The 72,089-nt window shown below is 45.1% G+C and overlaps 1 protein-coding gene across 2 annotated transcripts; it reads right to left on the bottom strand.

Annotated features, from left to right (window-relative positions):
* Window positions 1–27,394: 27,394 nt before the first annotated feature.
* Window positions 27,395–70,803, bottom strand: CCDC34 (coiled-coil domain containing 34). 2 transcript variants are annotated; one of them, XM_040409896.1, is made up of 7 exons: window positions 70,678–70,803; window positions 68,525–68,777; window positions 63,452–63,581; window positions 60,938–61,045; window positions 42,795–42,953; window positions 34,241–34,382; window positions 27,395–27,784 (listed from the first exon to the last, which is right to left on the bottom strand). In XM_040409896.1, the coding sequence occupies exons 2-7, from the start codon at window positions 68,773–68,775 to the stop codon at window positions 27,567–27,569; spliced, it is 1,008 nt and encodes a 335-aa protein (XP_040265830.1). In that variant the 5' UTR covers window positions 68,776–68,777; window positions 70,678–70,803; the 3' UTR covers window positions 27,395–27,566. The 2 variants fall into 2 exon arrangements, with proteins under 2 accessions (XP_040265830.1, XP_040265831.1); XM_040409897.1 differs by having other exon boundaries at window positions 68,525–68,749; window positions 70,678–70,788.
* Between the last annotated feature and the right edge of the window lie 1,286 nt (window positions 70,804–72,089).

Genomic DNA, 72,089 nt, shown 5'->3' with positions numbered 1-72,089 from the left:
TAACTATGTGAGATACAATGCACAGTTCTTAGCCAATAAAACATAATTTACTCTTTAGTGTTTTCATGTGTGTGGAAGGAGTCAGTGTGAGTATGGAGAGCAAGCAAGATGGTGCATGCATAAACGCATGCATGCAAGATGGTTGACCAAGAAAGGTTATGTGGAGGTTGAGGTATCAACCTGCCCCCACTGCTAGAGATGGATGCACTAACCGGCATCATGGTTCCCCTAGCTTTACTCTGTTTTAATATCTAGTACACATAGCTGGTTGAAGCTGTCCACCAAAAGAAGTTGTATTATCAAAAGATCTGGGGTACCCTATGGGCAGGCAATGGGATGAAAAAGTTGGGCTGATACCCACGTTCAGCGCTGTACCAGCAGCTGTAGGAGCTGCCTCCAACACGGTTAGTGGATTACCCTCTAGAAGTGCCATCCCTGGTACTTCCATGAGATTTGGGAGACCTGGGACAGCAAACCCAACATCATTGTTGTGTTTGGGCCAGAGGCTGTGTATGTGTTTCCTGGGATCTTCTCAGAGGAGGTCGGCTCATTCTGAGTTTCCCAGACCTATGCCCGTACAACTACCTGGAGGATGGTTCCACTGACAGCACACTAGCAGGTTGTTCTGATAATTACTCCTGGCCTGTATCCAGACCAATGTCTGACCAAGAGATCATTGCAGTTGATCCAGCCTGTGCAGCTGTAAAGTCTACAGATCCTGGGATAGTACCAACATCAGCAGCCACTGAGAAGCCAGAGGAGGAGGATACCCACTTCTAAATTGAATACAACCAAAGGTGAGAGGCTCAGTATTCATTTATGGTAGTTTCCCAGGCCACCTAAGAGCTTTCTCTCTAGGACTACTGTAGCAGAAATGTGTCAATTGCACCTTCCCTTCTTTCTCTGGTTAAACCCTATCTGTTCAAGAACTTGTGCCCAGGGGAAAACTTTGTATCCTTAAAGCCCTCTGTGATTTTGCCCATTTAATATCTCTGCCCAGAGACACTAAAGCCCTCTGTGATTTTTTAAAACCAATAAGCCAAATAAACAGAAAGAGACTTTATGTGCCAAAGCCTTTTGTGACCAATAATAACTGTAAAGCTGTGTACCCAGAGATGGACTTTCCTCTATATATGTTGCACTTTAATGGATTAAACTTAAAGGGGTTATTCGAGCCTGGAAATGCCCCCTTCCACCATATGCCCGGGCCCCACACACTGATTCTAGTTACCTAGGTCCCTGCTCCCTGCGCAGCACCTGGTCCCCACATGGCCACCCCTGCTTCTCCCCGTGCGTGGATGAAAACATCCAGTGTTGGGGGAGCATCCAATTGCAGGCGGCGATGGGGACAGGTCTCCCTAGCGTCAGCCACGATGGGGGGGGGGGCATTTCCAGGCTTGAATAACCCCTTTAATGAATCAGATAAGGAACTCTGTCATGGACTGAGCCTTGTGAGAGTCATCACCCCCATGTCATTTTCTACCTCAAGTTGCCATCACCCCAATCCATATAATGCTGTGATGGCTAACCTCCGGGACTTCAGCTGTGGTAAAACTACAACTCCCAAGATGCACACTTGCTTGGCTGGTCTCAGAACTCCATAGAAATTAATGGAGCATGCTGGGAGTTGTAGTTTCACCACAGCTGGAGTGCCGGAGGTTAGCCATCACTAATCTAATGCAATGCTAATTTTATTTCTCGGTGTTGCTATGCAAATTCTGTGTTTTCTTTACTGGTCAAAGAAGCAAAAGAAAGGGAATAGGAAACATGCCATAGTAATGTAAAGTGTATATTTGCATGCACACCTGCTTTTTCCTTGTAGCTTATCCACCACTAGTCAAGACTGAACTGAGGACAGCTTCCTTTAAAGAAGGGGGTATGCAGTGTCCCACTGCTATGGCAGTACTCAACTGCTAAAAAGCTTAAAAATGTGTGAAATGGTATAATGTGTAGTTTCCTGTCTATGCGCTGCAAATGGGTTAATTGACCTTAGACATTTAGTGGTTAAGTGGGGCTGCTACACACTCCCCTAAAGGGGTGGCTTAGATTGACTAATGCAAACTGCAGAAAAGCAACCGTGGGGAAATTATCCTGCTGGCTTGGGAGACAGAGCCTTATACCACCTGACACTGAGGAAGCAAATGAAAATTCATTTTATGGGTAGAAGAACAGAACTTAGACTGCCATAAAGGGAGGCCACCCCATGGTTGAACTGGAAAGAAAGCACTGTTTATTCAGAGTGTGACTCGGGGAGCATTTGGTCTACCTATCACCTTTGCAGCCTATAGAACTGTGGAAACTGCAGCCCATAGATGAGATCTGCGGGATTATGCATTATAATTACTGTGATTACTGTATTTGAACGTCAGTAAAGAGTTGTCATTTATTGCAACATCTACCTTATCATTGCATGCACCAACGTTCTATCATTGTATTGTCTGCCCCTCACCATCTAGGGACCCAGCCTTGCATGCCTGCAACAATTAAAACCAAGGTCACCCAAACCACCACCGGGCAAGTTCCTCTCCATGAACCAGGGTTTGCCACGATGGAAGAAAGGGTGAACCCTCCACTCACATGCGCATGACTCCAGCGAGTCCCAGAGGAGGCAGTGCTGAGGATGGGAGTTGTAATTGCGCTAATGAGGTGTGTCATAGTGTACTCCCTCAGGCTGCTGCTCCCTGGGGATCAGTGCAGTTGAAAGGTGGCTTTATAGAATCAGGTCAGAAGTAAGAGTAAAACAGTCTCTATTTAGTGGAAAATATAAATTCCATCAGAATAAAATACAAAGTGCAGTTTCTGGCACCAGATGAGGCTGTATGGTGGCTGATTGGACGGTAATTTAATGGTACTTGCAGGCACTTGTGGATATAGTCCACTGTAAAACAGGCTTGATGTTAGTCTTTCCTGGAGGTGGTTTAGGTGATGGGTGTCTAACCTGGTTTCCTTACTCGCAGCAGTGTCTGTGAAGCTGTAGCTTTGCTGATCGCTCTACTGTTTAGGCACACTGAAGCTTCAAGTGTTCTTGATTCTGGTGATCTCGCTGAAGTGATGGTCTCACAGGAGAATGAAGTAACAAACTCTAGAAGTAGGAGCTCTGGCATGTGCTTCCTACCTCCTTCATTATCTCTGAGGAACCAAAAGGGGAGGAACAGGGTGGTTAGCCAACCATTGTCAACCATACCACTTCTGCTGGAATGAATGACCTAAACATATGAAAATACACAACATACATAATAAAACATTACAGCAATTGAAAATACTCGCAGGTCTGGGCTACTGCAGATCCAAGGTAAGCCAAAGAGAAGATTGCCACCATGAACTGTGAGTACAACTACCACCCCTCCCATCCTTTCTGCCCCTCCTGCAGATCTCTGAATTTGCGCATAGAGACATGTGCTGCTACATAAATAGTGTTTCTTTGCATGTCAGCCATGGTAGTGTGCACCTGTACTTTATTTCATATTGTTTGGAGGTGCTGGTTTGTACTTAGTTTTTTGGATTCTTTGTGGCGTCAGCTACACTTGCCTCCATAACAGTGCGTCAGCCGCTGATGCCCCATAGTGTATTAGCTAGAGATACCCCTGTAAGACTCTGCTCACAGTGGCACAGGCCTCTTAATAAATTTGTCATATCTTTTGCCTGCCTTTGCTCCAGCTATGAGCTGGTGTAAATTGACTCTATAATTTGCGCAAATTTCGTTCACGAGAGAGTTAAAACCAATCATTAGCGCTACAAAAAGTCGCAGTCTATCCCAGTCTTAAAGCTACAGTACAGGGATAGGTAACCTCCGGCACTCCAGCTGTTGTGAAACTACAACTCCCAGCATGCACACTAACTGTGCTCTTCTCCGAGCTCCCATAGAAATTAACGGAGCATGCTGGGAAATGTAGTTTCACAGCAGCAGGAGTGCCGAAGGTTGCTGATTCCTGCTATAGTATGATGATACATTTTCCCACTTTAAATTTTTTTTTCTTTTTTTTTCTTTTTTTTCTTTTTTCTGAAAAAAAAATAAATATATAACAGGATGAAGCTGTCCCGCTGTGTTTACACATGAGGAATACCAGGGTATTAATGTGCAATGTCTCCCTAAACAGTTTATTTAACCTTCCACTGCTACAAAGACAAAGATTAGGGGGAAATTTACCAAACTTGCAATCTCTTGTGGTATTAAAGTTTACTGCTCAGATTAACTCCGTCTCCATGTAACAAATCCAGAACGTCTGATAAATACAGCCATGTAATGACTCTCACATCAACTTTACATATCCACAAATGTGAATGTAAAGGCTCAGATGTCACGTGAATGAAGAATGCAAAGCGTACGATGAAATCACATAAAACTAAATGTCAGCTGCCGTAAAACCAAAAAAAGGTGACGGATGTGTTTTCAAAGGCTCCTACAGCAACCGATTATTAGGACAACTAGATGTGACCCTTCACACTTCATCTTCACCTCCTCAAGCCATATCTTAAAGGGGTATCGATAGGATATGACATAAATGTCTGATAGGTGCAGGTCCCATCCAATTTCAAAAATAGTGCATTCACAACATCCTCTCCGTTCACTGCTATGGGACTTCCACAAATAGCCCATTCTCGGCTTTTATATCTAGATATAGATTTGTACAGGTGGTATTAAATGCAACTAGTATCCGCAAAAGACGGACACCGGCCGAGTGAACCCCGCATCGTGGTGCAGACCCATGGACTTCAATGGGTCCGCTATCCACATGTCCTATCTTTTGTGGCATGGACCGGGGAGCGCACAGAAGCCCTCGTTGCACAGCCAGTATAATCATGTACAGAAAATACAGTGAAAAATATTTACAATCAGAAAATAAGAACAGATGAGAATAAAAGAATATGTATCAGAGTTTAGTTTTAATTTATAAAAAGATGATACATTCCCTTAGGATCCATTCACACGTCCGTAGAATTTGTCCTCACCTGTTCCGCAAATTATCCGGAACGGGTGCGGACCCATTCATTCTCTATGGGGCAGGAATGGATGCGGACAGATTACAGAGTGCTGTCCGCATCCGCGTTTCCGGAGCGCTGCCCCAAACTTCCGGTCCGCGGCTCCGGAAAAAAATAGAACATGTCCTTTTTTTGTCCGCAATTGCGGACAAGAAAAGGCAGTTCTATGGGGGTGCCGGCCGGGTGTATTGCGGATCCGCAATACACTACGAACGTGTGAATGGACCCTTAAACAGATGATCTCACCACAGGCTTTATAGGTGTATCAGTCTGCCTCTATAGTGGATACTCCACTGCCAGCCCTGCATCTCAGGTCTCTTCTATATCTTACATTTAAAGGGGTATTCCCATCTGGGACATTTATAATAAATATTTGATCAGTGCAGACCCCAACTCTGGGACCCACTAGTATGTGCAGAACGGGGTTCCAAATTGAAGGGAGAGCAAGCCATGCTTCAGCTATTTTCAGAAGTCCCATAGTGGTGAAGGGAGCGGTGGCCGCGCTTGCACTGCATTTTCTCCATTCATTGCTATGGGGCTTCCAAAAATAGCCAAGCATGCTTACTTGTCTATTTTTGTTAATCCCATAGCAATGAATGGAGGGGATACTGTGCATGAGCAGTTCGGGTCCCTGCTCAAAGGTGGGACCCACACCTATCTCACATTTACAGCATATCCTAGCAATATGCCATAAATGTCCCAGATAGGAATTCCCCCTTTTAAGTCATCTACCCTGACTCATAGAAAACTCATCCATTGGCTACATGGGCTTGTTTATTTCACCAGTGATAAGCTGCTTCCTATCAACGCTTATCTCCAGAGAAACATAAGATCAGACATGTTAAGATCCAACATGAACAATTCTTGTTTCCTCCAACAGTAGTCCTAAGCAAGCTGTTGAGTGGCCTCCATCCACATTAGATTGTCGGTAGGAGCCTCCATTTATCTAATCTGTATGGAAACATTAGTAAATGGTCGCCACCATCTCCACCTACCCTAACCCTGGTCCTCCAAGTAACACTGCACTTGTCTGGCTGGAGTACTGCTCCATAGCCGACCATCCTCCTCCCCATCATGGGCTGCCCTGTAGACGGATGGACTGCACGGACTGTTTAGAAGAGATGCCAGGAGTTTTATTACTCCCATATCCGTCACATAGTGGTATGAATGTGCTTATCCATAATAGGACAAGAGCAGGCAGCAGTCCTATGTAAATATCTAATCATCATATTTATTAAGTTTATGGAGCTGATTCCTTGTTAAAACGAGTGCTCTCTAACATCCAGCGTAAGTTTAATGTAGCTACTAGACTGAAATGACAGTGTTTATAGAGACACTTATAAACCTAAGCCTAATATATATTGTTAACCCAGCAAGCCCATCACATGCAGATGAATGGTGGCACTGAACATCTACTGTCTGCCTGCAAGGCGGATTGTCTGTAGGAAATGACTTAAAAACAATGAATACCTATACTTATCCAGCCCTGAAGACCATTTTTATATAGGACTAAAATCAACTGGATAGATGATAAGAGTCTGATCTCAGGAAACCCCCACAAGTCACCAGAATAGGGGTTCCTTGTTCCCCATTTGCATGGTGGAAGCCCACTGCCACTCCATTCAAAGTGTTTGGAATACATGTGTGATAGTAGTGGCTCTTGGCTGCCACTGTCCTGCTTACCCTGCCCACCTCCCGCGGTCTTCTTCCCAACCAGTTCAGCTACTGGGTCTGCTCTGTCGGTCCATGCAGTCTGCGACCCGCTTGCTGGCAGAGCTTTTCTTCCTCTGCTCTTAGGGTTAACGTGCTCCCTCTGGCTCTTAGAGGGCCATCAAGTGCACCGTAATCTACACCAGCCAATGCCTGGGAATCCTGGGGTACTTTAGGCACCTTCCCCTGTGGGAGGATTCCGAAGCAATAGGTTTCCTAATGTGCTGGTATCTTGCAAAGGTGTGCTGTATTCTGTTGTCTACCCGTGTTCTGACCACTTACTGGAATTTGAACCTCTGCTGCCTGACCTGACCCACGCCTGACCTCAGTAGTGACCGTTCACTGCTTGCCCTGACCTTCCATCATTTACCACATATTCTGCCAGCCCTGACCTTGACCAGTCCCCTACCACGATTTAGCCGGAAACCTTGGTGCTCTGCAATTGTGTTTCTGACCCCCGTGGGTCGGCTGTCAATCACACAAAGACTATTTCAGGAGGTAGCGGCCTGGCGGTCCCAATGCAGCAAAGTCCAGATCCCTGTATAGAAGTTAAAGTGTAAAAACTAGAGGACTGCCAGGATAATGCCCTTAGGATTTGCCCAAAGCCAGATCTGTTGGTTGACACTGTGGTTCCACTGCCGTAACAAGATTATGATAGTCGAGCGCTGTACTCAGTTACCTCCTTCAGTCCTATAGACTCTGAACAGGGCAATAGAGTGCATGCGCAACTGCCTCTCCATTCAAAGATTCTAGCTGCCTACAGCCCCCACTAGAGGGAGCCTAGGAGTTTACTTCATACTGTTTTATATCATAAGGCTCCTTTCACACTTCGAGTGAGGCATGTGTGAATTGTGCCGTTGAGCCTATGTTGTATGCATGCAACCTGAATTATATACTTACATCCTAGAGAAGTGCAGTTGATTTGGAGCTCTGTTTCTGAAAAACTGAACTGAACTTTTCTGTTGTGTCACATACATTCAGTATATAAATCACATCATACATTACCCCTCTGCTTAGCAGAAGACCCCTGGATGCCTATCTATGGGTTTTGCAAACACTGCTAGCTTTATTCACCCTGTCCATAGGGCACAATATCGGGTGGTCATGTATTTCTCCTACGTGACCACCTTCTCTGCAAAACCATTTTGTGCAGGTAGTGAACACATTTATGCATCCTCTAACATCACACAGAAGACGATTCTTCTAGGGTGAGTACATCACTTAACCGCTTCCACCTTGGATGCAGAGTGCAAGGCTTGCGTTGTCTACATAGCCCATAGATGACCAGCTGGGAGCCTTCTTTTGAGCAACATATGATGTGATTTTCATAAATATGAGACACAACATACAGTTTTGGGCTTTTAGGAATTATGATTTTAAATGATCAACCCCTTTGAGTAACTGATGTTGGCAATGGAAATTAGTATTGGATTTTTGGTATATACCTGGAAGAGTCAGTGGTTCAGCTGGCAGAGATCCAAATACCAAACAGAGCTATGAAAAAGAATAGAGGATAGTTAGCACTACTTTAGCCTTTGTTCTACCAGCGCAGTGTACGATCCACTGACACAGGATACGCTCTACCAGCTCAGTATAATGTAAAGATACAGTAGGTTCATATGGGATGTAATTTGCAGCAGAAAATTCTGCAATAAAATCCATAAGTTAGCTGCAAATTTGTGGCGGATTTGCTGTAGATTTCACCCTGTGCAAAGCGAAATCCACCGTGTAATTCTGCAGCATGAATTGAAATGATTTATTTATGTTGTAGATTTTCTTTTTTGCAGTGTGTGGATGATGCTTTATCCACTTTGCTGGTCCTGTAAAATGCTGCTTCAAGCAAATCAGCTGTAGCAAATCATAGAAACATAGAAACATAGAATGTGTCAGCAGATAAGAACCATTTGGCCCATCCAGTCTGCCCAATATACTAAATACTATGGATAGCCCCTGGCCCTATCTTATATGAAGGAGGGCCTTATGCCTATCCCATGCTTGCTTAAACTCCTCCACTGTATTTGCAGCTACCACTTCTGCAGGAAGGCTATTCCATGCATCCACTACTCTCTAAGTAATACTTCCTGATATTACTTTTAAACCTTTGCCCCTCTAATTTAAAACTATGTCCTCTTGTAGCAGTTTTTCTTCTTTTAAATATTCTCTCCTCTTTTACCTTGTTGATTCCCTTTATGTATTTCCACAGTGTTTCAGTCCTATATGGATGTACCCGAACTGTACATAATAAACTTTATTCTGCCACACAACAAACCCAAAGGTAATATGGTATTGTGAGGAGTGCCAGTAACTGGTGCGGATAATGACCATTATTAGCGTACATATGGTCCCTAACTGGTATAGACAGTGTGCCTAATTGGCATAGATTGTGTCTCTAAATAGCATGGATAGTGCTCTTAATGAGTGAGGATACTCGCCCTAATTGGTGTAGATATTGTTCCTAATAGGTGTGGATAGTGTCCCTAATTAGTGAGGATAGTGTCCCTAATTGGCATGGACAGTGATCCTAATTAGAGTGAATAGTGTCTTTACTTGCATAATCAGTGTCCCTAAATGGCATAGACAGTCTAGCTAATTGGCATACTTACCCTAATGAGGGTGGATAGTGTCCCTAAGTGGTGTGGATAGTGTCCGTAATTGGCATGGATAGTGTCCCTAGTTAAGGTGGATAGTGTCCATAATCTGCCAAGATAGTGTCTCTAATTTGTGTGATGTTCCTATTTAGCATGAATAGTGTCCCTAATGAAAGTTTCCATAACTGGCGTGATTAGTGTTGAAAATGTCTCTAATTGGCGCAGATAGTGTCCCTAATTACTATAGAAAGAGTCCTTAACTGGTGTGGATAGTGTCTCTAATTGTCATGGATATTGTCCCTAACTGGCATGGACAGTGTCCATAATAAGAATAGATAGTATCCCTAAATGGCATGAACAGTGTCCCTAATTGTCAAATTGACACCAGTTAGGGGTTGTTGAGTGGAGAGATAAGGTTTATTACATACAGCTAAAGTATACTGAGCCAGCAGAGCACACACCATATCTACTGAACCTGAACTGAGCCAGCAGAGCACACACCATATCTACTGAACCTGAACTGAGCCAGCAGAGCACACATCATATCTACTGAACCTGAACTGAGCCAGCAGAGCACACACCGTATCTACTGAACCTGAACTGAGCCAGCAGAGCACACACCATATCTACTGAACCTGAACTGAGCAGGTAGAGCACACACCATATCTACTGAACCTGAACTGAACAGGTAGAGCACACACCATATCTACTGAACCTGAACTGAGCAGGTAGAGCACACACCATATCTACTGAACCTGAACTGAGCAGGTAGAGCACACACCGTATCTACTGAACTTGAACTGAGCCGGTAGAGCACACGCCATGTGTCTACAAAATGTGAACTGAGCCTGTAGAGCACACGCTGTGTCTAGTGAATATGAACTGAGCCTGTAGAGCACACGTCAAGTCTACTGAACATGAACTGAGCCTGTAGAGCAGGCACTATATCTACTGAATGTCAACTGAGCCAGTGGAGTACACGCTATGTCTACTAAACGTGAACTGAGCAGATCGCGCACACGCTTTGTCTACTGAACATGAACTGAGCCAGTAGAGCACACGCTATGTCTACTGAAAGTGAACTGAGCCAGTAGAGCACACGCTATGTCTACTGAAAGTGAACTGAGCCAGTAGAGCACACGCTATGTCTACTGAAAGTAAACTGAGCCGGTAGAGCACACGCTATGTCTACTAAATGTGAACTGAGCCAGTAGAGCACACGCTATGTCTACTGAAAGTAAACAGAGCTTGTAGAGCACACATTATGTCTCTACTGAACATGAACAGAGCTGGTAGAGCACATGCTAAAGTGGCACCGGGTAGTCTCAGTGTTTGACAGGACTAGATAGGGTAATATTGTTACAATTGCTTTAACATAGTCTATCTTTGTCACCAGACCATTCGCAAATTGAAGAAATATTTTTCTCTGACTAATATCACAGATACCGATGCTCATCAGTGTATCTTAACAAGGCAGAGCTTCATATGATCACATATGCCAAGTAATTTATACCAGAAGAACCAGGAGAAATTCATGAAAGGTCTCTTAATCTGTTTAAATATTTTAATCCTAAACCACACTGGCTTTGAAGAGGCCTTAACGGAGGTATATCAGGCTTATATAAAATGGAAAAAGATGAAAACACACCCAGGCACCTGAAATAACAACATCGAACGAGTCTTAAGATAGATTTATTTGCTTTGGATGGTCATGAAAGCACTCAAGACCTAAATTCTACAGAAAACAGGAATGACTTCGAAACATTTTGTTTTGACCACTATAGAAAATGTCATTTTAAGCGTCACCTTAGTTATTTTAGGGTTTTCTAAGTGGATACATGTATATATACCTACCAATGTCCTGTCACTGGCTTCACAGATGTCCTCAGGTGATGTGGATACTAGTGATTTAGCTAAAATAATATAGACCTTTCATGGGATATAGTTGTTGAAGGGGGTTTGCATCTACAAAGAGTGGGTCAACTCTCGACATTGTCAATCACAGGAATTTCATGGTGGATGGTAATCTCTGAATACTTAGTTTGATGCAAGTAGGTCTAGTACAGCAGCTATACTAAGGCTGTATAACAGGCATTTAACTATAAAGGGTGGAGTGGCTCCAGTCACCTCTGGGACTAGGGTCTGAGGGAGCCCAATGACCCAGCTGTCACATAAAGAGTCCCTCAACACTATAGGCACCATTTTGTAGCTGCGGCAGCAATGCATCAAATTTTATATGAAGGTCCAATAGTATTAAATGACAAATCATGTGATGACATCATGCAATATTGAATACATTACAGTTTTTTTATTTTTATTAGTTGCATAATAGAAATGTATATAATGTGCTAATATAACTTGTGTATCAGTATTCAACGTTTTCACAGTTAGTGGAGACAGTGGATAAGTAAAGCTTGGAAATCTGTTTTCATTGTGAAGATTTATGGTGCCCTACAGTCACCCATGGTGTGTATACATATACTTCTCTGTAGCATCACTTCTTGTATTACACGTTGACCTTTTTTGTGCTTATGCTGTGGCTAGGTTTGTCTCCAACACTATGCTGGTTCCCCCGCACACTGTCGAGGTGTCACCATGTGTGGCTGCTCTCCGGAAGGGATGGTAAGGTGTGGTGCACCCCAATGGGAAATAAGTCCAGAGAGTCAGGGTCTACAGTAAGCCAGTGTGCTTCTTTACTGGAGGAACTCAAGTGCAAAACAATACAGGCAAGGCATAGGGCTGGCTTCTCCAGTCTCCTCCTGGGCAGAAGATGGGTTTGATGCTGAGTACCAGAAGGCTAGTACCCGGGCCAAAGGCTGGAGGCCCAGGGTCTGTTGCAGAGTATCCCTGTCTCAGCGTCTTCTTCTGATCACTCAAGTAGCCTGGCAGAGCCTCCTCTTCTAAGCACTGTTCCCTAACTGCAGAACACTAGGGGCTGTGACTGCTCTTCTTATGCACAGTTTCTGGCTGAACTAGAACCTTCTATTGGGAGGCGTGGAGTGGACAAACTCAACACAAATACAATGTTTCAATTCTGGTCTCTTATAGACTTGCATGAGACCTTCAATAATACTCAACGGCAATGACATAGCAGTTTTCCAGACTGTCTGGTTTTGGTGGTAAACAAGTCTGGCTTTTTCCCTCCAAAACATGCTCTTCTTTAAAACTTTATGGTGGCTATGGAAAATTAACAGCTTCTCATTATTAGCTAGAAAGTCCCAAAAGTATCTCAGTGTTTGTTAATCCTTTCCACATTGCTGTGTAAATACTGTGCAAATGAACAGAATATAACAAACATATAAAATGCAGTTACACAGTATTAAACAGTATGTCAATGCATGTTAAACCTTTAAAGTGAAATAAAGTAAGGAGTTGATGACTTTGCATAGGGAAAATAGGGGCAAATGTCCACAAATGTTAAGACTTCAAAGTACCCCTGCTCCAAGGCACTACACTTATTATTCCTGTACTGTGAGATCACTGTATTTATTATCGCTCTTCAGTGACATTAGTATGTTTATAATTAGAGATGAGCGAATTTCAGGTTATGAAATTCGTTCACGCTTCGTTTACAGGTAAAAGGTGAATTGCGTTATGGATTCCGTTACCACGGACCATAACGCAATTCTATGACAGAATGCATAAAGGAATGCCTTTAGAGGCATTGTATAGACATGCATTAGTCATAATTATTATCATTCATTATGGCTTTTACAATTTGTACGTAAAAAAAGTTGGCTGTCAGTGATTATTGGATAACATGTCCAGAAAAAATTCTGGTTGGCAACCCTGATCCTTGGGCATCAAGGAGATCAAAATAATCAAAAACATTTAATGTTCTGAACTCAATTCTGCAGGTGGTCATGCTACAGTGGAGCGCATTTCCAAGTTGGGCTCCATGTTTTTTTTTTATACCCCTGGTTACAGTACATTTACTATAGCTTCCTCTTGTAATGAATTGTGCACCTTTGACGAGGACAGATCCTCATCTTCAAGATGTAAAAACTCCATGAGAGAAAACCACAAGGAATTGCTGAACAAAGTATTTTAGAACATTGTATAACCTTCAAAAGTAGACTTTCCTTTTAAACTATCATTCTGACTGCCTACAACAACCACTAGGGGGAGCATCACCCATAAAGATATACAGTGCTATGACAGGGGTTAGGGTACTTTCACACTTGAGTCAAAGTTTTCCGGTATTGAGTTCCGTCCTAGGGGCTCAATACTGGAAAAAAACTGATCAGTTTTATCCTAATGCATTCTGAATGGAAAGCAATCCGTTCAGGATTCATCAGGATGTCTTCAGTTCAGTGCTTTTACGGTGTTTGGATGGAGAGAAAAAACGCAGCAGGCATTTTTTTCCATTGGGATGTATTAGTGCCGGATCCAGCATTAGAATTACCGGATTGACGGATCCGGTCTTCTGGCCTGCGCATGCGCATACCTTTAAAAATGTAAAAAATAAAATACTGGATCCGTTTTTTCCAGATGACACCGGAGAGAGGGATCCGGTATTGCAATGCATTTGTGAGACGGATCCGGATCCGTCTACAAATGGTTTCCGTTTGCATACAGATTGCTGGATCCGGCAGGCAGTTCCGGCGACGGAACTGCCTGCCTGGAATCCAGCAACGCAAGTGTGAAAGTAGCCTTACATGGATATATTATGAAATCAGCCGAATGCCGATGGTGCAATTTTATTTACGATATTGACAATTACAAAAAAAATGGAAGAGGAATGACACAACATATTATTTACCCTGAGATATTCACATTAAACTAAGTCTCATGGCTCCAGGCTGTTCTTGTAAAACTGACAAGCTACGATTCACAGGTATAAAGTTTTATAGTGTAGCGCCTCTTTTTTTTATTTGGATTGCTTAACACAATACCTGTCATTATAATTATCATTTTTAACCTGATGTGATCTGTTTTTTTGTCCCAGATTCACCAGTTTCCATATTGGTTGTTAAGAGAACTTATCATCATGTTTGTCAGTTGCATTTCTGTCTAGTAGAAGCAGATGACTGATTAATAGGAGCCCCCTGTGGGATGTATCAATCATTGGCGAGAGGCAAAACACAAAAAAATAATATATATATATATATATATATATATATATATATATATATATAAATAAAACTGCAGTTTCTAGCATCAGAACTGAGTGGGCATCAGCAAATGCTTAGGGCTCATGCACACGAGTGTGTGTGTGCCCAGTGCCCCGTATTGCGGACCACAAATAGCTAGTCCGCGATCCGCAAGAGACAGTCTGCACCGCAAAAAAATGTTTTGTTTTTTTTTGCGGCGAGGAGGCACAGACCGAAATCCCACGGAAGCCCTTTGTAGGGCTTCCGTAGACTTCCGATCCATGCCTCCGCTCCGCTCCACTCCGTATCTTGAGGACTACGGACCCATACAAATCAATATGTAGTGCACACAGCAATTTTTTTTTTAGCACAGTATTCACTGTACGGAATAAATAAGGTTATATTTTAATACAGTAGTTCGGAAGTTTTGGGACACAGCAGTGCGAATTATCTACTGTTTAAGCAGGAAAGGGGGGATTCAATTATTATTTTTTTTTACGTTTTAAAAACATTTTATTTTACTTTTTTTTCCCCATATGCTACTGTGCTTAAATACTTTAATGAATAGGAAATTCGATATATACCACTGCCACCTGCAGGTCTCCAAAGGAATATACAGTTGCAAGAAAAAGTATGTGAACCCTTTGGAATGATATGGATTTCTGCACAAATTGGTCATAAAATGTGATCTGATCTTCATCTAAGTCACAACAATAGACAATCACAGTCTGCTTAAACTAATAACACACAAAGAATTAAATGTTACCATGTTTTTATTGAACACACCATGTAAACATTCACAGTGCAGGTGGAAAAAGTATGTGAACCCTTGGATTTAATAACTGGTTGAACCTCCTTTGGCAGCAATAACTTCAACCAAACGTTTCCTGTAGTTGCAGATCAGACGTGCACAACGGTCAGGAGTAATTCTTGACCATCCCTCTTTACAGAACTGTTTCAGTTCAGCAATATTCTTGGGATGTCTGGTGTGAATCGCTTTCTTGTGGTCATGCCACAGCATCTCAATCAGGTTGAGGTCAGGACTCTGACTGGGCCACTCCAGAAGGCGTATTTTCTTCTGTTTAAGCCATTCTGTTGTTGATTTACTTCTATGCTTTGGGTTGTTGTCCTGTTGCAACATCCATCTTCTGTTGAGCTTCAGCTGGTGGACAGATGGCCTTAAGTTCTCCTGCAAAATGTCTTGATAAACTTGGGAATTTTTCCTTCGATGATAGCAATCCATCCAGGCCCTGATGCAGCAAAGCAGCCCCAAACCATGATGCTCCCACCACCATACTTCACAGTTGGGATGAGGTTTTGATGTTGGTGTGTTGTGTGTTTCTTCCAAACAACTCAACTTTGGTTTCATCTGTCCACAGAATATTTTGCCAGTACTGCTGTGGAACATCCAGGTGCTCTTGTGCAAACTGTAAACGTGCAGCAATGTTTTTTTTTGGACATCAGTGGCTTCCTCTGTGGTATCCTCCCATGAAATCCATTCTTGTTTAGTGTTTTACGTATCGTAGATTCGCTAACAGGGATGTTAGCATAGGCCAGAGACTTTTGTAAGTCTTTAGCTGACACTCTAGGATTCTTCTTCACCTCATTGAGCAGTCTGCGCTGTGCTCTTGCAGTCATATTGATGAACTGATGAACAGCAAGGCTTTTGGAGATACTTTTTTAACCCTTTCCAGCTTTATGCAAGTCAACAATTCTTAATCGTAGGTCTTCTGAGAGCTCTTTTGTGCAAGGCATCATTCCCATCAGGCAATGCTTTTTGTGAAAAGCAAACCCAGAACTGGTGTGTGTTTTTTATAGGGCAGGGCAGCTGTAACCAACACCTCCAATCTCATCTCATTGATTGGACTCCAGTTGGCTGACACCTCATTCCAATTAGCTCTTGGAGATGTCATTAGTCTAGGGGTTCACATACTTTTTCTACCTGCACTGTGAATGTTTACATGGTGTGTTCAATAAAAACATGGTAACATTTAATTATTTGTGTGTTATTAGTTTAAGCAGACTGTGATTGTCTATTGTTGTGATTTAGATGAAGATCAGATCACATTTTATGACCAATTTGTGCAGAAATCCATATAATTCCAAAGGGTTCACATACTTTTTCTTGCAACTGTACCTGTGATGGGCCTGGTTGTCTCGAACTGGCTCCAGCCTATGACAATCAACAGCTTCTAGGATCTCAGCAAAGGAAAGCCGTTCAGCCATGCAGTGCTCCTGGGGAAAAGCCATGGCAAACATAGAAACATAGAATGTGTCGGCAGATAAGAACCATTTGGCCCAACGCCTGGGGATTGACCATGGCATCTGAGGGTTTAGATGTCTAGGATTGGCATTATTGTCTCCATGCTCCTCCTAAGGCCGCTTTCACACAGTCAGTCTTTGATTAGTAATTTTCATGTGGAAAGCACTCCGTGTGCTGTTCGCATCTGCATGTCCGTTCCATTCCATCCGCAAAATTATAGAGCATGTCCTATTCTTGTCCACATTCCGTTCTATTAAGGGCCGGCCGTTCTGCAAAATGGTATCCATGTTTTGTGGACCGCAAAACAGCCAATGGTTGTGTGCATTACCCTTTAGTCTACTGCACTTAATGTCTATTTAGCGATGCCAATCTTTCGCTTGTTTATTATTTTTTCCTCCTTTGTTTCCCTTTCCTGTGTAACCATTACACTGATTTAGGAAGGGACCGTCAACCAGTTGTGGGCTGTTACGGATTGTGCAAGTAGGTAGGGACAGTGTGACGGGTAAATTCAGGTTCATTGCTCCCTACTGTGACATACTGTGAGCCAAAACCAGGTGCGGGTGAAATACACAGAACAGGTGCAAATCTTTCCCTTACACCTTATCTCTGGTTTTGGCTTACAATCACTGATGGAAATTACTGATCATACACTGACCAAACACTGACTGTGTAAAAGCGGTCTAACTTTGCAAATTTTCTACTTAGGAGGCAGAGAATACGAAGTGACAAATGGTCGTCAAACATTTGGTATGTGTCGAGAGGGACCAGGAAGTAGAGACCCGCGGACCTGGGAAGCATCGGAACAGGATCGGCGAGTATTTGTTTTAAATGCTTTTCTACTTTAAAAAAATGTAAAAATACTGACTGGACAACCCTTTAAAGGGGTAATTTTTGGAATGTGACCTTGAGAAGACCTCGAGAGAATCGTTACAGAAGTTGGCACAGTTTTAATCAACTCTCAGCAGCACCAATTATCATTACGGGTATTAAGTAGCTTTTCCATTAGTCAGGGTGAGATGCAGCCCCCGTGCCAGCGATCCGATACCTTGAGTAAAGCATGCACCGCAGCCTCCAGGCACTTACATGCAGCAGCTTGATCTATGCTTAACAGCCACTGGATGGAAACATGGCATAAAGTGTTCACTCCATTGTTAAGAAGAAAACCTCATCAGAGCTCCTACAAGACTAATCAGACGCCTCAAGGAATTCACCCAGATGATTTAGAAGTGACATTGTCTTGCCTACTTGTTATTTGCATTTAATGCAAAAAAGTTAAAAAAAATACTCAAGTTTTTCTTACATCTTTAAACTTTCATATATCTATTTAGGGCCGGTTTCACGCATAGCCTTTTTAGTGGCATTTTTCTTTGTTTGTTTGAAAAAAAACAATGCAACTCGATGTCACCTTTGGCTACTTTCCCACCAGTGTTTGAGAGCTTCGGCAGGCTGTACCGGCAGGAAGCAACTTGCCAGAGCCCTCTGGATCCGGCATTGCTGGAAGCTGCCTGAATGCCCGCCGTCCCCATTAACTATAATAGGGAGAACTGGCTGGACTAAAACCGGATTATCCGGGTATATATTTTCCTTCCCTGTGCTTCCCCTGCTAGGCCATGCAACTGTGGCAAGGAAGCGGCTGTATTAGGGCTCATGCTCAAGACCGTATGGCTGTGATGCTCTTATTGTGGGCCGTAAACAGCTGGTCCGCAATTCACGGGCACCGGTTGTGTGCGGATGCGGGCCTATTGACTTGAATGGCTCCGCGATACGCAAGATATCACCGAAGATGGGACTTCATCTACAGTTAGGTCCATATATATTTGGACAGAGACAACATTTTTCTCATTTTTGTTCTGTACATTACCGCAATGGATTTTGAACAGCACAATTCAGACGCAGTTGAAGTTCAGACTTTCAGCTTTAATTCCGTGGGTTGAAAAAAATGATTGCATAAAAATGTGAGGAACTAAAGCATTTTTTAAACTCAATCCATTCATTTCAGGGGCTCTAAAGTAAGTGGACAAATTAAATAATCGTAAATATAATGTTAATTTCTAATACTTGGTTGAAAACCCTTTGTTGGCAATGACTGTCTGAAGTCTTGAACTCATGGACGTCACCAGACGCTGTGTTTCCTCCTTTTTAAATGCTCAGCCCGACCTTTACTGCCGCGGTTTTCAGTTGCTGTTTGTTTGTGGCCTTTCTTTCGGAAGTTTAGTCTTTAACAAGTGAATGCTCTATTGGGTTCAGATCCGGTGACCGACTCGGCCATTCAAGAATATTCCACTTCTTTGCTTTAATGAACTCCTGGGTTGCTTTTGCTTTATGTTTTGGGTCATTGTCCATCTGTATTATGAAACGCCGACCAATCAGTTTGGCTGCATTTGGCTGGATTCGAGCACACATTATGTCTCTGAAAACCCCAGAATTCATCCGGCTGCTTCTGTCCTGTGTCACATCATCAATAAACACTAGGGCCCCGGGGCCACTGGCAGCCATGCATGTCCAAGCCATCACACTTCCTCCGCTGTGTTTTACAGATGGTGGTATGCTTTGGATCATGAGTTGTACCGTGCTTTCGCCATAAATCTTTCTTTCTATCATTCTGGTAGAGGTTGATTTTGGTTTTTGGTTTCATCTGTCCAAAGAATGTTCTTCCAGAAGTGTGCTGGTTTTTTAAGATGTCTATTTTCTTTAGCAAAGTCCAATCTAGCCTTCTTATTCTTGAGGCCGATGAGTGGCTCGCACCGTGCAGTGAACCCTCTGTATTTCTTTTCATGCCGTCTTCTCTCTATGGTAGATTTGGATATTGATATGCCTATATCCTGGAGAGTGTTGTTCACTTGAATGGCTGTTGTGAAGGGGCTTCTCTTCACCATGGTAATTGTTCTGCGATCATCCACCACTGTTGTCTTCCATGGGCGTCCAGGTCTTTTTGCATTGTTGAGGTCACCAGAGCTTTCTTTCTTTCTCAGGATGTACCAAACTGTAGATTTTGCTACTCCTAATAGTGTAGCAATTTCTCGGATAGTTTTTTTCTGTGTTCGCAGATGAAGGACGGCTTGTTTCACCTGCATGGAGACCTCCTTTGACCGCATGTTTACTTCTCAGCAAAATCTTCAAAATGCAAGCACCACACCTCAAATCAACTCCAGGCCTTTTATGTGCTTAATTGAGAATGAAAGAATTGCCCACACCTGCCCATGAAACAGAATTTGAGTCAATTGTCCGATTACTTTTGGCCCCTTTAAAAATAGGCCGCCACATGGAAAGGAGCTGAAACTCCTAAACCCTTCATCCAATTTTAATGTGGATACCCTCAAATGAAAGCTAAAAGTCTGGACTTTATGTCCATTATATAACTATAACTTGAATATGTTTTAGTAAACAGGTAATAGAAACTAAATTTGTGTCAGTGTCCAAATATATATGGACCTAATTGTATCTTTTGCGGAGCGGAGGCACAGATCTGAAGCCCACGGAAGCAGTGTAAAGCACTTCTTTGCCTCTGTACCCCAAAAAAATAAAACATCTATCTTTGGCTGTATGTTGTGGATCGCTGACCCATTCAAGTCAATGAGCCTACACCGCAATACGGAGTGCACACGGTTGTTGACCGTGCATTGCAGACCGCTATTTGTGGTCCACAGCACGGGCACTGAGCCAGCACAGTCCTGTGCATGAAACCTCACTAAAATTTGAACTAGAGAGCTGAACAAAGCAGTGGGTCAGGGGGTGGCAATGGTTAGATACTCATCCATGGGCATGGGATACATCCATAGTGTTCTATGTATCTATACATTCATGGGACGGATAAAAGGGAGTTTGATTGTATCAGACTACGCAGTTTATTTGTAGTCTGTTACTATGGAGATGCATAGGTCTGCATATGAGCTGTAGGCAAAATTGTAGTACATTGTTAATGCAGCCTATTTGAAATGCCGAGCCATATAATCTTATGTAACCAGCAATCTATTGATCTGCAACATGCGGTCAAACTACAACTCCCAGCATGCCCTGACTGCCATGGGAGTTGTAGCTTCACCGCAGCTGGGGAGCCACAAGTAGCAGACTGAAAATAGATTTCACAATCAAGCAATTTTTTCTGAGCACTTCTTGCCCTGGTTATTCGATCCCATATGTCTTAAAGAGACACTTCCGTAAATTATAGCATATTCATTAAAAGGGATTACTGTACACAATGAGAGTGACGGTAACAGTCGCTTTCCTGGAGCCTTTCACACATTAATGAGCAGACGGCATTTGAAAAGCCTTTCAGACGTCTACATTTGTCTACTTTATTATCAAGATTAATATTAACGCATTATAGGAGCTTTATTTATTCTCTGGGAGCAGGAAGCGGCTGCTAGTTAAATTCACATTACCAGGGCATTTAAATATTTGACTTGTCCCTGTTGCATATACAAATCTCAGTCTGATGCCTTTAGGCGTGCAAATCATTTCCTCCGTCCTCTGCACCAGCAGATACACAAATCGTAGAAATCTGTGCTCTACAAAAAATCATTAAGCCTGCGCAGGCGGCGCAACAACATAAAACTGGAAAATTACCTTGTAAATAAGTATATAAAGTGTGTATAAATATCTGTAAAGCTGGTCGAGGAATTTCTTTTCTATATATTTTTTCAGGTAGTTAAATGAATAATTTTATTTTTCCTCCTAGAAGGGCATCTGTCAGCAGATTTGTCCCTATGACACTGGCTGACCTGTTACATGTGCACTTGGCAGCTGAAGGCATCTGTGTTGGTCGCATGTTCATATGTGCGCATTGCTGAGAAAAATTATGTTTTATTATATGCAAATGTCACGGCCTTTGGTGTGCGCTGTGACACTTTTGTCAAGCTTGCTGTTGCCTGTGGCAACGTGTTGCTGTTTCAGCATGTGGGGGCAGTGTCACGGCCTTTGTGGTGTGTGCCGTGACATGGTTGCCTTGCATGTTGTTGCCTGCGGCAACGTGTAGCTTTTTATGCTGGTGTGTGCACTTCCCCTTTAAGTTGTTTCCTCCTCTGTCTGGTGCTGGAGGGGTTAACCACCTTGTTGGGTGTGGTCACTAGGTGCTTCAACTTACCTGTGGCTGGAGGCCAGGAGTCAGTGGTACTCCAGCCATGGTGTGTGCTGGAGTTATGCTCCTGGTCTTCATGTTTCATCTCCCAGAGTGAGGGCCTCCTAGTGGGACATCGAAGTTTCCAGCGATGTCTTCCCTCCCTTACATGTGTTGTATGTTTGGTGTGGGGTTTTAATTTGGTGTGTTAATGTCTAGCTTGGTGTTCCATGTCTGGTATGTTGGGTGATATCTTCCAGCATGGTTTCTTGACATTTCCCCTGTTTGTTGTGTCCTCCGGAAGGGGGTTGGTTTCCTGGAGGGGTGAACCACAAGCCTGTATGCAGCGCTGCCTATGGCTGCTATGCACCTTGCGGCATGGGGGTCCTGGCGGACTCTGGTGTGCTGGATACCTGTGTGTGTTGCTGGTACTGCATGCTGTTTGGTCTCCTGTCCATATGCACGGGGTTCCAGTCGTGGTGGCAGCGGCAGGTGTGTTTTCCAGTATTCTTACCTGCGGATCCAGTTTCTGCATATGGTCTTTTCCTTTCCCTGCTTCTAGGCCTTTTAAGACTCCTGTTCTTCCGTGTCCTGGAAGAACAGGGTGCCTCTTACTTAGCTCTTGTGAGGGATTCTCAGGTATCCAGGGTATGAGCCTTCCTACCATCCAGGTCCACTCATACGGTGCATGAGGCCTTAGAAATACATGCACTCTTTCGTTCAGAAACCGCGTCCCAACTGTCTAAACGTTGTGCGCACTGTGTTGTAGGTCAGTTCACTTCAATGTAACTAAGCTGCAATACCACACTCAACCCATGGAGGGTCGTGACACTGTTTCTGCAGGAAAGAAGCCAAGTTTTTCTAATCCTGGACAATCCCTTTAAACCAAATCATTACATTTTTCTATAATAAATTTATAAAGGGATAGAAAGAATGGCTTAAAGGATAACTGTCACATTTACACCCTAATTTAAATTTTCATATATGTAGTTACTAATAACATGATATTCCAGAATCAGTTACTATTAGACTGACTTACCCCATATTTAATAAGATTCAGCCCTTAGCAACCAGTCTGCATAAAACTGCAATTTCACTATTCAGTTAAGATGGCCGCCACTGCCCTCACCCTGAGGCTAATCCCGCCTGCCCTCACTAGCCAGTAACAATAGCCCCCCAAAAGTGTCAGTAACCAGAGCCCTCCCCCCTAAAGGGTTAATCTCCTGCAGCACAAAGGGGTCCTCTTACCACATGTTGCTTTCATTTATACACTGAGCAGATGGCAGATCTCCCATCCCTGCTCCGCTCCAACTCTGCATTCTCCAGCTCTGCTGAGTGAGGGAGCGTCTGCCAAGCGCAGGGACAGGGAGAAGTGCACACAGCCCAGGCACTGTTATCAGCTGCTGGGGAGGACCTGGCTTTAATCATTTACTTAGTCTCTGGCTGTCAGTAATCTGACCTTGCATGCTGCGTCCTCCGTCCTTCAACAGATAGACGGACCATGCCTAGCAACCTTGTTTTAAGCACAGGTAAAAGTAGGCAGTGCAGGGAACAAAAATGTGGAATTAAGGGGTAATTGAATACACAGTGAAAAGTTGAAATAGGGCCACCAAGGTGACATTAATCACCACAATCCAATACTCAAAAAAATAAAATAAATATGACAGTTATCCTTTAAAAAAAATAGAAAAGTACTACTACTCACCTCCTCCAACACTTCCTGGGGGTTCCCCCATCAGTCTACTTTCTGGCTTTTCTCAGCACGGGAATGTGACTGCTCAGCCGATCACTGAGTAAGGTGGGTCACCACTGCAGTAAGTGATTGACTGAAGGATCACATTTTGTATGTATTTAAAGTGTTAAATAATACTTTGAAAAAAAATAAACTTTTTGTAATTCTTTTTTTATTACAAATGTAAAGAACAAATTCAAACCAATATCAGATAAAGCTCAAAGTACAAAAATATTTCTCTTGAAAATTCTAATAAAATGTAAGTGAAATGTTTTTATACAAGGAAGAAAGCGAAAACGAAATGTTGATCAGCACAGTTTGTATAAAATGGAGGACACAGTCAGTGCTTTATAGGTTGTAATATGGTCGCTGCGTAAAGGCAGTGTTCACATCTGCGGCAAGCTGGTCCCAGCTGCTTGATCCGGCACAAATGCCGGCTGTCGGCCCGGCCAAAACGGTTGCATGCAGCGGTTTTTGTCTAGCCGAAAACCGGCATTTATGTTGGAAAGCGGGCAGATCACCACCAGACCTCATTACAGTCAATGGGGATCCAGCGGTGAACTACAGAATCCAGCAATGCCAGATCCAGGGAAATCCGGCAGGCTGCTCTCTGCCGGATCTGCTGCCCTAGATGTGAACGCGGCCTAAGAACACTGGCTCATATCGTACCCTTACCCGAGTGCAGCGGGTAGTGTACTGGCAGATAAACTGTCCGTGCATCCCCCCCATCCACAGTTTTGGTAGCAGAGGGGGGTCACTTTTTGCCTCTGGAGTTCATAAGTGGAATCTGGGACTGCAGCCAATGTACATTAATGTGAGCACAACGGTTTTATAGAAAAAATATATAATAAAAATACTAATCTACAGAAGGGACGTCCATGTAATATGTGGTGCTTAAAGGGAACCTCTCATCAGATTTGCCGTGTGCGCCTAATAATCTGGTGCTGTAGGCGACACCACAGCAAAATCATCGCTGCGTCTTTTAAAGCTCTCGGCCTCGGCATTTTGATATAAATCCACTTTGAAAACCTACTTTTCCATAGATAAATGTGGGTCATGGAGTCATCGGGGTGTCGCCTTACACCGCCCGAGTCATGGAGTCACCGCTGTAACCTTGCCCATCTCTTTCTGTGATTGACATCCCGCTGCGCCTGAAATCTCGGGTATTTACGGCGCACTCACAAGATTTCAGACGCACCCGGAAGTCAGGGGGATTTCACTCACATTGAGATGAAGCAGTGACGGGAGACACCCCGATGACTCCATGACCCGCATTTACATATAAAAAGGTGCCAATCCCATATTGAGGAACAGTCATCAACAGGTGATCCCCCGGACAATCCCTTTAAAAGGGTTATCCAGGAATAGATATTGATGACCTATCCTTGGGATAGGTCATCAGTATCAGATCTGCGGGGGTGCAACAGGCGGGATGCCTGCCAATGAGTGGTTAGAAGAGGCCTTGACCGCCGCAGCCTCTTCCTGGGCCAATTACATTGCTGTACATCGATCGCATGGCCTAGTTGCAGCTCAGCCCCAGTCAAGTCAATGGGGCTGAGCTGCAATACAAAGCACTGCCACTATATAACGTATGGCGCTGTGCCTGGAAAGCTGCCGTGAACCTGCATCGTTCACCCTACCAATGGTGAGCGCAGCGGCTCCCTGAAACATCTGATCGGCGGGAGCGCCAGGACATAGGCACCCGCTGGTGAGATAATGAGAACTTCTCCTGCGGATATCTTTTCCAGGATAACCCCTTTCATTATTTAAAAGGGGTAGTTCACAGCTGGCACTACCACCAACACCTCAAGTGAAACTATTACACCTGGGAGAAGGTAGGGCACACTTCTGTGGGCGAATATCCCCTACACATTGGTTTAACAAAACGTAAATGTCTTATTCAATGGCAGCTGCTTGGAACACCTGCAGCCACTCCATTATCGAAAAACGCTGCCCGTCACCAACTATCAATGTACTGATTTCAAATGCACTCGATCCGACACCCCTTAGGTGTCCCCCCCATATCACCGTGCCATGCGGAGACGAACGCCTCTAGAATAATCTCTGAATGTTCCTACAACTTTGAGAAGCATCAAATTATATTAACGACTTTCTAAAACAGTACCTTCTCTGACAGACAATAAATGTCACCTGAAATCCTAAAACCGGCTTAACCCCCCCCCCCCCCCCCCCCCCTTGTAAAATGTTATTGCTAAGGAATCTCAGCGGTACACAGTCGTAGCTAAGGGGTGCCAGTTGTGTAAACATGCAGCAGATTCCCGTCTCCGGGCACGGTTTATCTAACTGCTCATCCTGATCTCCCAGGTGCATTAACAGAATCACAGAGAAGACTGACTGACGGGAGGGGGCACTGTAACAGCATAAGGCCTCATTTGGACAGGTAATCCCAGACTTGACACCAGGACCCCGCATGGGTCTCCTGGACTAATCTTACAGCCCCATAGTGCTGTAAGTTCAGTTCATTAGGATGGGAGTGTATGGGGGTCACATACAGATAGGAAAAGGTTAATGGTATAAACGTATCCCCTATTCACAAGAAATGGGATAAGTGTCTGATCGGTTGGGGTCCGACCACAGGGTTCCCACACCGATCCCAACAACAGGGGTCCTGTGTCCTTCCATATGAATGGAGCAGCGGTCAAGGATGTGGATGGGGGATACGTTTATATACTGGCACAACCCCTTTAAGGGGCGGATATAATTTTCACAAACGTCTGACAGGTCCTAGGTTGTCACCAATCATCTGTTATCACCGCATCTAAGAGAACGCGCTGGCGGATACTGCCGTACACTGCCAGACCACATTAACTATAAAAGGATCCAGCTGGGATTCGGACGCTTTCCGACGGACAAAAAACGTACTCCTCCTGGAAAGTGGCCAGATCCCTGCTGGATCCAATTGCAGTCCATGGGGTCTGGCATTGAATGGCAGTATCCGGCTAGGCCAGAACCAGTGAACTCTGGCAGAGATATGTTTAGGCTACTTTCACACTGCCATTTCTGGGTCCGCTTGTCAGATCCGTTTCGGGGCTCTCACAAGCGGCCCAAAACGGATCAGTTTAGCCCCAATGCATTCTGAATGGATAAGGATCCGTACAGAATGCATCAGTTTGCCTCCGTTCAGCCTCCGCTCTGGAGGCGGACACCAAAACGCTGCTTTCAGCGTTTTGATGTCCGCCTGACGATGCGGAGCCAAACGGATCCGTCCTGACTTACAATGCAAGTCAATGGGGACGGATCCGTTTTCACTGACACAAATATGGTGCAATTGAAAACGGATCCTTCCCCCATTGACTTTCAATGTAAGTCAAAACTCATCTGTTTGCATTATCATGAACAAAAATAAAATAAAAAATAAATAAATTATATATATATTTTTTAAGTTTTTTGTTCAGGGTAATGCCAACGGATCCGTTTTGAACAGATACAAGCGTTTGCATCATAGGTGCGGATCCGTCTGTGCAGATACCAGACGGATCCGCACCTAACGCAAGTGTGAAAGTAGCCTTAATGCGAGTGTGAATGGACTCTTACCTCTGCAGGAAACCAAGAGAAGTCAGAAAAGTCACGTAACAGGAAGACTCATGGGTGTTTTTTCCTATGCGGGTGATTGTTAGTTGTACCAAGTAAATGTCAACTGGTCAAAAAATAAAAAAAAATAAAAGACTGTCCCAGATTTACGGAGCAGTTTAAGTTTCCAAACTGCTGCAAAAAAATAAAAAGAAGTCACAAGTCATGATGTAAAACAAAATTTATGCAAAAATATTTGCATCGCCTCTGATTTATAGAGTAGAAGCAGCAAGAATTACCAGTTCCGGGAGAGAGAAGAAACTCACCTGCTTCCTTGACTGAAAAAGACTCCAGCAGCTCGGCTGGCACCTTTGCACGTTGTTTGGCGGTACATTTGTGTCCACTTATTTGCGCAGCGACGGTGTCTGCACCGTGTATTCGTTTAGAGGGGAATAGAACATTTTACCATTGCGATAAATTAAACTGACAAAATTGTTTAGCACTCTTTTGTAAAAAAAAATAATTATTGTTATGTAAAAAATGGATTAATAAACCAAACTAGTTCTTTCATCGCCCAGCTCCTCTATATTCCCGTTCCCTCCTATACGGCATGTTATCTTCTAAACATCCCGCCGCCAACTTGTAGATTGTCCTTCGGTTTATAGATCATGGCCGTGCTGGATCTGTATAGCTGGTGCGAGACGAGTCGTCTTTTATTCTTTCCAGACGTGTTTTTTTTTACAGGCTCCTTCGGTGGTGGCATGGGGATAGGTTTCCATGGAATGGGGTTATAAAACCCGGGAGCAGGATAGGAACTTCCATCATAATAACCTAAAACAAACATAAAAAGAAAAAAAATGATAACCGTGCTAAGATAGCGGCGACGTTCTGCCAAATGCTGACATTTCAGGTGCCAGGGAAACACGCCAATCCATTTGACCCTTATTTACCCCAAAAGGGGGTTCGTCAGGCTACCTATCCACTCCCTAGACTGCTGAAGGATCCAGTCAAAATTGGCATCCGCCCACAAGTATGTAACGTGTACGGCCTCTGAGGCCGGCGATCGGCAGCAACGCTCATGTTCTGTCGATGTGACATCAGTGCTCCAACCCTGTAAACAAAGACCGACGAGGAGGTCTGGAACAGCAGCCCTGCAGCGGCGCGCGGCTCAGCAGCTACCGTAAGTATTGATCACTTTGTTATCCTGTTATGCCCTGCCTTTGCCTCGATTTTTGATAATCTCAGACAACACCTTTTGATAGAGGGAAGTCTCCCTGTACAGGACCCTTCTCTGGAGAACTCGACAAGAAGAACTGTGTAATACCCCTTTTCCCCTGTGGTGGTGCTGTAGGGAAATGAAGCACTTTCTATGCCAACAGATCACTGCTGGAAAACCCTGTGACCAACTTATCTTGTGACATTTTTAAAATAAAAGGGATCGTCTAAAGTGTGTGAAACCTTCAAAGGCTATGGACACCTTCAGGGGCATTTTTTATTATTGCATTTTACTCATTTTGGGCTAAAACAATTTTTTTTCATTGGTCTTTGTTAAAAATGTTCAGACGTTTCTGAGCTACAAGGGTTACAAATCAGTCTCTTTGCCAGCTGTTACTTTCTGTTGTCTTTGACGGCCATCACCTGACAGCTCAGGTGTAGCTCTTGCCACTGATCTTCTGCCCTCAGACACTTATTTAAGCCATATTGTTATCGGCTTCATAAGAATGGAGCTATTATGAGGTCAGCTGATCATAGATAAGAGCTGCACATGAGCTGTCAGACAATGGCATTCAAAGAAAACAGAAAGAAACAGCTGGGAAAAGAGACTGATTTTTAAATCTTATATCTCAGAAAGGGCTGAACATTTTTAAGACCAATTGAAAAAAATGATTTTTAGCCCAAAATTAGTACAATCAAATCATAAAAAAATGGCCCAGAAGGTGTCCATAGCCTTTAATCGAAGAAAACATTAACCTGGATTCTTGTTTCACACAATGGGCAGCTCTCGTTGATATTATTTGATATCAGCACGGTGGCTCAGTGGTTAGCACTGGTGCCTTGAAGCGCTGGGGTCCTGGGTTGGAATCCTACCAAGGACAACATCTGCATGGAGTTTGTATGTTCTCCATGTGTTTGTGTGGGTTTCCTCCGGGTTCTCCAGGTTCCTTCCACACTCCAAAGACATACTACTGTTAGGGAACTTAGATTGTGAGCCCCAGTGGGGACAGATTACAGTAGCGCTATATAAATACATGAAATAAATAAAATAATAACGGGCTAGATTTATCTAGGATTCATCTATGGGATATAATGGTGTTTGGTAAACTGGTACCTTCTAAAAATGACACAGAGAGGAATCCAATATCCATATTAGCGATTAGTAATGTGGGAAGTTTTCTGCTCTAGAAGTAGGTGGAAGACGGGTGAAGGTTATCCATCTGCCAACCATGAATACGAGTGTGACAACTATACAGCCAAACTCAGACTGTGAGACACCATGGAAGAGCGAGTAAATGACCTCTGATTGACTATCAGCAATCTCGAGTACAGATGCCTAGACAGTGGTTGACAGCAGGAATGTGTCAAGCTCACAATGTCAGTACATTTGACCCATAAGGACACGGCCCCAAACACTTCACAGCAGACCTGAATGTAAGGCTCTGGCATATGTTATGCACAGCGGTTGGGAGTGGGGGGGGGTTAAGACGCCAATGGAAACTGTCAGCACTTTATGAGCTTCCAACAAAGGTATGAAAAGCATGCCTCGTCTGTCTCCACTCCAGAAAGGCAGTAAATGTATTTACCATGCATAAAACACTATAGCTTGTAAAACTTTAAGTGAAAAAATCATTGTCCATTTGTTTTTAAGCTTGTAAAAAAAAAAAAAAAAAAAAAAGAAGAGGAAAAAGCAAAAAATGGAAACAACTTTTCACCAACTGTCTGCAATACCAAAAATAATGCATTATCAGATGTACGTTGTCTTCACTCTTGGCACAGGTGTAGTAGCAAAGACAAAACCAAACACATGATGATTAACACCTTCAGGACCCTGCCATTTTTCACCTTAAAGACCAGGGGCCAGATTTATCATGACTCTGACAGCTCACTCCACTTTAACATATGGCTAAAGTCAGTTTTAGCCAAGTCAGATTTATGATCGGCCCTTTAAGACTGTAATAAATGTGGTTTGATGGTAGCAGTTTATCCGTCAGTAAGCAGCTTTACAAAAGTCGCACGTTTTTATGAAAAAGTCGCATGTTCTATTAAAAAGTCTCATAAGATAAGCATGGTCCTCACTGGAGTGAAATTGGGACTTTTTTGCGACTTTTTTGCGACTTTTTTAAATAGTCCCAATAGTAAAACTGTCTAGAGATTCAATTTTACATAAGAAAACACGCCCACTTTCAGAAAACTGGCGAGCATAGTGCAAGAGCAGAAAAAAGTCGCAAATTTGTGCGCAGTTTTAGCGTTTGGGACTTTTTTTGGGACTTTTTCACTCCATTATTCTGACCTAAGCTAATGATAAATCTGCCCCAGGGCTTTTTTGCAAATCTGACGTGTCACTTTATGTCACTTTAAAACACTTTTACTTATCCAGGCTATTCTGAGACTGTTTTCTTGTCCACATATTGTACTTCAGGATAGTGGTAAAATTGAGTCAAAAAATTTCATTTTTATTTATTAAAAAAAATACCAAAATTTACCAAAAATTTTGAAAAAGTTGCAAATTTTAAAATTTCTCTACTTTCATAATAGATAGTAATAACTCCAAAAATAGTCATTACTTACATTCCCCATATGTCTACTTCATGTTTGGACCATTATGTGAATGCCATTTTATTTTTTGGGGACGTTAGAGGCTTAGAAGCAAATCTTGAAATTTTTCTGAAAATTTCCAAAACCCACTTTTTAAAAGGACCAGTTCAGGTCTAAAGCCACTTTGTGAGGCTTACATAATAGAAACCACCCAAAACCCCAATTTTAGAAACTATACCCCTCAAGGTATTCAAAACTGATTTTACAAACTGTGTTAACACTTTAGATGATCCACAAGAATTAATGGAAAATGGAGATAAAATTTCAGAGTTTCACTTTTTTGACAGATTTTCGATTTTAATCCATTTTTTCCAGTAACAAAGCAAGGGTTAACAGCCAAACTGCTGTTAACTGCCCACTGACCCTGATGAAGCCAGATTAGCCGGCGAAACATGTTGGGGGGCAGAATTTAGGTTTTAATTGCTGTACTTCACCAGTGCCAGACTGAACTTTGTGCGCTTAGTGTCAAACATTCAGTGTGAACAGGCTTTGCTCCACAACTCAATTGTGGGGGGTTATTAGTAATTAGGCACAGTGCAATACCTTAGCTAATATAGCAGGGATCTTTGAAAAGCAGTGCGGGTTAGTGCACCCCCCCCCCCCCCCCCCCCCCGCCTGAGCTCCTACGTTGTATACCAGTCTTTAAGAGCACTTTTGTGGGGTACAGCTAGTTTTAATCTTTCAGTTAGCTCACATGTGTTTACCTTTTTCACTTGTTTTAATAAAGAAGTAAAAGTTAAGTTTTAGTGTCTAGGACAAGAGTCGTTAGTAGCCGTATAGGCAGAAGTTTTGTTATAGTTTTACATAATAAAGCTTTTTTTTTTTTGTGTCTCTATATTATGAAAGCCATAGTTTTTTTTTTTAATTTTGGGTGACTTATGTACAGGCTCATTTTTTTTTTTTTTTTACAGTCACCTGAGGGGTTAGGTCATGTGGTATTTTTATAAAGCAGGTTCTTATGGACGCGGCAATGCCTAATATGTATACTTTTTTTTATTTATTTAAGTTTTACGCAATAACAGCATTTTTTAAACAAAAAAAATCATGTTTTAGTTTCTCCATATTCTGAAAGCAATAGTTTTTTTTATTTTTTGGGCGACTGTCTTAGGTAGGGTATCATTTTTTTGCGGGATGAGATGACGGTTTGATTGGCACTATTTTAGGGTGTATATGACTTTTTGATCGCTTGCAATTACACTTTTTGGGATGTAAGGTGACAAAATTTTTATTTTTGTTTATTTTTTCTTTACAGTTTTCACCTGAGGGGTTAGGTCATGTGGTATTTTTATAGAGCAGGTTGTTACGGATGCGGCGATATCTAATATGTCTACTTTTTTCCTTTTTTTTTTACATTTAACACAATAAAAGCATTTTTGAAACAAAAAAAAAATCATGTTTTAGTGTCTCCACAGAGAGCTATCATTTTTTTAGGCGATTGTCTTAGGTAGGGTATCATTTTTTGCGGGATGAGGTGACGGTTAGCTTGGTACTATTTTTGGGGGCATACGCCTTTTTGATCGCTTGGTGTTGCACTTTTAGTGATGTAAGGTGACAAAAAAAAATGGCTTTTTTTAGCGCAGTTTTTATTTTATTTTTTGGATGGTGTTCATATGAGGGGGTTAGGTAATGTGATATTTTTATTGAGTTGGTCGATACGGATGCGGCGAAACCTAAAATGTCTACTTTTCTTTTTTTCCCTATTTTTTTTTAACTTTATTTTGGGAAAAGGACGCTTTTCTTTTTTTTTACTTAAAACTTTTAATTTTTTTTGTAAAACTTTTTTTTTTTTTTTTTACTTTATTATTTGTCCCACTCTGGGACTTCAACATTACAGAGTCTGATCCCTGTTTCAATGCAGCACAATATGCCGGGCCCCAAGCCATGGTATGGCTTGGGGCTGCCATGGCAACCATCGAGTCCCCGCCACAGCAGCGCGGGGACCCGATGGATGATGTGAGGGAGCGCAAACCTCCCATATGCCGCGGTCAGCGCTGACCACGGAATATGAGGGGTTAATCCACCAGCATCGGCGTTATCACCGATGCTGGTGGATGTAGCAGGGATTACCAAATTAATTCACCAAAGTCTCGCGCAACTTCAGTTGAAACGAATTTTGCTTCCACGGAGGCAATACATTTTAATCCTCTTTGGAAACAGCATTAAAATCGAAGTGGTTGACCGAATCAACTTAGGATCTATGATCCGAAGCTCGATTCGCTCAACACTATTGATGACTTGTCTTATCCTCCCACTCTTCCCCGCTCCCAAATCAGCTGTTTGAGAAAGCACCGGCACTCGCAGTAATGCCGCGGCTTTCTTGCTGCTTTCCCTAGCCCATGTGACATCATGTTCATCAGTCACATGACCTAGGCACAGCTCAGCCCCATTGATAGACGCTATCAAATGGACTGCGCTGTGCTTGGTGAGAACAGAGAAGGCCATGGCACTACTGCTAGCACCAATGCCTTCTCAAACAGCTGACCTGCGGGGGTGTCAGCCCCGTACCGATCTGTATAAAAAGTTCCTATTTACACGGTGCCATGTGCTGCTGACGCACAAAGAGTTTTATGTGCTGCATAAACAACGTGATCGCCCGCTCATAGGACCTCTCATCCCCAATAATTATTCTAATCCTCGGCCTGTGTAAAAAAAAAAATTATTAAATCGGATTTCCTTGATAAAGTAGGCTTTTTGAACATTTGGCAAGGGCCTTTACTCATGAACAACACGGTCACACCTCCTGTGATCAAACACATAGCCCCCATCTTGCAGATTAGGGATAAGTGGTCTTCGTGGGACAACCCCTTTAATGACCCAGACTGCATTGTAGGGATCCTCCACTTTTGCTTTGCATCAGTTTTGATACATCTGCCCAATGTTATATATGAGGATCTCACAGGTGACTTAAAGGGAACCCATCATCAACTTTATGCTGACCATATTAACGGCAGAATAAAGTAGAGACAGGCGAGTTGATTTCAGCCGTCTGTCATTTAAAAGTTAATAGTAAGTGGTTGCCGAGAACAAACATCACAATCATTGCAGACTGGGCCTGGAAAAGAGTCCCGGCCTCCTGAGAAGAGTCCTGGTTATTCATGAATTCCTGCTCTCCTGCCCACCTGCTGATGACTGAGGCTTCTACCTTGTTTTCTCCTTTTCTCTCTAGGAGAACTTCCAACCATCAGCAGATGGGTGAGAGAGCAGGAGATTATGAATAACTGACTCTTCTCAGGTAGATTTGACTCTATTCAAGGCCTGGGCTGCAATGATTATGATGTTGGTTCTCAGCAACCACTTAGTCTTAGCTCATGAGTGACACGCCGCTGACATCAGCATTTCTGTCATTGCCCTCAGTGAGGTCAGCATAACGTTGATGACAGGTTCCCTTTAAGTCTTTACCACATATGTTCTCTCTTCGGGGAAACCTTAGAACACGAACGATCAGGGGTATTTGAAGCCCACTCTAGTACACACCTGTCAATTTCCCATTGACATAGCCATAGCTGTTGAGCGTCGGTCGTGGTTTGTTTTTGGCCTGTTCGACCCACTCCTTGAAGATCTGCTCTGCCTTCTCCTTCTTCTCTTTCTGCTCGGCTAAACGTTTCTCCTCTTCTTCCTGCACAAGAACACATCAGATACCAATTGACCTCATGAGATCTGCCCCCGTCCCCCTCCTCCTAATGACCTCTATCATGAACAAGGGATGGTGTCAAATACAGCAGCGGACATGTTGTAGACCTCTCCTCTGGGATGCAGGTTCCAGCTAGTTGCACCATGTCATGAGTGCAATGGACGCTTCCCCCATAGCAGCTGGTGGGATGTCTATTCTCTGAAAATCTGCAAGGTCAGGTCTGTTTCTGATCAGCGCACAGCTCATTAAGAAATATGTCGGCTGCTCTGCGGACCTCCCTCAAGGCCTTAGACTTCAGTGCGGTTTGCCATTTTACAAACGCTCCATAAATGTATTCATGGAACGTATTAATATCCTCTCCGTTTCCAGGAGGGACTGTAATTCATGGTCACTGGAATGCGCTGCGCCCACAAAATAGTCAAAAAATGACTGTGTCTCGGAAGGGCTAGTCCAGTCACCACTAAGAAAATTACATTTTAATTACAGCTCGAGGGCTTTCCCTTACCTGCTCAGCAAGAAACTATTTTATACTCACCCAGAAAGGGAAAAGTACGGAAAGAAAAATTCTACACAGGTCATTTCTACTTGACACATGACATTCCTTAAAAGGGGTTTCCTGAAAAACAGCATTGATGGCCTATCCTTAAAGAGGACCTGTCCAATTTAGTAAATACTTGCATACTTTGTAAAATAATAAAACTCTAGATTGTATTTTCTTAGGACTCTTGTGCCGTTCATCTGTTACTCCTCCTAGCAATTTATGAATAAACTGACAACTGGGTGTGACAAGTCGGGGGCTGTGTCCCTACGTATTCTGACACTGACCAATCAGGGCTGACAGGATCAGAAAGTGTAGGGACACAGCCTTTTGACAAGGGGAATGGCGATGCCCAGTTGTCAACATCTTCAGGAAGAGGAATGGCACAGGGCAGGGTTACGTGATGGGGAATGCAAGTATTTATTAGTTTACTAAAATACAAGTATCAGCAAAGGAGACAGATCCTCTTTAAAACAAATATATGCCCCCCCCCCCCCCCCCCCCCCCCCCCCCCCCATTACAATGTACCAAACATGACTATTTTGCTCAACCTACACCATCCCTTTAAAAGGGCATCTGTCAGCAGATTTGTACCTATGACACTGGCTGACCTGTTACATGTGCACTTGGCAGCTGAAGGCATCTGTGTTGGTCCCGTGTCCACATTACTGAGAAAAATTTGGTTTTTGAATATGCAAATGAGCCTCTAGGAGCAACGAGGGCGTTACCATTACACCTAGAGGCTCTGCTCTCTCTGCAACTGTCACACCCTCTCCAAGGTGATTGACAGGGCCAGGCATGATGACGTTTACACTGCCTGGTCCTGTCAATCAAAGTGCAGAGGGTGCGGCAGTTGCAGAAAGAGCAGAGTCTCTGGGTGTAACGGCAACGCCCCCTGTTGCTCCCAGAGGCTCATTTGCATATATGAAAACGTCATTTTTCTCAGTAATGCGGGCACATATGTACATGGGAACAACACAGATGTCTTCAGCTGCCAAGTGCACATTTAACAGGTCAGCCACTGTCATAGGGACAAATCTGCTGACAGATGCCATTTAAGGCCAGCTGCTACTAGCTCATATATGGGATCTGTAAGCAGATACAAATCTGCACATTTTTTCTATAGGTGTAAGGGGCAGATAGGAGCTGTGCTAGGGAGACAAAAACCAGAGACAGCTAATAATTAGTGTAGATTTCATTTATCATTTTCTTTTCATAGGTGCATGATGTGCATGTGAAAATTGGATTTTTGTACTTACCGTAAAATCCCTTTCTCGTTCAATTCATTGGGGGACACAGCACCATGGGTATATACCCAGCTACCACTAGGAGGCGACACTAGATCTGAAAAGGGTTGGCTCCGCCCAGGTGGGCTATAGCCTCTCCACAGACACTAGGTTAATCAGTTTGTACCAATAGCAGTAGGAGAGAGAAACAAGAGCAAAGAACCAACATGCCCTGGACCGGGAAAGTAAAGAAGAACAGCAGCCCGGTGACAGAAAGAGAAATGAAAACAAAGGGTGGGATCTGTCCCCCCCAATGAATTGAACGAGAAAGGGATTTTACAGTAAGTACAAAAATCTAATTTTCTCGTTAATGTCATTGGGGGACACAGCACCATGGGATGTCCCAAAGCAATCCCCGAGGGTGGGAAGGAAATTTCATGCAAAAAGTTGGGAGCACAGGTGCAGGAGAACCCTGTGACCCAACAGGACCAGGAGGGGCCATAGCATGAAATGGTAGATAGAAAAGTAAGGAAGTAAGACGAGAGGCTCCAGGACCGGGAAGAGTCCAAAGAAAAAAAAATTATGGGAGACCGCCAGGATCCCAAGAACAAGTGCCTGGGGAAAAAGGCCATATGCAAGAAAGGAAACACCCAGCTCCACCCAAGGTGGGAAAAATAAAGAAGCTAGAGAATAGGGAGCAGGGCTAGATGTCCTGCGCAAGAACAGAGAGTTGAACAAGTGTTCACTGGAGAGCCAGAGGAAGGATCTGGAAGAACCAGGGCTCCCCCTGAAGAAACAGGAAAGCAGCACAACCGGAAGGTGTCTGTTGGTAATGACCTAGCGCTCTGCATATAGGAGGATCTATAAGAGGACAGACCCAACAAGAAAAAAATTAGACCATGAGGGAACCTGGCAGGAGAGATAATGCCTGGGAAAAGGACAGGGGCAGTCCTGAACCAAGAAAAAAACTTCCTGGAAACAAGCTAAAGGAAGACCCTGTGGACCACCCCTCGGCAAAAGGACGGCGATTCCATAAGGCCTGGAAGCAAAAGGAACCCAACCAGTAAGAGGACCCGGCAAGGAAAAAAACTCTAAATTGTCTCAGACTAAAAACATGGCCTGTCCGTGGCAAACACCATGTGAAGGCCAGGGTAGAGAGGACACAAGGAAGCACTGGAGGCTGAACGATTGAGAGAAAGAATAGCAAAGACTCACCATGGGAAGGGAGCAAGCCTCCTTCCACTGCAAGGCAGGTGGGAAAAGAGAAACACCCTAGGAGAAAGTGGAAACCCCATCCTGCCAGAGAAAGCAGCCGACCTCTGGAGGAGAAGGGGGTCCTCAGTAATGGCCAGGAGAAGGGAACGTAAAGACATGCTTCCCATACAAAGGAGGCGAGAATCGAGCCTCAGAAAAACTAATAAAATATCACTGTGAAATATAAGACAAGAGAAATCCCTGGCCACATGAAGTCTCAGGGGAAAAAGGAACCAGTCGCGGGCCCTGGTAATACATGTGGAGACACACTCGTCTGAGAAATATCGGACTAGAAGAGAGAGGACTCCAAACAGCCTAAGGAGGAACAGTTCTCAAATCGAACGAAAGCTCCTTCCCAGAAGTGGCCAATATGAATGCAATATGCAAACCGGAGCAACAAACCCCCAGGTACCAGGACCTGAACCTGGGGAGACGGGAAGAGAGGTTAGAATCTCAAGAGGGAAACAAGCCTATGGGGACCCAGGAGGGAAAAGAACCAAACCGGGCCCGAAGAAGCAGCTGTCATACAGAGCATGTGCGGTCAGAGATGCCATAAGTAGCTTCCCCAGAGGGAACCAGCCAGCTAGATGGTCTAAGACTCATTGGAGCAGGGACTCCAAGCAGGATTACCCAGTCAGAGGCTCAGGTAGGGTCCACAGAACTGGACCACATGAGGACAATAATAACCAGATTATCAAAGGAAAATTTAAATGCATCCACCATAGGGGGAAAAAAAAACATCAGCCATGGTTAACCAACCATCCTAAGTGTAGTGACTAGCATACTGTAGAACACTGCCCTGGAAGGGGCAAGTACAGCAGCTGGATTTTGTAAAAGTATTGCCAGACATCATGTGTCAGAAAAGGATACGGAATTCGCCAGGGGAAGCCGGGAGAGACTACACCGACATGTAGAAACCAGCTACCAGCAGAGCACAATGAAACCCCCAAGGAAGGGGGAAGAAACTGACAGGTGCAGACAACGGCAAGGCCCAAGCGAACGGCACTTCTGTCATGTAGCACAACTAATCAGAGAACATAAGGGAGTACCAAGAACGCCAGGACCATTGAAGAACTACGGGACAGAAGTTCCAGCCAACAAGTAGGTGTGTGGCGCTCACTAGTCCTGTCACAGCCATATCAGAGAGGACGTCCAGCAATGACCCTAAAACTGCAGTAGCGGCTGGTGCTCACAATGCTGCGTATCCCTGCAGGATAGAGCATCCAGTGGTGATCCAGGTACTCTGCCAGGACTGGGCTATGTAACTCTGTGAAAACAAAGCAGAGAGGCGGTAACAACAACGCGAGTACTCCATCCATGAAACGGGGTTGTTAAATAGTGCGTCAAGCAATAAAGTAAAAATCATGCCTAGTACAGGGGCAATGAGAAGACTTGGTGCACTCAGAGGGCCTGGTTCAGGAGGTACTGCACCGGGTGTCAGATCTGAACAGGCCAGCCCATATGCTCGATCTAACAATCGCAAACTCTACTCCGCCAAGAAGGGGGGGGACATATGGTTACCAGACACATACTACAACAAGGATGGTTTGTCGGATACAGCGCCTTGAGATAGTACAAGTACACCGCCGAGGACGACGGTAATGGGGTGCCGGATGCATACTAGAACCAGAAAAGAGTGATGAACACAGCGTCTGGGGATGGTACCATCACTCCGCATGAAGAGGGGCCACATGATTCCCTAGCACACATTAGAGCCAGGAAAGGGTAATGCAGGAGCCGTATGGGCCACAGATTGTACCAATAGGGCACAGTACTTGGAGATACTACAAATACTCCGCCTGAGAATGGGAGTAATCTGGCTGCATGGTGTACACTATAATGAGAGTGGAGACATGGCTACAGCATCTGGAGATAGTACAGGTACTTCACCTAATAAAGGAATAATGTGGCTACACGGTGCACACTAGTACGGATAGGTCAAAGGGTTATAGCATCTGAAGATGGTACAGGTACTGTGGTTGATAAGGGAGTAATATGGTTGCGTGGGGCACACTAGCACCGGGATGGTGTATTGGCTACAGCATCTGGAGAAGTAATACGGTGGCCTGAAACTCTCCCGACTAGGAGGGTGTGTGAAATAGTGAAATTACTCCAGCTGAAAAGGAGATACATTGGAACCAGGAAAGTCTGCCGGATACAGCAGAGGCATATCTATCCTGAGGACTCCACACCGGCATGTTTGCCTGGCTGCCGTCGGAAATCCGGCCCCGCCCCCATTATAGTCAATGGGGACGGAGCGTAGTCCAGGGGCACACGTGCACTAGCGCCAGCACGGATCCGACAGGCTGTTCACCCGCCGGAACAGCCTGCCGGAGTTCCTTGCCATTAGTGTGAAAGCACCCTAAAGGGGATACCAACCCTGGAGAGGAGAGGTTCCTCAATGGACATTTGTCTTTGACCACCCAGAGAGATTCTGTATGGTGGAAGACCGCCTAAGTCAGAATCGGTGCACAGGAGTCTCCCGATGAGGCAGAAGAAACCTGAGGCGTTTCCCTCAGTGCCAATCCTGTCCTGGGAGGAAACCAGGATGCAGGGGATGAGTGGGACCTATGAGGGGAGACCCTAGGCCGCTATTGGACTCTGCCCCCTGATATGGAACGAGGCAGAAGGGACTCCCGGGGGCCCCGTTGCTGCCGCATGAGGGCAGGAAGAGGCGCCATAATATCATCATAGCTGAGAATGGGCGCAGGGACCCACATGGGGAGAAGGTGACCCCTGATCAGAGTTTAGGGTAACCCGACTAAGAAGGAATGCCCTGAGGGGGAGGGAAGGGGGGGGGGGTGATAGCGAAAATGAGCCACACAGAGATCCTGGATGCCAGGAAAAAGGCGGGAACTAGTTCAGGCACAAGCCGGGCACTAGAGTAATTAGGAGGCCGAGGGAGGGAAGGATATCCGGGGGGAGGGGACCACGATTAAGTATGGATGGATGGGAGGGAAGGAGTCCCTAACTAGGGTAGGGAGCATACTCACCATCTGGCGTCTTCGGGTACCGCAGGGTCACCCCTTCGGTAAACTCGCACTAGAGTGGGATTACCGGTACTCCACTGCGGAGTAATGGGGGACTGGGTGACTGACAAGGTACCGAGGTACGCGCCCGCAGGGGGTGCTACTAAAGTGGACCTCCACGATGAAGACCCCCTGCTGCAGGATAAAGCCTGCACCTTTAAAGTGAAAATAAAAAATAACAAAATAAAGAAAAAAAGCAAAAAAAGTAGCAGCAAGACCTGCAGGAGAAGAGCAGGTCGTGTCTGCGTCCTACGGACACTAGACTAAAACTGATTAGCCTAGTGTCTGTGGAGAGGCTTAATATCTAGTGTCGCCTCCTAGTGGTAGCTGGGCATATACCCATGGTGCTATGTCCCCCAATGACAACAACGAGAAATGTGCTCATGTCATAGAGGATGGCCCATGGGGAACCGGTTAGATTTTATGGGGTTATTCATTTTAATTATTTTATTATTTCTATTCATTTTTTAGTTCATCCCCCACACACACAAACACACACTTTGACATGGAAATGTGTGACATCATTACCTCTTTTAGGCTACTTTCACACTTGCGTTTGGGGTTCCGCTTGTGAGATCCGTTTTGAAGGCTCTCACAAGCGGCCCCGAACGGAACCGTTCATCCCCAATACATTCTGAATGGATAAGGATCCGCTTTTTGGTGTCCGCCTGGCCGTGCGGAGCCAAACGGATCCATCCTGAATTACAATGCAAGTCAATGGGGACGGATCCGTTTGACGTTGACACAATATGGTGCAATTGCAAACGGATCCGTCCCCCGTTGACTTTCAATGTAAAGTCAGGACGGATCCGTCTGACAAACAATTAGACTTGACTTTTTTTTTTTAACATAGAATGTAGACGGATCCGTTCTGAACTGATACCATCGTTTGCATTATAGGTGCGGATACGTCTGTGCAGATACCAGACGGATCTGCACCTAACGCAAGTGTGAAAGTAGCCTTAGGCTACTTTCACACTTGCGTTGTTAATTTCGGTATTGGGATCCAGCAAAGGATCTCAATACCAGGATTAAACTGATCAGTTCGGATTGCAGTTGTGCAAAATCAAAACGGAAAATAACGGATCCGTCACCAAATACATTGAAAGTCAATGGGTGATGGATCGGGTTTTTTAGGCTCCTGCAACCGCAGCGGTTTTGTGTCCGGTCACAAAACGGAATGCTGACGGAACGAAAGACATCCTGAACGGATCTCTTTCCATTCAGAATGCATGAGGACTAAACGGAAATGTGTTTCTTTTCCAGTATTGAGATCCTTAATACCGGAAAACAACAACAACGCAAAATGTGAAAGTAGCCTAAAAAGATCTTTTGTCCTTCCAGCATCCGCTCGTATGCAGATCACATGTAACGGACACATTCTTGATCACCATCACCAGTGATCTGCATCCACAATAATGCTTGGAGGACACTGACCATGTCCTCCCTGTGACTTCCTCTCTCCTATGTAACACTTTTCTTTCCGTATTCCGGTCCCACTATTAAAGAAGTAATTTACTCGGAGTGATGCATATAGCTCTTGAAAGGGGTTGCTGCAAAACAATGGCGTATCACCTATCACAGTAAAATGGGTTCTGCGTACCCGGTTTGAATGGAGCAGAGATTCAGCATGTGCACGTCAGGTCCATTCAAACTCTATGGGACTGCCGGAGATAGTCTAGTGCTGTACTCCGCTACCATCAGCAGTCCCATAGACTTTGAATGGAGCGCCAGTGCACGTGAGCAACAACTGCTTCATTCATACAGAGGACATGGGACCTCCGTTCTCATGATCGATGAGGTTCTAGTGGTTGGACCCCTGCGATCAGATACTTATCACCTGATAAGTTGTCATTCTGGGTCCACCCTTTTGTGGCAGAGTGCTATACAATACAATTTGCCATTAAAAGGGTTGTCCCATCAAAATGATCCCCTGCCCCTGCCAACCACTAGAAGGTGCATTCCCTGGTTGAATGGAGCGGCAGACACACAAGCATGTCCACAGCTCCATTCAACTCTATAGAGCTTCTGGAGATAGTGGAGTACAAGCGCATGGCTATCTCCAGCATCCCCAAGGAGTGGAGAACATGCACACATGTCCGTTGATCCACTCAAATGTAGAACAAAGGTCCCCTTCTAGTGGTGGTTGGACCTCCGCTGATCAGACACATCCCCTATCATGTGGGTAGGGGATACGTTATTATGGAACTGTAGGAGGGAACTACAAACTGAAAATACAGGTGGGTAGGATTTTTCCAGGTGGAAAGCTCTTCAATGCAATGTTTTTGGAGAACTTGTACCCCAATACTTGAAGTGTTCAAATTAGTTTTGGGCATCACATGAGACGTACCTTTTGCCTCCTCTTCCTCTCCTGCTCCTCTTCTTTCTTCTTCTTCAGCCATCCTTGGTAGCGCTCCTTACTCTTCTCTTCTATTAGACGTTTCTGCTGGTCTTCAGACTCCTTTTCCTGCTTCTCTTTGAGAAGTTTTTGTTCCTTCTCTTTTCTTTCCTGCGTGAGAAAGAATAACACGGTCACTTCCTCCAGAGCTGACAGCTTTCAGCACCAAATAGAATAGTCATCTCCGATTTTTAGAAAGGTTCACCCTTTATATATCCTACAGCTAAGAACATGCGGAAATGATAAGTTACACGAGGCGACACACAGAACCAACAATGTCAACATCAAACTCGACCTTCTCAGAACATGCAACCCCGGGTCCTTGGTGAAGATGAAATCTCCCATACTACATAACATCATGACAATGCACGATTGAGCATGTGGCCACCGTTACGATCACCTGGTCCCCACCCGGCAATCTTGGCAAAAAGGGAAACGGCAACCAGCAAGACATTTCCACTACAGGACGAATGAATATTCATGTGATAGACATGAGTCCACTAGAGCAGGAGCTACACTCATAGTGCAGCTTTCAGTTCTGGTTCACGGAGAGGCTCCCAAGCAAGCAACCCCCCTTCCTTTTTGATGTTCATGTGCCATAATAGGCTCATGAGACCACCCATTTAATGGCAATGTATTAGCTAAATTTTTTTTACTAATTAAAACCAGGTTTTGAGAAATATTCTGTTTTCTAATCTTAAAATATATTCTAGCTACTGAGTTATACAATGAAATGTATCAGCACAGCGCCACCTGCTGTTTGCTCTTTTTCTAATTTTTTTTTTGTCCTGCCCACTGAGATGGAAGCACATGCTCAGTTCCAACCTTCAAATGTCACCGGCTGCAGCAGAAAGGACATGCCCCATGAGAAAGGACATGCCCTCTAAGCTGCCAGCTTAAAAATAAATATAGCAGAACAATTGGAGCAATGAATGGGGAGATCTCTGGATCCCTGTGAGGTACAGGGCTGGTTCTGGCTTTGTTAGAAAGAGGTCGTCATGTATGATTTTCATTTATTACATTATTCATGGGATAACCCCTTTAACGGCATTCAGAGATCTGCTTTACAGCAGCCACATGGACCACGGGAGCCTATTCCAGAGATAACTCTGACTTCTGTAGTGCGAGTGTTGTGGGCATGCTCTGTGACCTGGGCGGAGGTTGACCATCATCTGTGTAACCCTTCCTGTGATGGCAATAAAAATGACTGCTAAGAAGATTATCTTAACCCCCAGAGCCCCTCATTTTTTTTTTGGGGGGGGGGGGGGGGGGTGCAGCCAACATTAAAGGAGTTGTCCTCTTTTTACTATTGATGACCGGTCCTCAGGATAGGTCATCAATATCAGATCGGCGGCACCCAAGCAGATTATCTGTTTGAAGAGAAGGCAGCTCTCGTACGAGCACTGCCTTCACTGCTGTGTTTACCTGCTCGCCACAGCCAAAGCAGTGGTAAGCTGGTGTAATTACAAGTATGGCATCCTCATTCACTTCTATGGGACGGCTCTGTCTCTTCAAGTGTCTATTACAGAGCCGTCCCATAGAAGTGAATAGGTCCAGCCTAACGGGTAATAGCCACGTAACTTCATAAAATCATAGTTTGGCCTCTCTTCTTGAAAGTTTTTAATACATTTTTCTAGAACTGTCCGACAATCTGGCACCCATCAGATCCCATCACTGCACACATAACTATATATTCCTTGCTTCAAACTTTTACCCCTAGGAATGGACTATGTACTCAACACAGTAAAAAAAAAAAAAAAAAAATATGAAATCAGACAGAATATTTTCTCAAACACAGCAAAAAGAAATTAGGTTTTCTTCCGCGCAATTCACGTTCCAAAGGGGCACATTTATAGAATTGCTTTTGGGTGCCCCGCACGCTACCTTACACTTCCCTCTCATTCCCCAGGCGGGAAAAATAAGTGAACAAAAATACTTATTTTCTTTTAAGCGATTCATTCAGTTCCATTCATTTAGAGCATTTCATGTCTCCGTGTAATCCCTCGCTTCCTATTTTATTTGTTCTGCTGCTTTACATCCAGGAGAGCCCAAACAACTTCATGACATTGACTGAAGCTTCTGATTTGCTAATTATACCCTCGGCGAATGGCCCCACCAGTTTCTTGGAGCCGCATTAACTAATAGCTGCACTAGCAGACTGGCTGTTCGCCAGCGGAGATAATTGCATCTCCTTTTATTGTCGCATAGCTCTCTGCCGGCTTCATGCCTCATCTTCTGCTATGTGGAAACACCTGGTACACATAATACGCAATCTGAATACATATAAAACAATCTTTCACATACTTTATAAAAATTTATAGGCAACACTGCTTTCCAAGATGGCTTTTTTTTAGATAAAGCGCCGTAATCCTTTAATCATAGGGTTTTAAAACAATGCCCGGCAATAACTCATGCAGTCATCTCTGGTAAATGATCCCACACGTTAAGATTCCCGCTCATGGAGGTAAAAGAATAAAGCGAGGACGAGTGGTATTTTTCTTTCCACCATTCACCGGGAATCTAGGTTTCTTCAAAAATATTCAACCATGATATTACATTGCTTGAATGTAACCTTGGTCCAGTAAACGTTACAGGGGATGGAAAAGACAGGACAATCAAGTCCATCCTGTACTCCTACTGTGTTGATCCAGAGGAAGGGCAAAAAACAAAACAAAAAAAAACAACAACTTGAGGTTGGCGCCAATTTCCACGTTAGGGGAAAAATTCTTCCCGACTCCAAATATGACAATTAAAATAAATTCCTGGATCAACTGAAAGCATCCATGCCCTTCTTCTAGACCAGCAAGGCCACCTCAAGACCAGCAGACCTTTATCACCATACCGAACTCTCAAAAGGAGAAAATAATTGGTCCATGTGTCTAATGGCCCATCCTGTAATCCAACTGTGTTGATCCATAGGAAGGAAAAAACCCTACGAGGTGGGCGCCAATTATCACGTTAGGGGAAAAATTCCTTCCCCACTCCAAATATGATAATTACAATACATTCCTGGATCAACTGAAGGCATCCAGGCCTTTCTTCTAGACAAGCAGACCTTTATGACCAAAGCTCAAAAGGAGAAAACAATTGGGCACCTTTAGACATATGGACCAACACAAGTTAGCTTGTGAACCCACCAATATTGAAAACATAAGCACGTTCGGCCAAACTCCACGTGCACAAGTTCATCTGAGCAGCAATGAATGTTGGGCACCTTAAAGGTAACCTGTCATCAACTTTATGCTGCCCATACTAATGGCAGAATAAAGTAGAGACAGGTTTCAGCCGTCTGTCATTTAAAAGTTGAAAGTAAGTGGTTGCCGAGAACCAACATCAGAATCATTGCAGACTGGGCCTGGAAAAGAGTCCCGGCCACCTGAGAAGAGTCCGGGTCATTCATGAATTCCTGCTCTCCTGCTGATGACTGACCGTCTTCTACCTAGTTTTCTCCCTTTCTCTCTAGAAGAGAACTGCCAAACATCAGCAGATGGGCGAGAGAGCAGGAGATTATAATAACCAGGACTCTTCTCAGGTAGATTTGACTCTTTTCAAGGCCTGGGCTGCAATGATTATGATGCTGGTTCTCAGCAACCACTTACTTTTAGCTCATTAGTAACACACCGCTGAGATCAGCATGTCTGTCACTATTTTATGCTGCCCTCAGTGAGGTCAGAATGAAGTTGATGACAGGTTCCCTTTAAGCCATAACATTCTACAGTAGAAATGAAATGAAGACGTACCTACCATTTTAACAAAAATCTAATCTGGGGTAGTGACACACCAGAAGTTTTGATTGGTGGGGTCCAGGTGAGAAGACCCCCAAGGATTGTAAATACAAAGATGAGAGTGGTGCCCCTTTCATTTCTTTTCAGCTGTCCTCAGATAGCCGAGCGAGTGGTCTACAGATTCATAGAAGGTCTAAAAATCACCAAGCAGAGCAGAAAAGAAAGGGCACAGCACTTAGCTGAGCGCTTCTTCCTACTCGTTTTAGCAACAGGCGGGGGTCTCAAAAGTTCTGAAGGGTCACTATGAAATGTTAAAAGTCTGTTAAACTGATAGGTATCCATTAAGGTTTCTATTCAAGCAGTTCCCTCTTTTACCCCTTGAGCAGAGAACAACATAGTACTTGGAATTTTAGAGACCAGGTTTAGACACATTTGAAGAAAAGCACCCAATATACAGGGAGTGCAGAATTATTAGGCAAGTTGTATTTTTGAGGATTAATTTTATTATTGAACAACAACCATGTTCTCAATGAACCCAAAAAACTCATTAATATCAAAGCTGAATATTTTTGGAAGTAGTTTTTAGTTTGTTTTTAGTTTTAGCTATTTTAGGGGGATATCTGTGTGTGCAGGTGACTATTACTGTGCATAATTATTAGGCAACTTAACAAAAAACAAATATATACCCATTTCAATTATTTATTTTTACCAGTGAAACCAATATAACATCTCAACATTCACAAATATACATTTCTGACATTCAAAAACAAAACAAAAACAAATCAGTGACCAATATAGCCACCTTTCTTTGCAAGGACACTCAAAAGCCTGCCATCCATGGATTCTGTCAGTGTTTTGATCTGTTCACCATCAACATTGCGTGCAGCAGCAACCACAGCCTCCCAGACACTGTTCAGAGAGGTGTACTGTTTTCCCTCCTTGTAAATCTCACATTTGATGATGGACCACAGGTTCTCAATGGGGTTCAGATCAGGTGAACAAGGAGGCCATGTCATTAGATTTTCTTCTTTTATACCCTTTCTTGCCAGCCACGCTGTGGAGTACTTGGACGCGTGAGATGGAGCATTGTCCTGCATGAAAATCATGTTTTTCTTGAAGGATGCAGACTTCTTCCTGTACCACTGCTTGAAGAAGGTGTCTTCCAGAAACTGGCAGTAGGACTGGGAGTTGAGCTTGACTCCATCCTCAACCCGAAAAGGCCCCACAAGCTCATCTTTGATGATACCAGCCCAAACCAGTACTCCACCTCCACCTTGCTGGCGTCTGAGTCGGACTGGAGCTCTCTGCCCTTTACCAATCCAGCCACGGGCCCATCCATCTGGCCCATCAAGACTCACTCTCATTTCATCAGTCCATAAAACCTTAGAAAAATCAGTCTTGAGATATTTCTTGGCCCAGTCTTGACGTTTCAGCTTGTGTGTCTTGTTCAGTGGTGGTCGTCTTTCAGCCTTTCTTACCTTGGCCATGTCTCTGAGTATTGCACACCTTGTGCTTTTGGGCACTCCAGTGATGTTACAGCTCTGAAATATGGCCAAACTGGTAGCAAGTGGCATCTTGGCATCTGCACGCTTGACTTTTCTCAGTTCATGGGCAGTTATTTTGCGCCTTGGCTTTTCCACACGCTTCTTGCGACCCTGTTGACTATTTTGAATGAAACGCTTGATTGTTCGATGATCACGCTTCAGAAGCTTTGCAATTTTAAGAGTGCTGCATCCCTCTGCAAGATATCTCACTATTTTTGACTTTTCTGAGCCTGTCAAGTCCTTCTTTTGACCCATTTTGCCAAAGGAAAGGAAGTTGCCTAATAATTATGCACACCTAATATAGGGTGTTGATGTCATTAGACCACACCCCTTCTCATTACAGAGATGCACATCACCTAATATGCTTAATTGGTAGTAGGCTTTCGAGCCTATACAGCTTGGAGTAAGACAACATGCATAAAGAGGATGATGTGGTCAAAACACTCATTTGCCTAATAATTCTGTACATAGTGTATTAAGGAAAAAATACATTTCATTTGGGAACAGGTAGAGGATTTGTGGGTATATACCTAAATTGAGCAGAAGAGAATAGATGTCGCCATGAGATAGGATATTGCTTTATACAGATGTTTGGGCTGGACATTGATGAAGGAGATGATAAAATCATGAACCCATCTGTAGCAGGCTAGAAGAACACTTTGCAAGCCAAGATTGAAAAAAAAAAAAAAAAAGGGATTTTTTTCCCCCCCCCCCATAAGCTGCTATCAGATAATGCAACCAGACCATGAAAGTGTTTCTGGGGTTATCAAGACTGGAGACATGTATGATGAAGATGTGAGACAAGCCCACCATAGACATTAGATCGCTACTGGCCAAAATGCTTGATCTGCCAATGGCTAGTTCTCCTGGACCCCATGCATGTATGTGTCCTGAACAGGGAAAGAGGAGAGCCACTGCTAGATACCTCAGCTTATGTCACCGGGAACAAAAGGTTCCAACAACCCGGTCTCCTCTGATATTAGATGGTCAACTGGTTCTGCCAAAACTGGTGGGTTAGGCCATTATTTATCTGGTGCATGTGGCCAACCATAGTTTGGGATGTACTATCTGCAGTCCCAGTGAAAAACACTCCAGACAATCTAATGTAGCCGATACTAGGGAGCAATGGGCTTTCTTCAGCTCCCCAAAAATGCTAATGTGGAGAAGTCTAACGCCTCCAGATACACCATATTTTTTCCAACATTTACTGACAAGTCCTCAACTAACACTGACGGAAGAGGAAAATGACTACATTTATGATATTTCCAGGTCCGTCACTGAAAGCTAACACATCTATAGAAATCCTTGGTAGGCGCATAATACAGGTTCTCCAGAAATCAAGACGCTTACATGAGAAAATGACAGCCCATAAATCTAGTGGAACGACGGGCAGAGATTTAGCAGCTTCGTTCAATAGCCGCATGGCTGAATCAAGAAAAAACCCTGAAGAAATTCCTTTCAGACAGGTCATTTGTAAAGCGCAGTGTTTGCCTGGGCGGCTGCTCATTGTTCTTCTCCCATATATCTATGTATACTTGGAGTCAGATTGTGTACATTGTATGACGTGAACATGGACTTGTTAATTTCTCTCACAATACTGGAACCACCGGCAAGCTGTTGCACGCCGCCCGTCATTTGGACTTCTATACCATAGTCGTGATTGAGAAGAAAACACGTCCTGTTCAAAGATCTGCTTTATCTCCCCCGACAAAGCCGGATACATCAAAGAACGAGGGCTTGTATACTTCACGGATTTACCTTCTCACTTTTGCATGAAGTTCCTTTTGTCACGGAAGTCAGCCAACCATTATAATAATAATAATCATGGGCATAAATAGGAAAACATATGATCAAAGAGGAAGCAGGGGAACTTCGAAGAAACATCAGGAGCCAGGAAGCCGTCTAAACTTGGAGCAGGATCTTCTTCTAGATCAATGGAGGAACATGTTTCACACTACAACTCAATGGCTCCACAACCCACATTATTGTGTCTATGGCAAGGTCCAAAGACTGCAGAATCGTTCCCATAAATTGCCATCTTTATAACTTTGATTAAAGGGGCTGTCCAGGATTACAAAAACATGGTTGCTCTCTTCCAAAAACAGAGCCACCCTCGTCCACGGGTTGCGTCTGGTATTGTAGCTCGGCTCCATTGGAGTCAATGGCTCACAGCTGCAATACCGTACACGGCCTGGGGACAGGGGTGATGCTGTTTTTTGAAGAAGGCAACCATGTTTTTCTAATCATGGACAACCCCTTTTACTGTAAAAGATAGATCAGATCAGCAGATTTTTACTTATGACACCGGCTGACCTGTTACATGTCCACTTGGCAGCTGAAGGCATCTGTGTTGGTCCCGTGTTCATCTGTGACCACATTGCTGAGAAAAATTATGTTCTGCCGCGGTGTCAAATCTAAGGGAATTTGTAATGGAGCTTCCGACACAAGAGTGAACAGAGCCTAAGTTAGGACTCTTCGGGCTCTTGCACACGAACGTGTACGCCCCGTTTCCGTATTGCGGATCCGCAATACACGGGTGCTGTTCCGTGGGCATTCCGCATCACGGATGCAGACCCATTCACTTCAATGGGTCCGCAAATCCGGAGATGCGGAACGGAAGCACGGAACGGAACCTTACAGAAGCACTACGGAGTGCTTCCGTGGGGTTTCGTCCCGTACTTCCGTTCTGCAAAAAGATAGAACATGTCCTATCGTTTTGCGGAACGACCGGATCGCGGACCCATTAAAGTGAATGGGTCTGCGATCCGCTGCCCCACGGACTGTGCCCGTGCACTGCGGCCCGCAGCACGACCACGTGTGCAGGGGGCCTTATAAGAAGACCATTTTAGGCTACTTTCACACTAGCGGTTTTTGCGGATCCGTCATGGATCTGCAAAAACGCTTCCGTTAGAATAATACAACCGCATACATCCGTCATGAACGGATCCGGATGTATTATGTCTTCTATAGCCAAGACGGATCCGTCATAAAACACCCTTGAAAGTCCATGGGGGACGGAACCGTTTTCTATTGTGTCAGAGAAAACGGATCCGTCCCCGTTGACTTAGGCCACATGCACACGACCGTATGTATTTTGCGGTCCACAAAAAAAGAATCCGCAAAAAAATACAGATGACATCCGTGTGCATTCCATATTTTGTGGAATGAAACAGCTGGCCCCTAATAAAAAAAGTACTATCCTTGTCCGTAATGCGGACAATAATGGGACATGTTCTATTTTTTTGCGGAACGGAAATACGGACATATGGAAACAGAATGCACACGGAGTAAATTCTTTTTTTTTGCGAACCATTGAAGTGAATGGTTCCACATACGGTCCGCAAAAAAACGGAACAGACACGGAAAGAAAATCCGTTCGTGTGCATGAGCCTGTACATTGTGTGTCAGGACGGATCCGTCTTGTTCCGCACCGCATAGCAGCGTTTTTCTGTCCGCGATGGGAGCGCAACCAAACGGAAAGAAATGCTTTTTGGTGCACTCCGTTTCGTTCAGTTCAGTTTTGTCACCATTGACAATGAATGGGGACAAAACTGAAGCGTTTTCTTCCGCTATTGAGATCCTGTGACGGATCTCAATAGCGGAATTGAAAACGCAGGTGTGAAAGTAGCCTTAGTTGGAGAAGGTATAACATGTGACTTACCGATGCTTAAAGGGGTCTTCTAACAAAGAGCATTTATCACTTATCCACAGGATAGGTGATCAACATCGAATCACTGGGGGGTTTAACCGCTGGGACCGCAGTGACTGAGATCAGGAGTCCCAAAGTGCCCTGTCTGAATGGAGCAAGAGCGCACGTCGGTCAACTGCTCCGGAGCATCATCAGTACCATAGACCGGCACACATACTACTGTGCCATTCAGGCAGGAGACTCCGGGACCCCCATTCTCGGGATCGCTGGGGACCTCCACGAATCTGACATTTATGAACTAGCCTGTGGGCAGGTGATAAAAACTGCTCATGGGATAACATCTTTAAAGAGGCTGGCCAGTTTCCTATATTGATAGACAGTATATACCAGGGATGCTCAACCTACGGCCCCCCTCCAGCTGTTGCAAAACTACAACTCCCAGCATGCCCGAACAGCCTACAGTAGGGCATTGTGGGAGTTGTAGTTTTACAACGGCTGGAGGGCCGCAGGCTGAGCATGCCTGGTATAGATCATCAATATCTGATGCCGGGAGACGAACCCCCACCGATCAGCTGTTTGAAGAGAACGCAGCGGTTGTTATCTTCAATATAGGAACCAGGACAACCCTTTTAAAAGGTTTATACAGGATCAGCAAGAAATAGCGCCACAACTGTCCACAGGCTGTGTGTGGTATTGCAGCTAAGCCCAGTTTAGTTCAATGGATCAGAGCGAGCTGCAATACCAGCGAGAACCTATAGACAGGGGAGGCGCTGTTTTTGGAAGAATTATCTATGTTTGACTAATCCTACACACCCCCACTAGTAATAAGGTAATACGAAAGCTAATGTCTTAATGATTAAGAAGGAGGCATTAATACTTTTAGGAGTCTGCGCGCATCATTTAAATTTATGGCACCGCATGCGAGATCAGAGGAGGTATTGGCAGGATCCACACAAGCCATTTTATAAATCATTCTAATAATTTACCGTGCATCGTGTTCGCAGCACCAATGAACAACGGCTGGGGTTACTGTATAACCTGACGACTATGCTCCGCAATGCTATTGTTTCCACAAGCACAGGATAGGCTGGGCTCGACTTAGAAAGCAGTCACACCTTTACATACCAATGCCGTGTCTGAACACGCACCGCACGCCTCCCGACGTACTCCATAAATGCTCTCCCTGCAGTCGTGTACACACCGCGGTGTGACAAATCGCGCCGTGCGAAGGACTAAAAATGGCCGTAGCTGGACGCTTAGTAGTATGAGACAGCCTTTACCTGGTGTGTACATAGACCTACGCACGTGCTGCAACAAGCCGAGGACTATACAGCATCACGGCGCGATGACGAAAGCGAAAAAATACTTGTATTACTGCACAAACACATCCCCAAGAAGGTCCATCGTCAACCACTACTGCAAGCGCCCGTTCATCCCAAAGTGCCAGCTCCAAGCGCATTACTGCGGAAAATGGCATTTATCACGTAAAGAAGGTGAATACAAGGCCCTTACTAATGTATTGTGATTGTCCATATTGTCTCCTTTGCTGGCTGGATTCATTTTTCCATCACAATATACACTGCTCGTTTCCAGGGGTTACGACCACCGCTGCAGATATGAGGTGGACGGGGCGGGATCTGCTGCGCGTGCGCGCTCGCACGGTCCCGGCCACCAGAGAGGCCAGCGCTTTTTCCTACAGTGTGGAAGCACGACCACCGCTGCTGGATTACAGGGTGGTCATAACCCCTGGATACAAAGCAGCGTATAATGCGATGGAAAACATGAACCAAGCCAGCAAAGGAGGCAACATGGACAATCACAATACATTAGTAAGAGCCTTGTAGTAACTTTCTCTATGTGATAAATGCCATTTGCTGAAGTGAGACAATCCCTTTAAATGCATCTGTAACGGGGCGGTCAAATTGTTTTTTTGAGACAAAGTCCATACAGATGGCGGACAGCGTCATGTGAATACACAGTAAAGCTGACCCCTATGTATTAGGCTACTTTCACATTAGAGTTTTTTGCGGATCCATCATGGATCTGTAAAAACGCTTCAGTCACAATAATACAACCGCATGCATCCGTCATGAACGGATCCGGTTGTATTATGTCTTCTATAGCCATGACGGGTCCGTCTTGAACACCATTGAAAGTCAATGGGGGACGGATCCATTGAGAGAAAATGGATCCATCCCCATTGACTTACATCGCATCGCGTGCCAGGACGGATCCGTCTTGCTTCGCACCACATCGAGGACAGAAAAAACGCTGCAGGCAGGATTCTGGTGTCTGCCTCCAGAGCGGAAAGTGACTGAACGGAGGCAAACTGATGCATTCTGAGCGGATCCTTTTCCATTTAGAATGCAAAACGGATCCGTTTTGGACCGCTTGTGAGAGCCCTGAACGGATCTCAGAAACGGAAAGCCAAAACGCGAGAGTGAAGGTAGCCTTAGATGTACATCGGTTGAACCCACTCATTTGGGAAATGGGAGCTAAGCTGCGGTGCTCTGGAAACTACACAGTGGATGGAGCCTTCTGCTTCTGCCTGTAAAGTTTCCGGTGATCAGACGCCCACCGATCCGATATGGATACCTATCCTGAGAATAGGCCATCGATATCTGTAGACTGGACAATCCCTCAGGACTGCGCACCTAAATCCTCCTCCGATTTGCTGACATTCTCCATCTAGTGCCAGAGGAGTCCGATATTTTAAGCTCCATTCATAAGGTCAAGTATTAACCCTGCGAATGCAGATGGAGCTTAATCCTTATGTGGATGCTCTTGTAAAACTCCATTCAGATAGGTGACCACGACCTTCTGCAGCCCAGCTGGAGCTCTCAGAGCGACTTAGGGGAAAAGGCGCCAGATTAAAAGGCTTTTGTTATTTCATGTTGTCCGACTTTATCTTATCATATTAAACTGTCCACTTGTGGGAAATCATCAGGACGGCGCCATTATCGGGTTGTCTGCGGGGTACGTGTTATACTAGAACAACAGTGTCCGGTACAATCTACAGTCTCGGTTGATTGATGGGAAATGGACGTTTTCAGTTCTTTCGGCGGCCGGACTTTGCATACTTCTCATAGGACTCTATGTTCTCCATTCATTGCTGACAAATGTTCCTTCACTTCTGGCCACTCAGTGTAGAAGTGGACGTGGACGTGAGCAGTGGAGGAGCACAGTCTGCTCAGATGAATCCACATTTCTCTTGCAACATGCTGATGGGAGGGTCAGAATTTGGCACGAGCAGCATGACTTGATGACCCCTTCCAGTCAGCGGTCAACACTTCAGGCTGGCGGAGGTGGTGTACTGGTGAGGAGAGCGTTCTCTGCACACCTTCCGTCTTCTGATACCTGTGGGTGGACGTCTGGACAGTAGGACTTGCCTAAGGACTGTGGCCTGACTAATTTCATTCCTTCAAGGCGGTTTACCCTAGGACACGTGTTGTATAGTCATGGACTGATTCCAGGAACACGACCATGACTTTTCTTTGCTTCCCCGGCCTTCACAGCCCCCCACATCTTAAAGGGCTTTGATTGACAGGACCAAGCAGTGTAAAAGTCATCACGCCTGGTCCTGTCAATCAAAGTGGAGAAGACGTGGCATTCGCAGAAAGAGCAGAGCCTTTAGGTGTAACGGCAACGCCCCCATTGCTCCTAGAGGCTCATTTACATATATTAAAACCAAATTTTTCTCAGAAATGCGGGCACATATGAACATGGGACCAACACAGATACCTTCAGCTGCCAAGTGCACATGTAACAGGTCAGCCAGTGTCATGGGTACAAATCTGCTGACAGATGCCCTTTACTCCTATACAGCATATCTGGGATGAGGCAGAATGGGCTGTTCAATGCATGTCAGTACCGCCATCTAATTGGCGACAACTGCGAGAAGCTATCCAGTCTAGGTGGGCCAGGATGGTACTACATGGGCGTTTCTAATAAAACAGCCATGCGGTGCATATTGCTAGCATTTTATCACGATAAATATCATATGATCCCATCATTTAGTTTTTTTCTTATATCTTACCCCCTTCACCAGCTGCAATTTGAGAGCCAAGATAGAAGGCCGTTGTTCCAGACCACGGTTAACATATTCAAAATTTTTCAACTCGGCACCTGGATCTGAATACTTTTGTAATTGCAAATAATTAAAAAATGTTGTATAGCCAGCAAGTTAATCATCTAAATTATCTATATAGCGCCACCTGCTGTTTGTTCTTTTTCTTATTTCTTTGTCCTGCTCACAGAGGTGGCCGCACATGCTCAGTTTCATTCTTCAACTGCTCCAGAGCTGTGATAGGGAGCGCATGGACACGCCTCCCGAGCTGTGATAGGGAGCGCATGGACACGCCTCCCGAGCTGTGATAGGGAGCGCATGGACACGCCTCCCGAGCTGTGATAGGGAGCGCATGGACACGCCTCCCGAGCTGTGATAGGGAGCGCATGGACACGCCTCCCGAGCTGTGATAGGGAGCGCATGGACACGCCTCCCGAGCTGTGATAGGGAGCGCATGGACACGCCTCCCGAGCTGTGATAGGGAGCGCATGGACACGCCTCCCGAGCTGTGATAGGGAGCGCATGGACACGCCTCCCGAGCTGTGATAGGGAGCGCATGGACACGCCTCCCGAGCTGTGATAGGGAGCGCATGGACACGCCTCCCGAGCTGTGATAGGGAGCGCATGGACACGCCTCCCGAGCTGTGATAGGGAGCGCATGGACACGCCTCCCGAGCTGTGATAGGGAGCGCATGGACACGCCTCCCGAGCTGTGATAGGGAGCGCATGGACACGCCTCCCGAGCTGTGATAGGGAGCGCATGGACACGCCTCCCGAGCTGTGATAGGGAGCGCATGGACACGCCTCCCGAGCTGTGATAGGGAGCGCATGGACACGCCTCCCGAGCTGTGATAGGGAGCGCATGGACACGCCTCCCGAGCTGTGATAAGGAGCGCATGGACACGCCTCCCGAGCTGTGATAGGGAGCGCATGGACACGCCTCCCGAGCTGTGATAGGGAGCGCATGGACACGCCTCCCGAGCTGTGATAGGGAGCGCATGGACACGCCTCCCGAGCTGTGATAGGGAGCGCATGGACACGCCTCCCGAGCTGTGATAGGGAGCGCATGGACACGCCTCCCGAGCTGTGATAGGGAGCGCATGGACACGCCTCCCGAGCTGTGATAGGGAGCGCATGGACACGCCTCCCGAGCTGTGATAGGGAGCGCATGGACACGCCTCCCGAGCTGTGATAGGGAGCGCATGGACACGCCTCCCGAGCTGTGATAGGGAGCGCATGGACACGCCTCCCGAGCTGTGATAGGGAGCGCATGGACACGCCTCCCGAGCTGTGATAGGGAGCGCATGGACACGCCTCCCGAGCTGTGATAGGGAGCGCATGGACACGCCTCCCGAGCTGTGATAGGGAGCGCATGGACACGCCTCCCGAGCTGTGATAGGGAGCGCATGGACACGCCTCCCGAGCTGTGATAGGGAGCGCATGGACACGCCTCCCGAGCTGTGATAGGGAGCGCATGGACACGCCTCCCGAGCTGTGATAGGGAGCGCATGGACACGCCTCCCGAGCTGTGATAGGGAGAGCATGGACACGCCTCCCGAGCTGTGATAGGGAGAGCATGGACACGCCTCCCGAGCTGTGATAGGGAGAGCATGGACACGCCTCCCGAGCTGTGATAGGGAGAGCATGGACACGCCTCCCGAGCTGTGATAGGGAGAGCATGGACACGCCTCCCGAGCTGTGATAGGGAGAGCATGGACACGCCTCCCGAGCTGTGATAGGGAGAGCATGGACACGCCTCCCGAGCTGTGATAGGGAGAGCATGGACACGCCTCCCGAGCTGTGATAGGGAGAGCATGGACACGCCTCCCGAGCTGTGATAGGGAGAGCATGGACACGCCTCCCGAGCTGTGATAGGGAGAGCATGGACACGCCTCCCGAGCTGTGATAGGGAGAGCATGGACACGCCTCCCGAGCTGTGATAGGGAGAGCATGGACACGCCTCCCGAGCTGTGATAGGGAGAGCATGGACACGCCTCCTGAGCTGTAGCAGAATAGACACTCCCCTTGAGCAGTCAGCTTGATATAAATCTAGCAGAGCAATGAATGGGGAGATCTCTGGATCCATGTGAGGTACAGGGCTGGTTCTAGCTTTGTTAGAAAGAGATTGCCATGTCCTATATGATGATGTCTGATTTTCATTTTTCACCTTAATCATGGGATCACCTAAACCAGGAATGCCCAACCTGTGGCCCTCCAGCTGTTGCAAAACTACAACTCCCAGCATGCCTGGACAACCTACACCTATTAGGGCATGCTGGGAGATGTCGTTTTGCAACAACTGGGGGGGACTGCATGTTGAGCTTCCCAGACCTAAACCTTTGCTGAAACCAAGAAGTAGCGTTTCTCTGCACGGCTTTTCCAGCTCGGGGATTACAGATCCCAAATACTTTCCATAGGTCTGTACTTCTGACATTCCGAGAAGCCCTGCTGCGCCTCTGTGGTTTCAGCAAAGGTTTAGGTGTAAACACAACAACATACGGTAATAAATCATTAGTTACAAATTACCGCATTCATAGGATGACAGCGCTTTCACAACCACCGTGGCTTTGTCTGGGCAATCCTCTGCAATCTATACCAGGTCATGGCACTCCTTGTTCCCTCCTACACACAGGCACAACATGCAGCTATGCCAGGTACGTGCCTGGGTACTTATTATACTTTCAGGATCTAACAGCGACTTCTTGGCCCGCCACGTTACCCTGTTTCAGCCAAAAAGTGTCAAATGTGGCATCACTCCATCAAAAACGTTACCCCTCTTTATTTCTATGCAGAAAGTTTCTATATACCAGGTGGCGTGAAAATAGAATATAACTGATAAGCCTAGGATATTATAAAAAAAAAAATATTATAATAATTAAAAAAAATATATTTGCCCTTGAGAAAAAAAAAACTAATGTATTCCTCTCTATAAATTTCGGCTTGGATGCTGTGTCATGGATCCATACAGTACAGGTCCTTAAAGGGGTTGTCTCACGTCAGCAAATGGCATTTATCATGTAGAGAAAGTTAATACAAGGCACTTACTAATGTATTGTGATTGCCCACATTGCTTCCTTTGCTGGCTGGATTAATTTTTCCATCACATTATACACGGCTCGTTTCCAAGGTTACGACCACCCTTCAATCCATCAGTGGTGGTCGTGCTTGCACACCATAGGAAAAAGCACCGGCCTCTCTGGTGGCCGGGACCGTGGGAGAGCACCTAGACTGGTGCTTATTCCTATAGTGTACAAGCACAGCCACATCTGCTGGATTGCAGGATGGTCGTCACCATGGAAACGAGCGGTGTATAGTGCGGTGATAAAGTGAATCCAGCCAGAAAGGGAGGCAATATGGACAATCACAATACATTAGTAAGTGGTTTGTATTCACTTTCTCTACATGATACATGCCACTTACTAATGTACTGGGATTGTCCATATTGCCTCCTTTGCCAGCTTTATTCATTGATCACATTATACACTGCTTGTTTCCATGGTCACGACCGCCCTACAATTCAGCATCGGTGGCCATGCTTGTATATACGAAAAAGTGGCAATCTGTCTGGTGGCGGGGACTACAGGAGCATATATAGGCCCACACTCTTTCCTGTGATGTGCAAGCACGGCCACAATGCTGGATTGAAGGGTGGTCGTAACCATGAAAACGAGAAGTGTATAATGTGATGGAAAAATGAGTCTACCAGCAAAGGAGGCAATATGGACAATCACAATACATTAGTAAGTGCCTTGAATTAGTAAAATCAGCTGTTTGAGAACGCACCGTTGCTCGCGGCAGCGCCACAGCCGTCTCTCAGCTCCTCATTCGGCCCATGCCATGTGACCGATGAATGACGTCCAATGGTCTTCTAGGCAAAGCTGCGAGAAGGCTGTGGCACTACTGCAAGCGCTAGTGCCCTCTCAAACAGCTGATCGGCAGGGGTCCTGGGTGTCGGACCCCAACCAATCAGATCCTGACCCATTCAGAGGATAGGTTATCAGTAGAAAAGTCTTGGAAAACCCCTTTAATCCAATGAGCTATCTTTAAAATGTATTTTGTGGAGGGAAGGCCTCATACACACAGCCGTGTCCATTTAGCCGTCTGCACGGAAGTCATACATGAGCTTTCCACATCCGTATGTCCGCTCCACAAAAGACAGAACATGTCCTATACTTGTCCGCAAAATGTGGACCGCAGACCCATTGACGTCAATGGGTCCGCAACAAATTCAGACTGCAAAACGCACACGGTCGTGTGTATGAGGCCTAAAGCGGTTAAAGTGCAAACCCCTTGGAACCAATGAATCACTACCTGCAACCAGATACATGAAGGTCTGCCCATTTAGACTTGTTACACAAGACGACTATTCTAAAAACTAGAAAATCTAATCAGATTGAATTGGGATCGGAGGCACGATTTACTTCATCAGAAAACTATGCGCCCAAGGAGCTCACAATCCAAGTTACACCTCTACTGAATATTTGTAGCATGGAAAGCTGAAGGGGTTGTGCCAAGTTTTTAAGTTATCCACAGGATAGGGGAGATAAGTAGCTGATTGCCAGGGGCCCGACCACTGAGCCCCCCACCAATCACAAGAACTGGGGTCCCGTTTCCCGGTTCTGATGAAGTGGCAGGTCGTCCATTCGTTCTCTATGGGACCGCTGGAGATAGCCATGTGCTGTGCTATCTCCGCCACTCCTGTAGAGAAAGAACGGAGCTGCCGTGGGCATGCAAGACCAGCCACTCCATCAGAATAGGGGGGGGGGGGGGACTCCTGTTCTTGTGACTGGTGGGGGTCCCAGTGATCAGCTAGACATCCTCTATCTTGTGGATAAGAGATAACTTAAAAACTTGGCACAACCCCTTTAAAGGGGTTCTCCAGGCTTTTAATATGGATGGCCTATCCTTAGCTCACTGCTGCGATGTCTATGGCAAACCAGCAGTAAGAGAGACGTCCTCATACAGCTGATCGGCAGGGGTGTCGGACCCCCGCCGATGCGATATTGATGACCGATCTTGAGGATAGGTTATCAATAGTCTAAGCCCAGAGAACCCCTTTTAAAGTTAATTCATAAAGGCAGCAATGTTCGGGGGCCGATTTATCGCTTTACCTGCTCATGCTTTTTTCGGACCCATTCCTTGTGTTGTTCTTCAGCCAAATGTTTTTTCTGCTCTTTCTTCTGCTCCTCTTTTCTTCTTTCTTCATCTTGTTTTAATTCCTGAATGAGAAGACACAGATAGAGTAACATAGTAATTACAGAGAATTGTATTTTTAAAGCACACGGTTATAGAAAGGAAAGTTTGCAGATAGTCCTCTTTACACGAGGGCATCCGTAAGGTAGGTGCGACACCCTCCGAACACCCCTTAACTTCCTCTCTCGGGGTTGTAATAGAAAAGAGTCCTATGTATGTAAAACCGTAGACTGACCCCATGACTTCTTACCCGCTAGGGCAGGGATGGCCAACCAGAGGCTCTCCAGCTGTTGCAAAACTACAACTCCCAGCATGCCCACACTGCCTACAGCTATTAGCCTACAGCATGGCATGTTGGGAGTTGTAGTTTTGCAATAGCTGGAGAGCCTCAGGTTGGCCATCCCTGGGCTAGGGCTACACATGATTTAATGATTTCTTTGTTCTAAGGACTTTACAAAGGACCAGGGGACATTCATCATGTGTGGAGAAAAGGCGATTTGGATATCACTACATGAAAGGATTCTTTATGGTAAGAGCAGTCCCACTCCGGAATGTACTAGGCAAGCATTTAAAAAAAAAAAAAAGTGCTAGATGCTTTTCTAATTGTAAAGGACACGGAGAGTTATAATTAATCTAACGATTTATGGCGGATAATGGACTGGAAAAGATTAAACTTGATGGACCTGTGTCTATTTTCAACCTATGTAATTATATGTATAAAGTGATCTGCCTCTGTGAAAAATGTCCTTCAGGACACACGTTCAGGATACATGTGCGGAGAATCCGCAGGTGTTCGCAGGCAGATCCGTGCGGTGAATCCGCTTCAATTGGTGCGGTTTTTACTAAGTAAATGGAGAAAAAAATAAAATAAACTGACATGCTGCCGATTTTAAAATCCGCACCGCAGGTCAAGATCCACACGGAAAAAAATCTGCATCGTGGGCATTGAGAATTTCAAATTCTCATCGAATACAATGTACATGACCCACGGTGCGGATTTTCCACATGCAAATCCGCGTGGACAATCAGCACGCAATCCTGATCGCGTGCATTTAGCCTTAAACTCCAGCAAAAATAACTAAATCTAATTTGGCTAAATATTGGAGCGCCTGCTCCTTCTTCATCCTTCCTTAATGGGGTAAAGACCTCTCCAGGACTGGTGGGTGTGTAATCCTACAGCAGCTGTAGCATGAACTGGACTGAGCCCCTCTTGTGTATAGTCTCAGAATGGAGAAGTCCCCATGGCCATACGTTGGGACCTTCCGTTCCGAAGTATACATTGGGAAATGTTCCTGAAGTATATCAATTGGGCAAGTCTCAGACACCGGGGGGGCACAGAGACCTAATGGCATGACTTGGAATGGTCACGTACCAGTCTCTTTCCAGGAGAAGTAAATGGTAGGCCTGTTCATTATAGGGGTTGTCTAATCATAAGAAATTATCAGCTGATAAATGGGGGTCTTTCCCACTGATCGTGAGAACGGTGTCCCCGAGTTCCCAAAGCAAAGGGAGCGATGGTCCTTCACCCTTGTTGCTGCTCTATTCAGTTTCATGGGACTTCCATAGAGGATCCAGGTACAGCACTGCTGTCTGAGCCAGTCCCATCAGCTCAATTCCCTCTGGGGACTCGAGGACCCAGTTCTCGTTTTTTGTGGGGGAGCAGCGGTCAGACACCCAAAAAGATATTTACCACCTATTCTGTGTATAGGCGATACATTCTTACAGGGGTTGGCCCACCTCACATATTGGTGGCATATCACTAGGCGGGTTCCACACCTCTCTCTAGAACGGAGCCCTCTAGAGCGGCCGCCCTCCATTCATTTTTTATGGGACTGCCGAAATAGCCGAGCACTGGTTTGGCTATTTCTGTCAGCCCCATGGAAGTGAATGGAGTGGTGGCCACTTGACAATTCATTTTTTTGGGACTTCTGAAAATAGTTGAGTGCGCCTCTTAGCTATTTCAGCACTCCCATAAAAATGAATAGGGCAGCACGGTGGCTCTGGTGCCTTGCAAGCTCTGGGGTCCGGACAACATCTGCATGGAGTTTGTATGTTCTCCATGTGTTTGTGTGGGTTTCCTCCGGGTTCTCCGGTTTCCTCCCACACCCCATAGACATACTGATAGGGAACTTAGATTGTGAGCTCCATTGGGGGGGCAGCTTGATGCTAATGTCTGTAAAACACTACAGAATATAGTAGAGCAAAGTAATAAGAAATAATAAAATGAATGGAGGGCGGTCCGGTCTTCACTTTTCAGGCTCCATTCTAAAGATAGGTGCGGGTCCCGGAGGTGGGATCCACACTTATCAGACATTGGTGGCATATCCTATCGATGCCACCAATGTTTGAGATGGGCCAACCCCTTTAAGAGGAGATAACCCCTTTAAGTAACACATATAAAAAATAAAATAAAATAAAAATTATGTATTCACCTCCGATATTTTGTTTTGCAGTTCAAGTCGACCTCGTCTTTCCTTGCTCAGCAGCCACGTTTCCCAAGGAGAAAGCTTCAAATCTGCTAGAGGCTGCTCTACCGTGCTGGTCTCGCCTTGGTCCTGAATACTGAAAAACAAGAGAGGTTTGCAGGGAGTTACACTGGAGAAGACAGTGACCAAACGCCGCCTTCTGCGCTTGCACAGGAAACTGAATTTGCTATTTCACTGATGGATGGATCTCACAGCGACCCTCCATCAGCAGCCATTTTCAGGGCAGGAGCGTTGGTGCTGTGAGGAGCAGAACCAGGGTGGATAAAAATCAATGATTTTTAATATTTTTTTATTTAAATCGGATTTTTATTTATTTAAATCGGATTTTTTTTATTTATTTAAATCGGATTTTTTTTTTATATAAAATGCTTTTTGAGGAAAATATATTACCATCCAAAGGTTATTCCATCATGAAATAAAGATTAGTTTTTTAATTATGTAGAATAAGGCTGTACGTGGACTCCCATATTGTGGAATGGATTAGGCAGTGGCTGAGGGACAGACAACAGAGGGTTGTAGTCAATGGAGTATATTCAGACCAAGGTCTTGTTACCAGTGAGGTACCTCCGGGATCTGTTCTGGGACCCATATTGTTTAATATCTTTATCAGCGAAATTGCAGAAGGCCTCGATGGTAAGGTGTGTCTTTTTGCTGATGACACAAAGATTTGTAACAGGGTTGATGTTCCTGGAGGGATACACCAAACGGAAAAGGATTTAGGAAAACTAGAGGATTGGTGAAAAATCTGGCAACTAAAATGTAATGTTGATAAGTGCAAGATAATGCACCTGGGACGTAAAAACCCAAGAGCAGAATATAAAATCAGTAATACAGTCCTAACCTCAGTATCTGAGGAAAGGGATTTAGGGGTCATTATTTCAGAAGACTTAAAGGTAGGCAGACAATGTCATAGAGCAGCAGGAGATGCTAGCAGAATGCTTGGGTGTATAGGGAGAGGCATTACCAGTAGAAAGAGGGAGGTGCTCATGCCGCTCTACAGAGCACTAGTGAGACCTCATTTGGAGTATTGTGCTCAGTACTGGAGGCCATATCTCCAGAAGGATATTGATACTCTAGAGAGAGTTCAGAGAAGAGCTACTAAACTGGTACATGGATTGCAGGATAAAACTCACCAGGAAAGATTAAAGGACCTTAACATGTATAGCTTGGAAGAAAGACGAGACAGAGGGGATATGATAGAAACTGCTAAATACATAAAGGGAATCAACAAGGTAAAAGAGGAGAGAATATTTAAAAGAAGAAAAACTGCTACAAGAGGACATAGTTTTAAATTAGAGGGGCAAAGGTTTAAAAGTAATATCAGGAAGTATTACTTTACTGAGAGAGTAGTGGATGCATGGAATAGCCTTCCTGCAGAAGTGGTAGCTACAAATACAGTGAAGGAGTTTCAGCATGCATGGGATAGGCATAAGGCCTTCATCATATAAGATAGGGCCAGGGGCTATCCATAGTATTCAGTATATTGGGCAGACTAGATGGGCCAAATGGTTCTTATCTGCCGACACATTCTATGTTTCTATATGTGTAATTTTTTGGGTAAATAAATCTCATTAATCCATTCACAATGTCATGCTCTTCCAGAGGTTTTTTGTAAGATTATTGGGCAGTTTCTCTGCCTACAGAGAAACTACATACTAAATGGTAAAACACTCGGTAACACTGACATGGAAAAGGATCTAGGAATTTTAATAAACAGCAAACTAAGCTGCAAAAACCAGTGTCAGGCAGCTGCTGCCAAGGCCAATAAGATAATGGGTTGCATCAAAAGGGGCATAGATTCCCGTAATAAGAACATATTCCTACCACTTTACAAATCGCTAGTCAGACCACACATGGAGTACTGTGTACAGTTCTGGGCTCCTGTAAACAAGGCAGACATAGCAGAGCTGGAGAGGGTCCAGAGGAGGGCAACTAAAGTAATAACTGGAATGGGGCAACTACAGTACCCTGAAAGATTATCAAAATTAGGGTTATTCACTTTAGAAAAAAGACGACTGAGGGGAGATCTAATTACTATGTATAAATATATCAGGGGGCAGTACAGAGATCTATCCCATCATCTATTTATCCCCAGGACTGTGACGAGAGGACATCCTCTGCGTCTGGAGGAAAGAAGGTTTGTACACAAACATAGAAAAGGATTCTTTACGGTAAGAGCAGTGAGACTATGGAGCTCTCTGCCTGAGGAGGTGGTGATGGTGAGTACAATAAAGGAATTCAAGAGGGGCCTGGATGTATTTCTGGAGTGTAATAATATTACAGGCTATAGCTACTAGAGAGGGGTCGTTGATCCAGGGAGTTATTCTGATTGCCTGATTGGAGTCGGGAAGAAATTTTTTATTCCCCTAAAGTGGAGAAAATTGGCTTCTACCTCACAGGGTTTTTTGCCTTCCTCTGGATCAACTTGCAGGATAACAGGCCGAACTGGATGGACAAATGTCTTTTTTCGGCCTTATGTACTATGTTACTATGTTACTATGTTACAAGATATTATCACAGATGCTTGGTTTACTTTTGCAGTTCTCAAAACCGAATTTGACTCAGCAGAGATCACATGCCTCCTCTTCACAGCAAAAATGTTATAACATGAACAGAGTTGAGAAAAAGACCTCAATCCTAACTTCTACAAACCTATGAATGCAGAATCAACCTAATATGAAAAGTTGTTATTCTAAAAAAATCTTCATCTACTTGCATATTATAAGTTATACCAGCAAGAATTAGTCTTTATGTAGAAAACTATGATTTAAATCAAGCCTTACTGACTAGTGATTTAAATCATTTCGATTTAAATCAAATCCACCCTGAGCAGAACTAATGACCATATATTAGTAAATTGGCTACATCCCATTTCCAATAAATTTGTAAACAATTATAAGTAAAACCGCCAACCCCTAATAAGCTTGGAACGCCAATATACTAATTATAAGAATTTGTTACACGCTACTATAATCAGTTACTCTGCACCTAATGATAGGGATTTCTCTTGGCGCTCCACCAACACACAGGTACGAAAGCGCCTCTCAGTCTCAGCCAGAATTCACGTATGCAAGTTGAAACAAGGCGCAATAAGCATGGTGAAATGTATTAAAAGATGGCTTAAATTACAAAATGCCAAGCCCATGACCTTTAGTGTGCCATGGTGTCTACTGCTTTATGTAAGCTGCTACCGTCGTCTGATCTGAAAATGTCGTGGTCTGTCCAAGGCTTTAGGAGCCGACGTGACTTCATTAATAGCCAGACAATACGGACTTCCATGGGTACTTGCTGCGAAGATCTGGATGCGTCAGCTCCATGGCCATCTGGCCTTTGTCCAGCCGCGCCCCTAGAATATCTGTCAGCAGAAGACAATCCGGACTGCTGACTGTAACATGACAGCTAGTAAACTGAATTAGGACTGGCAGCCGTTCAGATTGATAGAGGCATTACTGTAAGGGGTTGCTACTTAGAAATTCCTCTAATACAAAAAGATAACCAAAAATGACCCTGTTCATTAAAAAGGAATCTGTGACCCGGACTACCGGCATAAAAAAAATAAAAAGTCCTGAAAAAAGACATAAAAGTGAATGGGACTGAGCTGCGATATCAAGCACAGCCGCCATACAATGTACGGAGCTGTGCTTGGAGAGCAGGGAGAAGGTCGCGGCGGTCACAAGAGAGTCAGTGCCTTCTCAAACAACTCATCGGGGGGGGTCCACCGACCGATCAGATACTGATGACCTATCCAGGAGGGGGGGGGGGGGATCGTTTGAGTGCCGAGACCCCCACCGACTGCTAGAACAAAGAAAGAAAGAGAGAGGAGGGAGAGTACAATAGGCGAGCACTTTTCTCTCCTTGTTCTAGCCATCTGTGGGGGCTCAGCAATTAAATCTTTAGCACATATGAAAAGTTTTCCGAAAACTCTGCGACGCTTTAAAAGTACTTTCTGCCCATACTGCGGGAGGTTTGTAAAATCCCATTTTGTTGGAAGGATCCACCAACTATAAGGCCCCTTGCAGACGAGCAAACCCCTTTAATATAACACAGTTGTGCTCACCTTAGTGTTGTGGGGCCGGCACAACATCCACACCCAGCTTTCAATTAATAATCCAATGACTGCAGCCCGAGGTCTGATACTGCTGCACATGCAGAACTTGAAGAAAAGAAACCCCTCTGTAGTGGCCCCGTCGTAGGAACCGGACTGGATAGAGGCTTTATTCATTATACGCACCAGTCCCTTCCTCAGGTCCCATTAACACAAATTTGTGGTAACCAGGCCTGAGGAAGGGGTCGGTGCAGCCCTGAAATGTGCAGTCCTTACATTTTAGCATGGTTCTATCTAGGGTCCATTCACACGTCCGGAGCGGCAATCCGGGGGCACACGATCACTAGCGGCAGGACGGATCCGACTGGCTGTTCACCTGACGGAACAGCCTGCCGGAGGTCCGTGCCGCTAGTCTGAAAGTAGCCTTAGAAGTTTTAAATGAATTGCCACCAAAATGCCATAAAGGTCTCGATGGGCGTTACCAGCGGGGATGTGTCCCTGCACAGTCTGACAGCACTGCTCGGGCACACTCTAACTGGTAACACCCATCTGATCCTTTATTGGAAACTGCTGGCAATGTATTCTTCTACTTCTATCAGCAATAATAGAGGAATGGCACAACACAGAGTCATAACCCTAGATACGTCTCTGCAAAGCGCAGGAGGGTGCACAGCGCAGGCGCGGCTGCCCTACATTCATTCCTATTGGCTTTTTTGAATAAATGGAGGGAGGAAGCGAATGCACGGTGCGCCCTTCGGCACTTTGCGGGCTCCGTTCTAAGTTTAGGTGCAGGTCCCAGAGGTGGGACCCGCACCTATCAGATATTGGGAATGTTATCCTAGTGATAGGACCCCACTGTCCAAGGTGGGCCAAACCCCTTTAGGCACCTAAATGGGAGCCCTGTCAGTGTCAACTGTGTGATGGTCCATTTGGGGAGACGGAGGTTTACTGCGCAGGTTAAAACCTAACATTACCAAGGCTTCTTCTTTTCAGTTTCTTTGGCCAAAATCTCCACATGGAAGGAACGATCTTCAAAGTCACTTTCATAGCTGTCGTGGTAGATGGGCGACAACAAGGAATAGGTGGAGTCCCCGGTGGTGCTGATATCACAACTTTTTGAACGCCCCATATCAGACTCTTTTGTGCTTGGATTTCGAGGGGTGGAATGAGAGCGTCTCAGGTCAGCAGATCGCAGGTCACTGGTGGTGGAAGTGGTGGAAGACATGTCTGCGTCACAAGGAGAATACAGAAAACACCAAAGACTGAGTGCAATAGATTATTCTGCATTTGTAGCACAGTACGTCATCACCGTCTGCACAGGGAAAGTGGAGCCCAAAGCAACCAATCAAATCACTCCTTTCAAGTTTCAACGGGCTGCTGAAAAATGGAAGCTGGAATCGGACTGGTTGTTTTGGGCAGCCTCGCCATATTCCCCATTGCCCCTTACTAACTGCACTGGAATGTCCAGGGGGAAGGGGGGGGGGCAGAGGGTATGCGACACTCACCTCTGCTGGTTCCTGTAGTCCTCTTCACTACCAGGTGCCACTGCAGACATCCTGACACATCCTCAGCTGGCTGCAGTGACAGAAGAAGGGAGCATCTACAGGGTCTGGTTTGGGGTCTGTATTTGTCTAGGGATTCTGGTCTATGATCATTATCTGCTATGGGGTCTGAGATCCATATTTATTTAGAGGGGCTGCTCTAGGGGTCTGGTCTGAGGTCTGTTCCACCATATATGTTTAGGGGATCTGGTCTAGGATCTATATCCGCTTAAAGGTCTGGGATCTATATTAGTTTAGGGGTCTGGTCTGGGGTCTAGATTTGCTTACGGGGGTCTGCTCTGCGGGCTATATTACTTAAGGATTCCGGTATGGGATCTATATTTTCTCAGGGGTCTGCTCTGCTATCTGTATTTGTCTAGGGGTATCCCCTGTAATCTATATTTGTTTAGGGGTCTTCTCTGGGGGTCTATACTTGTTTAGGAGGATCTGGTGTCTGTTCATTAAAGGGTCCTGTTCTGGTGTCTGTATTTATTTAGGGGGCCTGGCCTGGGGTCTATATTTGTTAAGTGTGTCTGGTCTATGGTCTGTATTTATTTAGGAGATATGCATGTCTGTTCTATCTATCATTTTAGGGTCTGGACTTCTTTAAGGGGGCCCTGATCCAGGGTCTGGACTTCTTTAAGGGGGCCCTGATCCAGGGTCTGGACTTCTTTAAGGGGGCCCTGATCCAGGGTCTGGACTTCTTTAAGGGGGCCCTGATCCAGGGTCTGGACTTCTTTAAGGGGGCCCTGATCCAGGGTCTGGACTTCTTTAAGGGGGCCCTGATCCAGGGTCTGGACTTCTTTAAGGGGGCCCTGATCCAGGGTCTGGACTTCTTTAAGGGGGCCCTGATCTAGGGTCTGGACTTCTTTAAGGGGGCCCTGATCTAGGGTCTGGACTTCTTTAAGGGGGCCCTGATCCAGGGTCTGGACTTCTTTAAGGGGGCCCTGATCTAGGGTCTGGACTTCTTTAAGGGGGCCCTGATCTAGGGTCTGGACTTCTTTAAGGGGGCCCTGATCTAGGGTCTGGACTTGTTTAAGGGGGCCCTGATCCAGGGTCTGGACTTCTTTAAGGGGGCCCTGATCTAGGGTCTGGACTTCTTTAAGGGGGCCCTGATCTAGGGTCTGGACTTCTTTAAGGGGGCCCTGATCTAGGGTCTGGACTTCTTTAAGGGGGCCCTGATCTAGGGTCTGGACTTCTTTAAGGGGGCCCTGATCTAGGTCTATATATTTGTTCAGGGGTCTGCTCTGCAGTCTGTATTCATTTTCAGGTGGGACAAAAGTGGTCATATCCACCCCTGTAATCCAAATGCCTTAGGATGAGGGTGAGCCTTTATAAACTGGTGGGAAGACATTTTATGCAGCACCTTTTGCACCTCAGCAAGGCCTCTCCCTACCCCTAGACATATTTTTATATATAAAAGCCATATTCTCCATATAGAAGCAAGGGCATGTGTAATAACCCAGGGGTCTCCAGCTGAAACTACAACTACCAGCATGCACAGTCACAGCGTGCACTGCCCATCAGAGAAGTCTTACATCTGCCTATTAGAGCTCATGCGCTGTATGACATGAATCTCTACCTACCGGACGCCTCCGCTCAGCCAGCCGTTATCACCGGAGAAACATCGCCTTCAGGTTACAGTTATCAACAAACTGCAGCCAGCTTTCAAAATGGCGGCGCCTAAACGCGATCCCATCGGTCATTGCGTGATACGTCCAATCACAGATCGCGATTCCTCACGCTGACGAAACTCCGCCCCCCGTTGTCAAGGCCGAGGAAACCGTCCTCTGGTGGCTTCCTAGTTACGCGTGATGCAGTTCTGCCTGGTCCATAGCAACGGCTGGCAGCTGTGTGTGAATCCGCGCGTGCGTTCAGGAGCAAATGACTCCTGTTCACACCTGCGGTTCTCCCAGTATGCTGTACGGTGATATGCAGATACAGACAGATATAATAAAGATATAACAACTGTGCAGGGGTGCCAAGGCAAAAGATGGGGGCAGGGGTATAAATGACAAAGTAAATGTGAACTGAGCAGAGTCATTTACTGTCATATAGTACCGAAATAATACTGCTAAACGGTGCTGATATAAAAGTCCAATATAGTGCAGTAATTACCGCTGTAATGTTCACATTGGCATCTGAGTATTTGGAGGGTCTCTCATCACTTTTAATGGCAAGAATAGAGGGACGTGCATCACTATGCTTACTGACAGTATGGCAGACATCTTGTCAGAACATGGACAGACCCCATGACAGCCTTTTTAAAACTAATTCTCACCTCAAACCCCAAATGATACATGCCCAATACTTCCCAGTCTCTTTTGTAGCCCCCACATGGTAATGCCACACATAATAAGATACCCCTCTTTTAGCAATTAGCACAAACACTGTAAGAATGTTCTCTAGCGCCCCTCAGACAGTAATTATGAACTTTTAGTGCCCTGAGATGGTGTGACGTCCCCTTAGTGCCCTCCATGCAGTATGGCAACCAACTAGGGTTGCTACCCGTACGGGAATGACCCGGACAGTCCGGGTTTGTAATCCTGTGCCCGGGTACAAGCCTTTCTCAGCCCCGGGCACAGCGATCAGCTGGGAGTGATGCGATGCTAGCCCAGGGCGGCGTTGACTTCAGAGACGCCCACCCTCCCTCTCTTCTGTTCGGGTTTGGCTTTGGCTTTAAGAAAAGGTGGCAACCCTACAACCAACCTTAAGTGCCTTCCACATGATATTCTGCCACATACATGCAGGGATCTCAAGTCTCCCGGAGGTTCAGCGAGTCTCCCGCTATTAGGTAGCGTCTCCCTGACACCCGCATGTGAGACAATATATCCCGGAAAGGTTTACTGATAGCAGAGCAGAGAGATAAGAGAAGTGACAGGACACAGAGTTTAGATTACAGGTTGAATTAACCCTTTAGGGTCAAATTGGCTTCTCAAGGAGATATATATGTTAAAGGCATCCCTTCTTCTGTCTCATTCAGTAGCTATAGAACTAT

The sequence above is a fragment of the Bufo bufo genome, chromosome 10 (assembly GCF_905171765.1).
Source record: "Bufo bufo chromosome 10, aBufBuf1.1, whole genome shotgun sequence".
In the NCBI taxonomy this organism is placed as follows: domain Eukaryota; kingdom Metazoa; phylum Chordata; class Amphibia; order Anura; family Bufonidae; genus Bufo; species Bufo bufo.
This window is presented reverse-complemented; position numbering and strand designations above follow the sequence as displayed.

What these genes read in the sequence shown, in the direction of transcription:
- CCDC34 (XM_040409896.1), bottom strand. Translation starts at nt 68,775, where the DNA reads ATGTCTTCCACCACTTCCACCACCAGTGACCTGCGATCTGCTGACCTG. An exon ending in TCCGAAAAAAGCATGAGCAG is followed by an intron (nt 42,954 to 60,937) that starts GTAAAGCGATAA and finishes TTTCTCACGCAG; the next exon opens with GAAAGAAAAGAGAAGGAACA. An exon ending in TGTCAATGGGAAATTGACAG is followed by an intron (nt 27,785 to 34,240) that starts GTGTGTACTAGA and finishes TGTTTGTTTTAG; the next exon opens with GTTATTATGATGGAAGTTCC.